We start from the raw sequence: 72,089 nt of genomic DNA on the forward strand, positions 1-72,089 counted from the left end.
GTGACTGGCACTGCGGAAATGGATCTACAGCACCACTTAAGAAATTTTAAAGAACTTCTAACAACTTATTTACAGCTTGAAATACGTGTATGACATTTATTACACACAGATTCAGTGAACCCAATCCAAAGAGGAAGTCTGGAAGTCCGCCATTTTGAATGTAAAATGACATTTTGGCACAGTTTTAGTGTTTTCCAGGCATCGCTGGTTTACACATTCGCCTGCAAAGTGAGAGGTCACTGGTTAAATTCCATTTGGTTACTTCAGGAACTTTTTGGGGTTACTTCAGAAAGGGACATCTTCGTCAAAGCCATGTTTGTGGTGGAATTTTGATCATTTATCACTGGACATAAGATTTTCATCTCTAAAAATGTATTTTGTCCAGTCTGTCCCAAACTTCACACTTTTGATGACAGTCTGGCGACGACTACATGCCAATATCTGGTCACACATGGTGCCACAGTTCTCATATAACATTTTAATCAAGACTACCCCACTGTGATTGAAGCATTTCTTGCAAAACAATCATAACCAAACAAAACCTTTCCTGTTCTGTAAATGAACAGTAGGACAAAATGATTACTAGTCATTGCGGAAAGCACAATTAATGTTTTTGTTTACATCGTTGGAACGAGGAAAAATTCCCCCACCACAAAAACAGAAATACTCATGAAAGCAACCTGTAGTGCAAACACGAGGGCTGAATTTATTACTTCCTGCACTAGAAACCTGCCGATGTTGCTGATATGGATAGATCACCAGTCTTCCTTGTCTTTATCTTATTATCTCCTGTTGAGATGTCGCAGCAGAAAATGCAGCCTGGCCTGTTGAAACATTGTTTTTTTTTAGTGTTTCAACTGAAAAAATAGAATGCCTTTGATCCAAATGGAATGCATCTTGTGAAAAAAGGTGACATCTTGTGACATCACAAGATGATGACATAGATCCTTTGTTATGTCATCATCTTGCTGAGAGAAAAAACCCTTAAGTAGGAGCTTTGCTCTGTTAAACTTTAATGCTCAACGGACCTTGACCTGACAGCAAGCAAACCCTTTTTGGAGAGTTTTGAGAGAATTTTACTTAGCAATTCACCGACCAAGCCGACACATTTCACCATGTCAGCTCACCCATCCTTCAGCTCAAATGAGCTTGGATTAGTTAAAGGGAGCATTTTGGGAAAGCACTACAAGGTAGAGGCTTTCCTTGGAGAAGGGGGCTTTGGTATTGTAGCCAAATGTCGTGATACCATGACTAACCGAGCTGTGGCTATTAAAGTGAACAAGAGCCGCCCTGATATTCTGCAACAGGCGAAATTGGAAATTTTCATCCTGGAGCAGCTGCGAAGGTTGGATTCAGATGCCGCCAACATTGTTCAATGGGACGGCTTTTTTCACGACGGAGAGCGGGTTTGCCTGAAATTTGAACTCCTTGATCAATGCCTGAGGGACTACATATGGGACCGGAAAAACCACTGTCTCCCCATAAGCGAAGTCAGGCCAATTTTAGGTCAACTGACAAATGCTCTGTCCCACCTGGGTTCTGTGGGAATGGTGCACGCTGACCTCAAACCTGGAAACATCATGGTTGTAAACCGCCATGAGTCTCCCATCAAAGTCAAACTTATAGACTTTGGCCTCGCATGTCCTGCGTCTGCAGTGATGCCTGGTGACCGTGTGGGGACGGTTGGTTATTGTGCACCTGAGGTTATGCTTGGCCTTCCTTACAATGAAGCAATTGACATGTGGTCTCTGGGGCTGGTAGCTGTGGAGCTTGCTACAGGGCTGCCACTCTACCCTGGAAATGAAGACTATGATGTTTTGAAATTCATCATAGAGACTCAGGGTCAGCCACCAGATCATGTTCTAGACTCTGGCGTCTACACTGAAGACTATTTCATTGAAGACAAAGACAAGCAACAGCGCTGGACATTTAAGACTGACCAACAATTTCAGTATGAGACAGGATATGAGTCCCTGGAGACAAGATGCATAAAACTGACGCGTCTGGATGACCTTGAACAAATAATAATGTTTAGACGAGGACCAGAAGCTGGCCAACGCTTATTTGTCAGCTTAATTAAACAGATGTTGGCCTTGGATGCACACCAGCGGATAACACCCTCTCAGGTTCTCCGGCATCCCTTTTTCAGCCCTAAGAGTTCCCTGTGCATTGACATGAGTGCTGAAATATCACAAAACCCTGTGGTCTTTCAGCACCCTTCAAACTTGGAAAGCAAGAGATCACAGAAAATCAACTGCAGTTTTCAAAACTCGGTTGAATTTTCTCAGCAAGTATTCGTCCACACATCAGCCAGTCCATCATTCAGCTCAGATGAGCTTGAATTAGTTAAAGGGAGCATTTTGGGAAAGCACTACAAGGTAGAGGCTTTCCTCGGAGAAGGGGGCTTTGGTATTGTAGCCAAATGTCGCGACACAACAACCAACCAAGCTGTTGCCATTAAAGTCAACAAGAGCGACCCTGATATTCTGCAACAGGCACATGTGGAAATTTTCATCTTGGAGCAGCTGCGAAGGTTGGATCCAGATGCCGCCAACATTGTTCAATGGAACGGCTTTTTCCACGACGGACAGCGGGTTTGCCTGAAATTTGAACTCCTTGATCAATGCCTGTGGGACTACATAGGGGACCGGAATAAACAGGGTCTCCCCATAAGCGAAGTCAGGCCAATTTTAGGTCAAATCACAAATGCTCTGTCCCACCTGAGTTCTGTGGGAATAGTGCACGCTGACCTCAAACCTGGAAACATCATGGTTGTAAACCGCCATGAGTCTCCCATCAAAGTCAAACTTATAGACTTTGGCCTCGCATGTCCTGCGTCTGCAGTGATACCTGGTGACTTTGTGGGGACGGTTGGTTACTGTGCACCTGAGGTTATGCTTGGCCTTCCTTACAATGAAGCAAGTGACATGTGGTCTCTGGGGCTGGTGGCTGTGGAGCTTGCTACAGGGCTGCCACTCTACCCTTCGGAGAATGACTATGATTATCTGAAATTCATCATAGAGACTCAGGGTCAGCCACCAGATCATGTGCTAGACTCTGGCGTGTACACTGAAAACTATTTCATTGGAGACAAATACAAGCAACAGCGCTGGACATTTAAGACGGAAGAACAATATAAAGGCTCTGTTCCAGGGACAGGACATGAATCCCTGGAGACAAGATACATAATACTTACACGTCTGGATGACCTTGAACAGCTAATGATGTTTAGACGAGGACCAGAAGCGGGCCAACGCTTATTTGTCAGCCTAATTAAACAGATGTTGGCCTTGGATGCACACCAGCGGATAACACCCTCTCAGGTTCTCCGGCATCCCTTTTTCAGCCCTGGCCTCTCTAAAAGGTTCCCATGTATCAACATTGAAAGACCATACTGAATCAGTCTCCAGCATGGCATCTTCCACCCTGGACAAAAGTGATAAAAATACAAACTGGGGTTGGAAAATGACATTAACAGCAAATTACAATGCAAAAATTAATTAAGCTGCTCCAAAAATGATCACTTCATGATCTTCAAAGCGCAGCAGTGGACACCTTACCATCACATCAGTCCTTCAATCAGACCTAAAACACCACCTTTACAGAAATAAATTCCATACAAATTGGAAATAAATTGCGTAATAATTGTTGTTTTTGATTGTTTATAAATATATAGAGCTACCCTTCAGCCTCCTAGTAGACATACCTGTGTTATGAATGTGAAACTCCTCTGATTTTCAGAAAAGTTGACCTCTGACCTTGAAGTCAAGGTCATTGAGATTTAAGCTTCACAGAGATTTTCAGTAGATGCAACCATGGTATTGACTTGAAAATTCTACACTATCAAAGACTTAGGTGCCCACAGCACCGCGCCATATACAAAAGATTTTTCTATTCATTTATGTATTATTAGTTTATTTATTTCTTCATCCCGCTCTCTCTCTTTTTTTTAATTCACCTTTCTGTTGCGATGCTCTGGACATTTCTAAACCCCACAAGTTCAGCCTCAATTTTCAACCCAATTTTCCTATACTTTCACTTGAACACGTCCAGCCTTCACCTCTCACCGGTCCTCGTCCCCTCTTCTCACAGCTTCCTGTGTGGCCTCCCAAATCAAACACAGGCCCAAATCAGCCGTTTCTTCTTCTCTGTTCATTCTCTCTTCATCTTTTCAGTCTTTTCTTGGCGGTTAACTCCCAGCATGGCAAATATGAACTCAGACAGTCCAATGCAGTGCTTTCACACAGTCATGTCACTGGTACTCTTTCCAGCTTGTAATTCAGAGCACATGTTCCATTAACATACATGCTGCTGGACCCTTCAGTGTTTTAGGTCAGTTGTACTGTCTTCTGCCTGCTGTTAATTCTTCAAATCTACGGTGTTGTTCTGTCTGTTTTCTGTCTTCATCAGGAGATTGACTGTCCTTTAAGCTTCTTCTCAGGATAAGGGCAGGATGAGAGGTGAAGCTGTAAAATTTCAGCCAAAGCCTGGCCTGTTTGTCGTTCCAATTATGTTAATCTATCATTTTGCCGCTGTACTCATCTGAGGTTGAGCCAAGTCCATGGGCACCTGTATTAACACACTAAGACATTTATTTAATATCATTTTCATTACTATTTCTTAGCACTTTCACTCTCTAATTCCTCTGTTTTCCTTTTGAAACGTCTCTCACAAGCTCACAAGCTATATTCAGACTTCCTGCTTCACTTCCTGCCAGACACACACACACACACACACACACACTCTTCACTTTACTGGATTTTCATCCGTTTCTACAGCCTAATCAAGCTCTTATTTTATGTTCACACTCTATATACCCTCTGTAACTCTACTAATTCTAATATAAAAAGAATGCACCCTCAGCACAGAAAAACAGAAAAGTCAGTGATGCACAAATGTAGCAAAAATAGGAAACATTAGAACTGTAAATGTTTTCTTCCTTGTCTGCAGATTAACAGTCCACAGGTTGGGTGCTTGCACTCTGTTTCGTTCCCTGGAGATGAAGGAGAGAGAGCTCAGAGGACAGCAAGATGGAGGAGTGAAGGAGAAGGTGGTGCAGCTCAGTGTCCAATCAGGAGTGAGCAGTTCTTTCACCACCTTCATTGCTGTCAACAAAGACAACAGAGAGGCGATCCAAGGACCTCTGCACCGCAGACATATTCTACCACCCTGTGAGGTTTGTTTAAAGCAAACAAAGCAATACCATGAAACTGTTAACAGCAGGATGTCAGAGTCAATAGAGAGGACTCAAAAGAGCAACTTCAAATCAAACTATTTATGTAGTAGGTGTTTCTTTGCCAATGTCTTTCCCCTGCATTAGAAAGTAATAAGCCAGATGGAAGTACAACACACATCTATGCATTTCTATAAAAACTGACCTGCCCTGAACTTATAATCTCTCTCTCTCTCTCTCTTTGTTTTTCCTTAAAGTGATGGCTGTCCATTCGTCCTGTAAAAGTTGTAAATATAAACCTGAATGAATGGGAGTAGAAACTGTGTGTGCGCATGAAGACATGCTTGTGTCGCTGAGATTGAACAGATTTATGTATGTTCACGTAGCCAAGTGATAATCATATATAATAATCACTGAATAGTAATAATGTTATTGAACAGGTTAAACATTTAGATATCACAAAAAGTTGCAAAAAAGCAAAAAAAAACCCCACACACAGCTGTGAAGTCAGCTGCACATGAATAACATTAGTACAATGACAACTTTAATCAGAGTGAGTTCAGAAGATCCAAAAGTGGGACACTAAAAACAAGCTAGTGAAAGCAAAAGGTGACTTTGAAAAATTTATTTCATAGAATTAAAGCACTGATAGGAAAAAAAACTAAACATGAGAAGAATGGCAATCCTGCAGCGACCAATCAAAGAAGACTGTAATGGCTGCATTGTAAAGAAGTGAGTGAAGAAAGCTGATTTTTTTTTAGTTTTTCTGAGATATGCAGAGTTTTAACGAACAATTTGAACACTATTATTCATTTACATTATTTGTTCTCAACAGAGATGGGCAGTAATGCGTTACAAGTAACGAGTTACTGTAATCCGATTACAGGCACTTGCCCTGGTGGCCATTCTTTCAGTGGGCATTTCTCAACAACAACTACAAACACTAGTGAAGTGAATGGGCATTTAATTAAATAATGAAACATTTAATTCAATAATTAATGGCATATTTAATTCATTCATTTTGTCACTCCTGGCCCTCCACACCTCACTGCCATGATTGTTTGTGTAGTTATTGGATTCTAAAACTACTAGAATAGAATAGAAAACACATAAGATGCAGTCTCTGTTTTTTCTTCACCTTATTAATTTGAACTGAACTGAAATAAATCCGTTCTTTTCTGTATGGTAATGACTAGGACCTGTCCCAGCTGTCTCTGGTGGATTCAGTATTGTCTCCAATGTTTCTGATAACTTCCAGTTTGGGAAGTTTCCCATGCAGGTGAGGAATGCAGTGACTGACAGACTACCCCTCCTTCATTTAGGACCCATGCCAAACACTGAGTAAAGACTTCCTTGCATTAAACCTGCATAGCTGTTTTCACATTTATAACAAATCACCTAAGTGACCGGCAGTGATCGTATAGTGCTCTGAGTTGTTGCCTAAACAAGCCCTCTTCAAATCGGAGTTACAGCAGAGAGAATATGGCACTGAAGCAATGATGACAGCTTTAATAACCTATTTTATCTTCAATTATTCTTGTATGAAATTCTCTTAAAGTAGCAACTGAATTTCAACCAACTCAGCTAGCTCTGCATATTTTATTTCCTCTGTTAAAATAAAATGTGGCGGAGCCCAGCTGTAATTGTACCTTGCATTAATATGGTGTATTATTGATGGTGACACAGCACTGCTTAGCATGTCGTCCTGAATCTCAGGTGTGCCAATGACCTGTGCAGTATATGAGGCACTAAAATCCTGGTGGATTTCTGGGATACGAACAGGACGGAGTCATGTGAGCTCTATCAATATTGCACCACTTACGTCTCAGACCTGTATTTATGTATTTATGTACTGAAATCGCGCTGTAATATCCAGTTAACTGTCCACATTTGTACTCTGTTTTTCCATTTATTATATTTTTTTTCATTAATTTGTCTGAAAAAAGATCCACGTAGTAACCAAAGAGAGACTAAATCAATGGTCTCTAATAGCAGCCAAATTATAAGAGCTTTCATTAGTGATGGTGAGATGAAGCCTTGTGATGAACTGAAGCTTTCCATCCAACTGGTCGACTCATGGTTCGAAGCATTGTGACGATTCATTGGCTCTACTGCGCCATCAAGTGGACGATTAAAGTCAGACAGGCTCAATGATTATAATGATGTGATGTGTAAACCTCTAAACTTACAGTTTTTTCTGAATGCTTAAACCCTAACTGTGATTCCTGTAGCACAATCTCTAAAACTATTCAGACTTATAGCAAAACCACTCACTGAGTTTGCAAAACTAAAAGCACATAAACTGCTTTGCACTCAGTTTGCAATTTTGTAACACACACTTTGCAAAACGGTAGGCACAATTCACTGCACAACATTCAATTACCAAATTTCCAACACACTCCTAGCAAAAGTATACACATGTATGGCTATCATTAACACTAATTTGCCAACTGTCTGGCACACTTTCACATGTGAAAACTTTTTTAGATAATTAGTTCACTTTGCAATCAGCCTAAGCACTATAATACAGGTAAGCTGTGTGTGCGGAGTACAATGGAGGGAGCAGAAAGAGTGAGAAGTAGAGGAGGCCGAGGAAGAGGACGTGGAGGTGAAGAAGTAGGATGAAGAGGACGACAAGGACAAGGAGGAGCAAGAGGAAGACGAGGAGGGGGGAGAGGAAGATGAGGAGGGGGGAGAGGAAGGGTAGGAAGAGTAAGAAATAGAATTGCTGATGACAATAGTGGACCATGTAATCAACCATGTAATCAACCGTGGAATGACCCTGAGGGTAGCTGGCCAACGGGTCCAGCCTAACTCGAGCCGCTACACTGTAGCAAGTACCATAAGGACATCTTGAAATGAGAATCGGTTAGTACAGTCACTTCGCACAAAGATTTGTAGCACTGCCATATGCCAATGAGAAACACACCAATACCATTGATGTAAAAATACTGAAATTGTTACTTTACAGAATTGCTAGATGACCAGATGCTGGGGGCAGAGGAAGCATGTTCACTGCAGACCAAGTAACCCATATAGTCATTATGGCGATTGCAAATAATCCTATACTTGGAAATGAACACTTGTGTTTGTTTTGATGTGTTTCAAGTACACCAGTACTTGAAGTTTGGATCCCTCTATGCTTATGGATCTATGACAGAAGTATGAGCTCAAACTGACATAGCCTACCTTGTGCACAGAGAAAGCAAAAGCCAGATGTGTTTTGTATTCATACCATCAGTGTGCAGTTGGCGCATTGTGTGCTTAGTAGATGATGGCTTGTGTGTACTGTTTGATACGGAAACACCATTTTTACGAAGGTGTGAAGAGTTAATCTAGCTGTGTTTGCTTTTGCAAGAGAACTACAATGTTTTGATTATTGGGTGACAGGTTTTCTTATTTGTGTGAAGAGTTTTGCAAAATTAGCCAATAGTTACAAAAAATGTGCTTAGGCATTCAGAAAAAACTGTAATAAACTAAAAGACAGAAATCAGATTATAAGATCTGTGGTGTTGTTGATTTATATTATGGTACTTATCATTTGTGATATTTATTACTGTGTGCATACTTTATTAGGAGAGATGAGATTAAATGTTGTCAGACAAATATTCTCTTCCTTGCTGGTTCCATCGAAGGAGAAATGTTCAAGTAAGTATGTAACTGGGACGTAATCCAATTCCACAACACAATGTGACGGGGAATCAGCTGTGTTTTGCTGCCCAATTTATTTAGAATCTGGTGCAAACCGGCGAGCCAGTTCCTGAATCAGTCACGTGGTACGGACTGCCCGCGAGGCCTCGAACATCACTGCATACGTAATCAAAGCAAGCCTCGATACGCGCTTTACAAAACTACCACGAGATTACCCAACACACGCTTCAAAGCTTCGACACACAGGAGACATCACTACTGCACACAGCCTTCACACGACAACAGGTGCACCACACTGCTAAGTGTGTTTTGTGTTTAGAGTTTTGCTAAATGGGAGACTGAGCTTTGAATAGTGTTTAAGATTTTGGCAACAGTGGGACTGATTTGATGAAAGAGTTTTCATAGTTGACAGTTTAGTTTTTACAATGGGGTTTAGTGTTTTAGCAATTCAGAAAAACTCTAATACACCTGTGCTTTTCCCAGCAACTGAGGCTTTTACCCTGCACAGTTTAAGGTATGATAAAGCACTGACCTTATAAATGGCACAAAATACACATTTTAGCTGGGAGCTGGTCATTCACAGGGGAAAGGCTCCATTGTACAACAACAACAACAGTAGTAATAGTAATAATAAATTATTATTAGTCAGGCAAGTATATCATATACCAAACATGCTTCCAAACTAATGACATTTTTTTGCATTCTTCACATCAGGTCAAAATGTACTTTTTTTTAAAAAGTGACTGGCACTGCGGAAATGGATCTACAGCACCACTTAAGAAATTTTAAAGAACTTCTAACAACTTATTTACAGCTTGAAATACGTGTATGACATTTATTACACACAGATTCAGTGAACCCAATCCAAAGAGGAAGTCTGGAAGTCCGCCATTTTGAATGTAAAATGACATTTTGGCACAGTTTTAGTGTTTTCCAGGCATCGCTGGTTTACACATTCGCCTGCAAAGTGAGAGGTCACTGGTTAAATTCCATTTGGTTACTTCAGGAACTTTTTGGGGTTACTTCAGAAAGGGACATCTTCGTCAAAGCCATGTTTGTGGTGGAATTTTGATCATTTATCACTGGACATAAGATTTTCATCTCTAAAAATGTATTTTGTCCAGTCTGTCCCAAACTTCACACTTTTGATGACAGTCTGGCGACGACTACATGCCAATATCTGGTCACACATGGTGCCACAGTTCTCATATAACATTTTAATCAAGACTACCCCACTGTGATTGAAGCATTTCTTGCAAAACAATCATAACCAAACAAAACCTTTCCTGTTCTGTAAATGAACAGTAGGACAAAATGATTACTAGTCATTGCGGAAAGCACAATTAATGTTTTTGTTTACATCGTTGGAACGAGGAAAAATTCCCCCACCACAAAAACAGAAATACTCATGAAAGCAACCTGTAGTGCAAACACGAGGGCTGAATTTATTACTTCCTGCACTAGAAACCTGCCGATGTTGCTGATATGGATAGATCACCAGTCTTCCTTGTCTTTATCTTATTATCTCCTGTTGAGATGTCGCAGCAGAAAATGCAGCCTGGCCTGTTGAAACATTGTTTTTTTTTAGTGTTTCAACTGAAAAAATAGAATGCCTTTGATCCAAATGGAATGCATCTTGTGAAAAAAGGTGACATCTTGTGACATCACAAGATGATGACATAGATCCTTTGTTATGTCATCATCTTGCTGAGAGAAAAAACCCTTAAGTAGGAGCTTTGCTCTGTTAAACTTTAATGCTCAACGGACCTTGACCTGACAGCAAGCAAACCCTTTTTGGAGAGTTTTGAGAGAATTTTACTTAGCAATTCACCGACCAAGCCGACACATTTCACCATGTCAGCTCACCCATCCTTCAGCTCAAATGAGCTTGGATTAGTTAAAGGGAGCATTTTGGGAAAGCACTACAAGGTAGAGGCTTTCCTCGGAGAAGGGGGCTTTGGTATTGTAGCCAAATGTCGTGATACCATGACTAACCGAGCTGTGGCTATTAAAGTGAACAAGAGCCGCCCTGATATTCTGCAACAGGCGAAATTGGAAATTTTCATCCTGGAGCAGCTGCGAAGGTTGGATTCAGATGCCGCCAACATTGTTCAATGGGACGGCTTTTTTCACGACGGAGAGCGGGTTTGCCTGAAATTTGAACTCCTTGATCAATGCCTGAGGGACTACATATGGGACCGGAAAAACCACTGTCTCCCCATAAGCGAAGTCAGGCCAATTTTAGGTCAAATCACAAATGCTCTGTCCCACCTGAGTTCTGTGGGAATGGTGCACGCTGACCTCAAACCTGGAAACATCATGGTTGTAAACCGCCATGAGTCTCCCATCAAAGTCAAACTTATAGACTTTGGCCTCGCATGTCCTGCGTCTGCAGTGATGCCTGGTGACCGTGTAGGGACGGTTGGTTATTGTGCACCTGAGGTTATGCTTGGCCTTCCTTACAATGAAGCAATTGACATGTGGTCTCTGGGGCTGGTAGCTGTGGAGCTTGCTACAGGGCTGCCACTCTACCCTGGAAATGAAGACTATGATGTTTTGAAATTCATCATAGAGACTCAGGGTCAGCCACCAGATCATGTTCTAGACTCTGGCGTCTACACTGAAGACTATTTCATTGAAGACAAAGACAAGCAACAGCGCTGGACATTTAAGACTGACCAACAATTTCAGTATGAGACAGGATATGAGTCCCTGGAGACAAGATGCATAAAACTGACGCGTCTGGATGACCTTGAACAAATAATAATGTTTAGACGAGGACCAGAAGCTGGCCAACGCTTATTTGTCGGCTTAATTAAACAGATGTTGGCCTTGGATGCACACCAGCGGATAACACCCTCGGAGGTTCTCCGGCATCCCTTTTTCAGCCCTAAGAGTTCCCTGTGCATTGACATGAGTGCTGAAATATCACAAAACCCTGTGGTCTTTCAGCACCCTTCAAACTTGGAAAGCAAGAGATCACAGAAAATCAACTGCAGTTTTCAAAACTCGGTTGAATTTTCTCAGCAAGTATTCGTCCACACATCAGCCAGTCCATCATTCAGCTCAGATGAGCTTGAATTAGTTAAAGGGAGCATTTTGGGAAAGCACTACAAGGTAGAGGCTTTCCTCGGAGAAGGGGGCTTTGGTATTGTAGCCAAATGTCGCGACACAACAACCAACCAAGCTGTTGCCATTAAAGTCAACAAGAGCGACCCTGATATTCTGCAACAGGCACATGTGGAAATTTTCATCTTGGAGCAGCTGCGAAGGTTGGATCCAGATGCCGCCAACATTGTTCAATGGAACGGCTTTTTCCACGACGGACAGCGGGTTTGCCTGAAATTTGAACTCCTTGATCAATGCCTGTGGGACTACATAGGGGACCGGAATAAACAGGGTCTCCCCATAAGCGAAGTCAGGCCAATTTTAGGTCAAATCACAAATGCTCTGTCCCACCTGAGTTCTGTGGGAATAGTGCACGCTGACCTCAAACCTGGAAACATCATGGTTGTAAACCGCCATGAGTCTCCCATCAAAGTCAAACTTATAGACTTTGGCCTCGCATGTCCTGCGTCTGCAGTGATACCTGGTGACTTTGTGGGGACGGTTGGTTACTGTGCACCTGAGGTTATGCTTGGCCTTCCTTACAATGAAGCAAGTGACATGTGGTCTCTGGGGCTGGTGGCTGTGGAGCTTGCTACAGGGGTGCCACTCTACCCTTCGGAGAATGACTATGATTATCTGAAATTCATCATAGAGACTCAGGGTCAGCCACCAGATCATGTGCTAGACTCTGGCGTGTACACTGAAAACTATTTCATTGGAGACAAATACAAGCAACAGCGCTGGACATTTAAGACGGAAGAACAATATAAAGACTCTGTTCCAGGGACAGGACATGAATCCCTGGAAACAAGATACATAATACTTACACGTCTGGATGACCTTGAACAGCTAATGATGTTTAGACGAGGACCAGAAGCTGGCCAACGCTTATTTGTCAGCCTAATTAAACAGATGTTGGCCTTGGATGCACACCAGCGGATAACACCCTCTCAGGTTCTCCGGCATCCCTTTTTCAGCCCTGGCCTCTCTAAAAGGTTCCCATGTATCAACATTGAAAGACCATACTGAATCAGTCTCCAGCATGGCATCTTCCACCCTGGACAAAAGTGATAAAAATACAAACTGGGGTTGGAAAATGACATTAACAGCAAATTACAATGCAAAAATTAATTAAGCTGCTCCAAAAATGATCACTTTGGCTTCTTTTTTTTAAATTTTCACTCCCCCCACCCCAACCAGTCGTGGCAGAGGGCTGTCCCTTCCTGAGCCTGGCTCTGTTGAAGGTTTCTTCCTTTTTAAAGGGAGTTTTTCCTTCCCACTGTCGCTAAATGCTTGCTCATAGGGAAATCTTCTGATTGTTGGAGTGGCCAAAACTCTAGGGGAAGTAGCAATTCTTGTGAAAATTTTAAAAAAAAAGCCTACCAATCTTCAAAGCGCAGCAGTGGACACCTTACCATCACATCAGTCCTTCAATCAGACCTAAAACACCACCTTTACAGAAATAAATTCCATACAAATTGGAAATAAATTGCGTAATAATTGTTGTTTTTGATTGTTTATAAATATATAGAGCTACCCTTCAGCCTCCTAGTAGACATACCTGTGTTATGAATGTGAAACTCCTCTGATTTTCAGAAAAGTTGACCTCTGACCTTGAAGTCAAGGTCATTGAGATTTAAGCTTCACAGAGATTTTCAGTAGATGCAACCATGGTATTGACTTGAAAATTCTACACTATCAAAGACTTAGGTGCCCACAGCACCGCGCCATATACAAAAGATTTTTCTATTCATTTATGTATTATTAGTTTATTTATTTCTTCATCCCGCTCTCTCTCTTTTTTTTAATTCACCTTTCTGTTGCGATGCTCTGGACATTTCTAAACCCCACAAGTTCAGCCTCAATTTTCAACCCAATTTTCCTATACTTTCACTTGAACACGTCCAGCCTTCACCTCTCACCGGTCCTCGTCCCCTCTTCTCACAGCTTCCTGTGTGGCCTCCCAAATCAAACACAGGCCCAAATCAGCCGTTTCTTCTTCTCTGTTCATTCTCTCTTCATCTTTTCAGTCTTTTCTTGGCGGTTAACTCCCAGCATGGCAAATATGAACTCAGACAGTCCAATGCAGTGCTTTCACACAGTCATGTCACTGGTACTCTTTCCAGCTTGTAATTCAGAGCACATGTTCCATTAACAAACATGCTGCTGGACCCTTCAGTGTTTTAGGTCAGTTGTACTGTCTTCTGCCTGCTGTTAATTCTTCAAATCTACGGTGTTGTTCTGTCTGTTTTCTGTCTTCATCAGGAGATTGACTGTCCTTTAAGCTTCTTCTCAGGATAAGGGCAGGATGAGAGGTGAAGCTGTAAAATTTCAGCCAAAGCCTGGCCTGTTTGTCGTTCCAATTATGTTAATCTATCATTTTGCTGCTGTACTCATCTGAGGTTGAGCCAAGTCCATGGGCACCTGTATTAACACACTAAGACATTTATTTAATATCATTTTCATTACTATTTCTTAGCACTTTCACTCTCTAATTCCTCTGTTTTCCTTTTGAAACGTCTCTCACAAGCTCACAAGCTATATTCAGACTTCCTGCTTCACTTCCTGCCAGACACACACACACACACACACACACACACTCTTCACTTTACTGGATTTTCATCCGTTTCTACAGCCTAATCAAGCTCTTATTTTATGTTCACACTCTATATACCCTCTGTAACTCTACTAATTCTAATATAAAAAGAATGCACCCTCAGCACAGAAAAACAGAAAAGTCAGTGATGTACTAATGTAGCAAAAATAGGAAACATTAGAACTGTAAATGTTTTCTTCCTTGTCTGCAGATTAACAGTCCACAGGTTGGGTGCTTGCACTCTGATTCGTTCCCTGGAGATGAAGGAGAGAGAGCTCAGAGGACAGCAAGATGGAGGAGTGAAGGAGAAGGTGGTGCAGCTCAGTGTCCAATCAGGAGTGAGCAGTTCTTTCACCACCTTCATTGCTGTCAACAAAGACAACAGAGAGGCGATCCAAGGACCTCTGCACCGCAGACATATTCTACCACCCTGTGAGGTTTGTTTAAAGCAAACAAAGCAATACCATGAAACTGTTAACAGCAGGATGTCAGAGTCAATAGAGAGGACTCAAAAGAGCAACTTCAAATCAAACTATTTATGTAGTAGGTGTTTCTTTGCCAATGTCTTTCCCCTGCATTAGAAAGTAATAAGCCAGATGGAAGTACAACACACATCTATGCATTTCTATAAAAACTGACCTGCCCTGAACTTATAATCTCTCTCTCTCTCTCTTTGTTTTTCCTTAAAGTGATGGCTGTCCATTCGTCCTGTAAAAGTTGTAAATATAAACCTGAATGAATGGGAGTAGAAACTGTGTGTGCGCATGAAGACATGCTTGTGTCGCTGAGATTGAACAGATTTATGTATGTTCACGTAGCCAAGTGATAATCATATATAATAATCACTGAATAGTAATAATGTTATTGAACAGGTTAAACATTTAGATATCACAAAAAGTTGCAAAAAAGCAAAAAAAAAACCCACACACAGCTGTGAAGTCAGCTGCACATGAATAACATTAGTACAATGACAACTTTAATCAGAGTGAGTTCAGAAGATCCAAAAGTGGGACACTAAAAACAAGCTAGTGAAAGCAAAAAGTGACTTTGAAAAATTTATTTCATAGAATTAAAGCACTGATAGGAAAAAAAACTAAACATGAGAAGAATGGCAATCCTGCAGCGACCAATCAAAGAAGACTGTAATGGCTGCATTGTAAAGAAGTGAGTGAAGAAAGCTGATTTTTTTTTTAGTTTTTCTGAGATATGCAGAGTTTTAACGAACAATTTGAACACTATTATTCATTTACATTATTTGTTCTCAACAGAGATGGGCAGTAATGCGTTACAAGTAACGTGTTACTGTAATCCGATTACAGGCACTTGCCCTGGTGGCCATTCTTTCAGTGGGCATTTCTCAACAACAACTACAAACACTAGTGAAGTGAATGGGCATTTAATTAAATAATGAAACATTTAATTCAATAATTAATGGCATATTTAATTCATTCATTTTGTCACTCCTGGCCCTCCACACCTCACTGCCATGATTGTTTGTGTAGTTATTGGATTCTAAAACTACTAGAATAGAATAGAAAACACATAAGATGCAGTCTCTGTTTTTTCTTCACCTTATTAATTTGAACTGAACTGAAATAAATCCGTTCTTTTCTGTATGGTAATGACTAGGATCTGTCCCAGCTGTCTCTGGTGGATTCAGTATTGTCTCCAATGTTTCTGATAACTTCCAGTTTGGGAAGTTTCCCATGCAGGTGAGGAATGCAGTGACTGACAGACTACCCCTCCTTCATTTAGGACCCATGCCAAACACTGAGTAAAGACTTCCTTGCATTAAACCTGCATAGCTGTTTTCACATTTATAACAAATCACCTAAGTGACCGGCAGTGATCGTATAGTGCTCTGAGTTGTTGCCTAAACAAGCCCTCTTCAAATCGGAGTTACAGCAGAGAGAATATGGCACTGAAGCAATGATGACAGCTTTAATAACCTATTTTATCTTCAATTATTCTTGTATGAAATTCTCTTAAAGTAGCAACTGAATTTCAACCAACTCAGCTAGCTCTGCATATTTTATTTCCTCTGTTAAAATAAAATGTGGCGGAGCCCAGCTGTAATTGTACCTTGCATTAATATGGTGTATTATTGATGGTGACACAGCACTGCTTAGCATGTCGTCCTGAATCTCAGGTGTGCCAATGACCTGTGCAGTATATGAGGCACTAAAATCCTGGTGGATTTCTGGGATACGAACAGGACGGAGTCATGTGAGCTCTATCAATATTGCACCACTTACGTCTCAGACCTGTATTTATGTATTTATGTACTGAAATCGCGCTGTAATATCCAGTTAACTGTCCACATTTGTACTCTGTTTTTCCATTTATTATATTTTTTTTCATTAATTTGTCTGAAAAAAGATCCACGTAGTAACCAAAGAGAGACTAAATCAATGGTCTCTAATAGCAGCCAAATTATAAGAGCTTTCATTAGTGATGGTGAGATGAAGCCTTGTGATGAACTGAAGCTTTCCATCCAACTGGTCGACTCATGGTTCGAAGCATTGTGACGATTCATTGGCTCTACTGCGCCATCAAGTGGACGATTAAAGTCAGACAGGCTCAATGATTATAATGATGTGATGTGTAAACCTCTAAACTTACAGTTTTTTCTGAATGCTTAAACCCTAACTGTGATTCCTGTAGCACAATCTCTAAAACTATTCAGACTTATAGCAAAACCACTCACTGAGTTTGCAAAACTAAAAGCACATAAACTGCTTTGCACTCAGTTTGCAATTTTGTAACACACACTTTGCAAAACGGTAGGCACAATTCACTGCACAACATTCAATTACCAAATTTCCAACACACTCCTAGCAAAAGTATACACATGTATGGCTATCATTAACACTAATTTGCCAACTGTCTGGCACACTTTCACATGTGAAAACTTTTTTAGATAATTAGTTCACTTTGCAATCAGCCTAAGCACTATAATACAGGTAAGCTGTGTGTGCGGAGTACAATGGAGGGAGCAGAAAGAGTGAGAAGTAGAGGAGGCCGAGGAAGAGGACGTGGAGGTGAAGAAGTAGGATGAAGAGGACGACAAGGACAAGGAGGAGCAAGAGGAAGACGAGGAGGGGGGAGAGGAAGATGAGGAGGGGGGAGAGGAAGGGTAGGAAGAGTAAGAAATAGAATTGCTGATGACAATAGTGGACCATGTAATCAACCATGTAATCAACCGTGGAATGACCCTGAGGGTAGCTGGCCAACGGGTCCAGCCTAACTCGAGCCGCTACACTGTAGCAAGTACCATAAGGACATCTTGAAATGAGAATCGGTTAGTACAGTCACTTCGCACAAAGATTTGTAGCACTGCCATATGCCAATGAGAAACACACCAATACCATTGATGTAAAAATACTGAAATTGTTACTTTACAGAATTGCTAGATGACCAGATGCTGGGGGCAGAGGAAGCATGTTCACTGCAGACCAAGTAACCCATATAGTCATTATGGCGATTGCAAATAATCCTATACTTGGAAATGAACACTTGTGTTTGTTTTGATGTGTTTCAAGTACACCAGTACTTGAAGTTTGGATCCCTCTATGCTTATGGATCTATGACAGAAGTATGAGCTCAAACTGACATAGCCTACCTTGTGCACAGAGAAAGCAAAAGCCAGATGTGTTTTGTATTCATACCATCAGTGTGCAGTTGGCGCATTGTGTGCTTAGTAGATGATGGCTTGTGTGTACTGTTTGATACGGAAACACCATTTTTACGAAGGTGTGAAGAGTTAATCTAGCTGTGTTTGCTTTTGCAAGAGAACTACAATGTTTTGATTATTGGGTGACAGGTTTTCTTATTTGTGTGAAGAGTTTTGCAAAATTAGCCAATAGTTACAAAAAATGTGCTTAGGCATTCAGAAAAAACTGTAATAGAATATAATTTTATATTTATATTTCAATATCACAGTAATCTTCCAATTTAGAACTACAAGTTAAAAAAGAACTAACATAAATAAAATACACTTCAGCTAATTACTTAAAAAAATAATTTATTTTCCCAAACCACGCAGAGCCGCACTAAAAGGACTAAAGAGCCGCAGGTTGCTGACCCCTGCACTAACCTATTCAGCTGCTTGTGAATGCAAATATCTAATCAGCCAATCACATGCCAGAAAAAAAAAAAGGGTGATTTAAGTGACTTTGAAGGCAGCATTGCTGTTGGTGACAGATGGGCTGTTTTACGTTTTTCAGACACTCCTGATCTTCTCAAATTTTCTCAGGAATTTACAGAGAACAGTCCAAACTGAAAAGCGAAATAAACATTTCCCTGGGTAAAAATGCCTTGTTGATTGCAGAAGTCAGAGGGGCGTGGCCATGCTGAAGGCAAGAGGAATTCTAAGCCAGTTTCTCAACCCAGCCCATCTGATATCAGTAACCACAACACATTCAAAGTCAATTAAAAGTCGCCTTTCTTGCCCGTTCCGATGCTCGCTTTCAACTTTGAAATGAGACCACTTGGACAACAGTAATGATAAATAATTGCAAATAGAGCACGTTTACAGAATTTAATGTCATTTTTATAGAGCACCTCTTATTTTAAGAAAAGATGGGCGAGACGATTTTTGAAACTAACTGCAAATTAAGCACACAATATTTAATATCTGTATTTTACCATTTTGATAAGACATATTTCAGTACTCCAAAACACTTTTATTAGACTGCCAACATGCTTACAAGTAGTAAATCCAGGTTAGTGGATCATAATTAAACATAACTCTGTGGCAAACGCAGAGTTCAGCAGGCCATCAAGGAAGAAGTGACGTGCATTTCTGCAGTGTAAAGATTCACAAATGATTTTCTCCTTAATCTACAGTCACACAAAGCGCCAGGAAAATCTTTGGTGATGTTCTCAGATGATTCTGACGCTTATCACCCAGTTCCTCGTGATGTCCTCCACACCATCAACCCTCTGTCCTCCTCCCAGTTTCTTCCTCAGCTTGCCTTTCTTATGGCCACCCCTTCCAAAACCTGACTTTTTAACTTTTAACTTTTTGTTCTTGGAGCGGAGCTTCCTCATCCCCCCGCCCTGCAGGAACTGGTGCTTCTGCTTTTTCTTGCGCTGCTTCATGATCTGATCCTTTGTTTTCAGCTCCGAGCGTGCTTTGTGGTCACCGGAGCTCTGTACGTTTGGACCTCGTCGGCCACGGCCACGACCTGGGAGAGGCACGACACAACAAAGAGGTTGGAGGTTATAGCTCGCAAGGCTGGAAGAGGGACTTGAAGTATTTACCTTTAGAGTTGAGTTAAAACATGGTGGCTGATGTTCTATATTTAACATGTTTGTGCTATTCATTTTGATGCCTTCCTACCTCTTGCTGGCTTTCTGCCTCCTCCGCCTGTTTCTCCATCTGATCCAGATCCTGTATCATCAATCTTGTATTTTTTCCTTCACTCCTCATAACTGACATGTGGACATGTTGTCAAGTGATACAACATCTTCACAGTACAGCTTAATATTGTCATAGGAGTAGAGAAGAGGGTCATTGAGAGCAGCACACAGAGAAGCTTTTTGTTGGAAGGATACAAGTTCTTCCTGTTCTTCTTGTTACTGATAACCTGACCGCTGTCTGTTTTGATCTTCTTCTTCTGGTCTTCTTTTCCCGTTTCTCTCACAAAACGCTTCCTCTTACGGTCCCTAAAAAAAGAAGGGGGAAAAAAGACTTTAAATTATAGTTTGAAATGACCATTTGGTGGATACTGAGTCAAACATAGGGAAATTTGTACCATTTCATCATTTTCTTCTGCTGGTTAAGGCGATCGCCTTCATCTCCCATGAGATCAAGGACAGCTGAAGAGGCCTGCTGTTCAAAAGCACTGCCCTCTCCACCGAGACTCAACCTGTCGACGCATAACACAGGACAAAACAGCATAAAACACAAAGCCATTCACATTTTTTAAAGAAACAGATGCAACAGTTTAATGCCTCACCCTCTCTCAGAGTCAAAGTCTTTAGGTCTGTAAGGGATATAATACTCTTCATCTTTGCCTGACTGCCTCTTTTTCTTGGTCTTTGGTCGCTCTTCGCCATCTTCCTGCTGACCTCTTCTTTTACCACCTACCACCTCTGAAAACACCCCCTGGTGGAAATAGAAAGAATTACATGGTACAAAGTGACAAAGCATGATACAGAGATCCTACTATCTTCCTCTTCTAGTTTGTATACAACATCATCTACATCAAAACTGCACTTTATTTTGCTTCTTCTTCATCAGACAGCACAAACAACTTTCTCATTTTGACTCAAATATTGGTTTTGAATGAAAATGATGAAACAATCCTGGATGTTTATTCAACTTGTGAGCAGGTTTTCTAATCCACCGTACTATTATTATTGACACTAGTACATGTTCGTGCTGCTGGCAAACTAATACACTCAAGAACATATAGCAAAGCAAAAAAGTGAAAAGTAGGTCTTGCCTACATAAATAAACATAAGACAGTTGTGAAACTTTGACATAGTAACATCTGCAGTAATATTTACACCTGTGATGACATCTCACCAGCATTAGCCTTATTTTGAAACCAAGATTGTTTACACAGAGTTTGTAATTGCAGAGAAATGCTCCATTTATTTTGGTCATTTCATTTTTGAGCAGGAAGCTCACCTTTCTTGTTATAGCCTTTAGACGAATAGAGAGTTTTCCAATTAAATACATATTCTTTAAATAATGTTCCCTCTTATAAAAAGTAGGATAATTTAAAAAAAAATTTAAAAAATGTATTATACCTCTATTACTTAGAAAAAAAACTGTTTTTTTTCTGTTGTCTGTTATATAACGTTAGTGATGCTCGTTTCAATTCATTTCTTAATCAGCTAAACAGGTCAGTTAAGAAACAGTCAAATATTAAGTTAAATTTGAAAACGGTTTAAAAAAAAATATCCCCATTCCAAAATGTCACATGACAATCTCATTGGCTCACGGAGTTATGATGTCACTACACGATCCTTTGAAGTTTTTCCTTAAACAGGGGTGACACACAGCAGTTTTTTAGTTCGTGTCTTCGCAGCATTTGTGTTTGCAGCCTTCACACGTTCACCACAGAAACTTTTGGAAACCTTTTCAGAGTTGTCGTGTACAACCTTCAACATGTATCCAACAAGACACCAACCAAGGCAAAAAGATTACGCCGCTTCTCCTTCCTGTCGTGGCCGGCCAATTTCCCCAAATGACCTCTTAGCCGTCCAAAGGGCATTACATGACAGTAAGAAGGAAAACTACCATCTCCAGAATAAAATTCAACAGATTGAAGAAGAGAAACTTCAACTGGAGGAGAAGTGTAGACAGATGGAAGCGCAAAATAAGAACCTGGAAGAAAGACAAAAACGCCAGCCCGACATAAATATTATTAATGAGGGTTGGGGAATCAAGTTTGGACAAGCCCGAGAGCAGGTTGTCTTCCTAATTAAGGAAAACAAGCAAAAGAGCGTGGAACTAAAGGAGATGTCCAACCAGCTTAAAGACAGCAAAGCTACTGTTGAGAAGACAGAATGGGATCTCCAATATATGGACCAAATGAATCGGCTGCTCCAAACAAACTTCGATGAAGCTGTGAAAAAAAATGAAGAAATCCTCCAACAGAAGGAAGAACAGGAGAAAAAGCAAAGAGACATGGAGCACAAACTCAAAGTCACGGAGGAAAAATACAGAATGCTGAAAGAGAAGGTGGATGATACTCTGCGCCAAAATAAAGACCTTCTTCACGAGAAAAAGCAACTAGAAGGGGAAAAAGAAAAACTGGACAAACAATGCTCGCACATGCAGAAAAGGATGGAGCAAATGGCGAGAAACAACTCCGAGCTCACTAAGGGGATATTGTTGGAATACAACAACTTGAAGCGCAAACACACTGAAATGCAGGCGCAAAAGCAAGAACAAGACAACATACATGACGACCTGCAGCGTACGCTCCAAGATATCCACAAAAGAAATGAGGAGCTACAAGACATGTACAAAGAAGTACAACAAAGAAACGCAGACATGCACAAGGACAAGATAATGCAGGAGGAAACATCCAAAGAGCTCAGGGAAAAGCTTGAAGAAAAACAAGCAACGTTGGAAGAGGTGGAGAAAACGTGCAAGAAGCTTGAGAAACAAAACAAAGAAACCATCGATGAGTTGAGAACCCTCATCCTGGAAAAAAAAGCTCTTGTAGAAAACTGCATGAAAAAGAAGAACAAACGCTTCCGCTGGCCCTGGAGGAGGAACTCTACTGCTTCCTCAGCAGGTGTAGCCTCGTCTTGCTCCACCTCTGTTCACCTCCCCAACCAGTCCCGGCAGTTGACTGTCCCCTCCTGAGCCTGGTTCTGCCGGAGGTTTCTGCCCGTTTAAAGGCAGTTTTTCCTCCCCACTGTCGCCTAGTGCGTGCTCAGAGGGGATTGTTGGGGTTTTCTCTCCTCTACCTTGTTTCATTATTTACTTAACGTTTTGTTCTTACTTCATTTTACCTTGTTTCATTATTTACTTAACTTTTTGTTCTTACTTCATTTTACCTTGTTTCATTATTTACTTGTTAACGTTTTGTTCTTACTTCATTTTACCTTGTTTCATTATTTACTTGTTAACGTTTTGTTCTTACTTCATTTTACCTTGTTTCATTATTTACTTGTTAACGTTTTGTTCTTACTTCATTTTACCTTGTTTCATTATTTACTTGTTAACGTTTTGTTCTTACTTCATTTTACCTTGTTTCATTATTTACTTGTTGACGTTTTGTTCTTACTTCATTTTACCTTGTTTCATTATTTACTTGTTTAACTTTTTCTTTTTCAACTTATTCATAAAAAAATAAACCAATTGAATTTATCCTTTGAGTATTTTTCATCTTTTCATCTATAACTTTTTCAAACATTCATATCTGTCGTTTATCTTCTTCTTGAAACCTCATAAATGCTGAAGGAAAAATCCTGGAACATGGTTTGAAACACTGAAATTGTTTCAGCTGAAACCGGCAAAGTCATACGTGTGTGTGTGTGTGTGTGTGTGTGTGTGTGTGTGTGTGTGTGTGTGTGTGTGTTACTCTGTACATGAAACAACTTTGTAGAAAACCATTTTCCTGTCGAAACATTAGCAAACACAAACAAAGTGTTATTAACAAACGAATTACTAATATCCCTCTCTATGATAGTGATTTATTTTTTTACGGGATTAAAACTGTAAATTTTACCAAACTAAAGAAAGTAATACAAAGTAATAAAACTTTTTATCATTTAGTTAAGATCCAACATCCATTCTTTTCATAGTTGGTTGCTACCACCAGAGGGCGACATGGAGTACTTTTACCCATGTAGAGAAACATAAACGCTCATATATTACACACGCACCAACATTTTACTGTCTATTACTACATCAGTCTGTTTACATTAAACTGATATTGATAAATAAACTCACAAATATAGCTTCATGAATTTGGTAACGTCCTGTAAGTCATATCGTCAAATGCTTTTGTTCCAAAATAAAAAGGCTGTTGAAATAATGATTGGTGTGGTTTTTACAGGTGAATGAGCAGCAGAATAACTACAGAGAATCTGTGAATACATGAATGACCTTTTGTAATATGCCTTTAGCCTATTAGTGCCCTGAAAGAGTGGAGATTTTACCTATTTTAGCAAAATGATCTACAAACTGTATGGGTGAATATAGGAGCTTGTTAACAGGTTAGCATGTCCAACTAACAGACAGGAAAATGAGCTATGTATTTTTTAGATATCATGTTATCAGCTGACCACTGAAAGCTCTTTCTGCATATATCTTCTACACGTTCTGTCTCTTGTCACGTGTGTGTTTATATTTAAATCATGTATGTTGATTATTTAAATATGCTTTTTCATTCATTTTTAAAAAATGTCAACAGCTGTCGTTTACAGATTCATTGTTTACTATATGCTATATATATATATATATATATGAACATGAACAAAACTGAAAACACTGGGTCACCGACCCAGGAACCCTGACAATATGTATTTTACCTGGTTAATGTGTGTGGCGGGGCGTGGTCTGCAGCGCCGCTGCAGGGGAGGCGGACGCACCTGAGCGGCACCCGCGATCACGCCTCGGCGCCTTAACGTCTGTGCTCTCTATGCTGTTGTGTTGGTATGTGTCGGGCTGTGAGCTTTAACACCGGCTGTATGCATACAGCAACCGTGTGTGAAAAGTGGTCAATAAAGAGAAGCTGTAAAGCGTGTTCATGGAAACATCGTTGGGTCTGCCGTGATATGTTTACAATGGGACTTCTGCTCCTGAATCTCTGCGCACAGCGTCTGCAAATCGGAGCTGTATGAAGTCACTTTCATCTTTATGCAGGACTGTAAGCTGTCATCTGTGAGGCGTGAGCGGTGTTTGTTTTTAACATAGTTCACGGTGGAGCTGCTGACATAATGTGGATCCGAAGATTGATAATTAGCCTACCTGGGGTTGAAAGTCTCGATAAATGCACGGCGTTTCGGCGGGTATATCGGCTTCCGCAAGTGTGACGCTTATTTTGAGCGTTCAAAAACTAATAGAATATAATTTTATATTTATATTTCATTTCAATATCACAGTAATCTTCCAATTTAGAACTACAAGTTAAAAAAGAACTAACATAAATAAAATACACTTCAGCTAATTACTTAAAAAAATAATTTATTTTCCCAAACCACGCAGAGCCGCACTAAAAGGACTAAAGAGCCGCAGGTTGCTGACCCCTGCACTAACCTATTCAGCTGCTTGTGAATGCAAATATCTAATCAGCCAATCACATGCCAGAAAAAAAAGGGTGATTTAAGTGACTTTGAAGGCAGCATTGCTGTTGGTGACAGATGGGCTGTTTTACGTTTTTCAGACACTCCTGATCTTCTCAAATTTTCTCAGGAATTTACAGAGAACAGTCCAAACTGAAAAGCGAAATAAACATTTCCCTGGGTAAAAATGCCTTGTTGATTGCAGAAGTCAGAGGGGCGTGGCCATGCTGAAGGCAAGAGGAATTCTAAGCCAGTTTCTCAACCCAGCCCATCTGATATCAGTAACCACAACACATTCAAAGTCAATTAAAAGTCGCCTTTCTTGCCCGTTCCGATGCTCGCTTTCAACTTTGAAATGAGACCACTTGGACAACAGTAATGATAAATAATTGCAAATAGAGCACGTTTACAGAATTTAATGTCATTTTTATAGAGCACCTCTTATTTTAAGAAAAGATGGGCGAGACGATTTTTGAAACTAACTGCAAATTAAGCACACAATATTTAATATCTGTATTTTACCATTTTGATAAGACATATTTCAGTACTCCAAAACACTTTTATTAGACTGCCAACATGCTTACAAGTAGTAAATCCAGGTTAGTGGATCATAATTAAACATAACTCTGTGGCAAACGCAGAGTTCAGCAGGCCATCAAGGAAGAAGTGACGTGCATTTCTGCAGTGTAAAGATTCACAAATGATTTTCTCCTTAATCTACAGTCACACAAAGCGCCAGGAAAATCTTTGGTGATGTTCTCAGATGATTCTGACGCTTATCACCCAGTTCCTCCTGATGTCCTCCACACCATCAACCCTCTGTCCTCCTCCCAGTTTCTTCCTCAGCTTGCCTTTCTTATGGCCACCCCTTCCAAAACCTGACTTTTTAACTTCTCCGAGCCACTTTTTGTTCTTGGAGCGGAGCTTCCTCATCCCCCCGCCCTGCAGGAACTGGTGCTTCTGCTTTTTCTTGCGCTGCTTCATGATCTGATCCTTTGTTTTCAGCTCCGAGCGTGCTTTGTGGTCACCGGAGCTCTGTACGTTTGGACCTCGTCGGCCACGGCCACGACCTGGGAGAGGCACGACACAACAAAGAGGTTGGAGGTTATAGCTCGCAAGGCTGGAAGAGGGACTTGAAGTATTTACCTTTAGAGTTGAGTTAAAACATGGTGGCTGATGTTCTATATTTAACATGTTTGTGCTATTCATTTTGATGCCTTCCTACCTCTTGCTGGCTTCCTGCCTCCTCCGCCTGTTTCTCCATCTGATCCAGATCCTGTATCATCAATCTTGTATTTTTTCCTTCACTCCTCATAACTGACATGTTGTCAAGTGATACAACATCTTCACAGTACAGCTTAATATTGTCATAGGAGTAGAGAAGAGGGTCATTGAGAGCAGCACACAGAGAAGCTTTTTGTTGGAAGGATACAAGTTCTTCCTGTTCTTCTTGTTACTGATAACCTGACCGCTGTCTGTTTTGATCTTCTTCTTCTGGTCTTCTTTTCCCGTTTCTCTCACAAAACGCTTCCTCTTACGGTCCCTAAAAAAAGAAGGGGGAAAAAAGACTTTAAATTATAGTTTGAAATGACCATTTGGTGGATACTGAGTCAAACATAGGGAAATTTGTACCATTTCATCATTTTCTTCTGCTGGTTAAGGCGATCGCCTTCATCTCCCATGAGATCAAGGACAGCTGAAGAGGCCTGCTGTTCAAAAGCACTGCCCTCTCCACCGAGACTCAACCTGTCGACGCATAACACAGGACAAAACAGCATAAAACACAAAGCCATTCACATTTTTTAAAGAAACAGATGCAACAGTTTAATGCCTCACCCTCTCTCAGAGTCAAAGTCTTTAGGTCTGTAAGGGATATAATACTCTTCATCTTTCCCTGACTGCCTCTTTTTCTTGGTCTTTGGTCACTCTTCGCCATCTTCCTGCTGACCTCTTCTTTTACCACCTACCACCTCTGAAAACACCCCCTGGTGGAAATAGAAAGAATTACATGGTACAAAGTGACAAAGCATGATACAGAGATCCTACTATCTTCCTCTTCTAGTTTGTATACAACATCATCTACATCAAAACTGCACTTTATTTTGCTTCTTCTTCATCAGACAGCACAAACAACTTTCTCATTTTGACTCAAATATTGGTTTTGAATGAAAATGATGAAACAATCCTGGGTGTTTATTCAACTTGTGAGCAGGTTTTCTAATCCACCGTACTATTATTATTGACACTAGTACATGTTCGTGCTGCTGGCAAACTAATACACTCAAGAACATATAGCAAAGCAAAAAAGTGAAAAGTAGGTCTTGCCTACATAAATAAACATAAGACAGTTGTGGAACTTTGACATAGTAACATCTGCAGTAATATTTACACCTGTGATGACATCTCACCAGCATTAGCCTTATTTTGAAACCAAGATTGTTTACACAGAGTTTGTAATTGCAGAGAAATGCTCCATTTATTTTGGTCATTTCATTTTTGAGCAGGAAGCTCACCTTTCTTGTTATAGCCTTTAGACGAATAGAGAGTTTTCCAATTAAATACATATTCTTTAAATAATGTTCCCTCTTATAAAAAGTAGGATAATTTAAAAAAAAATTTAAAAAATGTATTATACCTCTATTACTTAGAAAAAAAACTGTTTTTTTTCTGTTGTCTGTTATATAACGTTAGTGATGCTCGTTTCAATTCATTTCTTAATCAGCTAAACAGGTCAGTTAAGAAACAGTCAAATATTAAGTTAAATTTGAAAACGGTTTAAAAAAAAATATCCCCATTCCAAAATGTCACATGACAATCTCATTGGCTCACGGAGTTATGATGTCACTACACGATCCTTTGAAGTTTTTCCTTAAACAGGGGTGACACACAGCAGTTTTTTAGTTCGTGTCTTCGCAGCATTTGTGTTTGCAGCCTTCACACGTTCACCACAGAAACTTTTGGAAACCTTTTCAGAGTTGTCGTGTACAACCTTCAACATGTATCCAACAAGACACCAACCAAGGCAAAAAGATTACGCCGCTTCTCCTTCCTGTCGTGGCCGGCCAATTTCCCCAAATGACCTCTTAGCCGTCCAAAGGGCATTACATGACAGTAAGAAGGAAAACTACCATCTCCAGAATAAAATTCAACAGATTGAAGAAGAGAAACTTCAACTGGAGGAGAAGTGTAGACAGATGGAAGCGCAAAATAAGAACCTGGAAGAAAGACAAAAACGCCAGCCCGACATAAATATTATTAATGAGGGTTGGGGAATCAAGTTTGGACAAGCCCGAGAGCAGATTGTCTTCCTAATTAAGGAAAACAAGCAAAAGAGCGTGGAACTAAAGGAGATGTCCAACCAGCTTAAAGACAGCAAAGCTACTGTTGAGAAGACAGAATGGGATCTCCAATATATGGACCAAATGAATCGGCTGCTCCAAACAAACTTCGATGAAGCTGTGAAAAAAAATGAAGAAATCCTCCAACAGAAGGAAGAACAGGAGAAAAAGCAAAGAGACATGGAGCACAAACTCAAAGTCACGGAGGAAAAATACAGAATGCTGAAAGAGAAGGTGGATGATACTCTGCGCCAAAATAAAGACCTTCTTCACGAGAAAAAGCAACTAGAAGGGGAAAAAGAAAAACTGGACAAACAATGCTCGCACATGCAGAAAAGGATGGAGCAAATGGCGAGAAACAACTCCGAGCTCACTAAGGGGATATTGTTGGAATACAACAACTTGAAGCGCAAACACACTGAAATGCAGGCGCAAAAGCAAGAACAAGACAACATACATGACGACCTGCAGCGTACGCTCCAAGATATCCACAAAAGAAATGAGGAGCTACAAGACATGTACAAAGAAGTACAACAAAGAAACGCAGACATGCACAAGGACAAGATAATGCAGGAGGAAACATCCAAAGAGCTCAGGGAAAAGCTTGAAGAAAAACAAGCAACGTTGGAAGAGGTGGAGAAAACGTGCAAGAAGCTTGAGAAACAAAACAAAGAAACCATCGATGAGTTGAGAACCCTCATCCTGGAAAAAAAAGCTCTTGTAGAAAACTGCATGAAAAAGAAGAACAAACGCTTCCGCTGGCCCTGGAGGAGGAACTCTACTGCTTCCTCAGCAGGTGTAGCCTCGTCTTGCTCCACCTCTGTTCACCTCCCCAACCAGTCCCGGCAGTTGACTGTCCCCTCCTGAGCCTGGTTCTGCCGGAGGTTTCTGCCCGTTTAAAGGCAGTTTTTCCTCCCCACTGTCGCCTAGTGCGTGCTCAGAGGGGATTGTTGGGGTTTTCTCTCCTCTACCTTGTTTCATTATTTACTTAACGTTTTGTTCTTACTTCATTTTACCTTGTTTCATTATTTACTTGTTAACGTTTTGTTCTTACTTCATTTTACCTTGTTTCATTATTTACTTGTTGACGTTTTGTTCTTACTTCATTTTACCTTGTTTCATTATTTACTTGTTGACGTTTTGTTCTTACTTCATTTTACCTTGTTTCATTATTTACTTGTTTAACTTTTTCTTTTTCAACTTATTCATAAAACAATAAACCAATTGAATTTATCCTTTGAGTATTTTTCATCTTTTCATCTATAACTTTTTCAAACATTCATATCTGTCATTTATCTTCTTCTTGAAACCTCATAAATGGTGAAGGAAAAATCCTGGAACATGGTTTGAAACACTGAAATTGTTTCAGCTGAAACCGGCAAAGTCATACGTGTGTGTGTGTGTGTGTGTGTGTGTGTGTGTGTGTGTGTGTGTGTGTGTGTGTGTGTGTGTGTGTGTTACTCTGTACATGAAACAACTTTGTAGAAAACCATTTTCCTGTCGAAACATTAGCAAACACAAACAAAGTGTTATTAACAAACGAATTACTAATATCCCTCTCTATGATAGTGATTTATTTTCTTACGGGATTAAAACTGTAAATTTTACCAAACTAAAGAAAGTAATACAAAGTAATAAAACTTTTTATCATTTAGTTAAGATCCAACATCCATTCTTTTCATAGTTGGTTGCTACCACCAGAGGGCGACATGGAGTACTTTTACCCATGTAGAGAAACATAAACGCTCATATATTACACACGCACCAACATTTTACTGTCTATTACTACATCAGTCTGTTTACATTAAACTGATATTGATAAATAAACTCACAAATATAGCTTCATGAATTTGGTAACGTCCTGTAAGTCATATCGTCAAATGCTTTTGTTCCAAAATAAAAAGGCTGTTGAAATAATGATTGGTGTGGTTTTTACAGGTGAATGAGCAGCAGAATAACTACAGAGAATCTGTGAATACATGAATGACCTTTTGTAATATGCCTTTAGCCTATTAGTGCCCTGAAAGAGTGGAGATTTTACCTATTTTAGCAAAATGATCTACAAACTGTATGGGTGAATATAGGAGCTTGTTAACAGGTTAGCATGTCCAACTAACAGACAGGAAAATGAGCTATGTATTTTTTAGATATCATGTTATCAGCTGACCACTGAAAGCTCTTTCTGCATATATCTTCTACACGTTCTGTCTCTTGTCACGTGTGTGTTTATATTTAAATCATGTATGTTGATTATTTAAATATGCTTTTTCATTCATTTTTAAAAAATGTCAACAGCTGTCGTTTACAGATTCATTGTTTACTATATGCTATATATATATATATGAACATGAACAAAACTGAAAACACTGGGTCACCGACCCAGGAACCCTGACAATATGTATTTTACCTGGTTAATGTGTGTGGCGGGGCGTGGTCTGCAGCGCCGCTGCAGGGGAGGCGGACGCACCTGAGCGGCACCCGCGATCACGCCTCGGCGCCTTAACGTCTGTGCTCTCTATGCTGTTGTGTTGGTATGTGTCGGGCTGTGAGCTTTAACACCGGCTGTATGCATACAGCAACCGTGTGTGAAAAGTGGTCAATAAAGAGAAGCTGTAAAGCGTGTTCATGGAAACATCGTTGGGTCTGCCGTGATATGTTTACAATGGGACTTCTGCTCCTGAATCTCTGCGCACAGCGTCTGCAAATCGGAGCTGTATGAAGTCACTTTCATCTTTACGCAGGACTGTAAGCTGTCATCTGTGAGGCGTGAGCGGTGTTTGTTTTTAACATAGTTCACGATGGAGCTGCTGACATAATGTGGATCCGAAGATTGATAATTAGCCTACCTGGGGTTGAAAGTCTCGATAAATGCACGGCGTTTCGGCGGGTATATCGGCTTCCGCAAGTGTGACGCTTATTTTGAGCGTTCAAAAACTACAGTTTTTTCTGAATGCTTAAACCCTAACTGTGATTCCTGTAGCACAATCTCTAAAACTATTCAGACTTATAGCAAAACCACTCACTGAGTTTGCAAAACTAAAAGCACATAAACTGCTTTGCAGTTTGCAATTTTGTAACACACACTTTGCAAAACGGTAGGCACAATTCACTGCACAACACTCAATTACCAAATTTCCAACACACTCCTAGCAAAAGTATACACATGTATGGCTATCATTAACACTAATTTGCCAACTGTCTGGCACACTTTCACATGTGAAAACTTTTTTAGATAATTAGTTCACTTTGCAATCAGCCTAAGCACTATAATACAGGTAAGCTGTGTGTGCGGAGTACAATGGAGGGAGCAGAAAGAGTGAGAAGTAGAGGAGGCCGAGGAAGAGGACGTGGAGGTGAAGAAGTAGGATGAAGAGGACGACAAGGACAAGGAGGAGCAAGAGGAAGACGAGGAGGGGGGAGAGGAAGATGAGGAGGGGGGAGAGGAAGGGTAGGAAGAGTAAGAAATAGAATTGCTGATGACAATAGTGGACCATGTAATCAACCATGTAATCAACCGTGGAATGACCCTGAGGGTAGCTGGCCAACGGGTCCAGCCTAACTCGAGCCGCTACACTGTAGCAAGTACCATAAGGACATCTTGAAATGAGAATCGGTTAGTACAGTCACTTCGCACAAAGATTTGTAGCACTGCCATATGCCAATGAGAAACACACCAATACCATTGATGTAAAAATACTGAAATTGTTACTTTACAGAATTGCTAGATGACCAGATGCTGGGGGCAGAGGAAGCATGTTCACTGCAGACCAAGTAACCCATATAGTCATTATGGCGATTGCAAATAATCCTATACTTGGAAATGAACACTTGTGTTTGTTTTGATGTGTTTCAAGTACACCAGTACTTGAAGTTTGGATCCCTCTATGCTTATGGATCTATGACAGAAGTATGAGCTCAAACTGACATAGCCTACCTTGTGCACAGAGAAAGCAAAAGCCAGATGTGTTTTGTATTCATACCATCAGTGTGCAGTTGGCGCATTGTGTGCTTAGTAGATGATGGCTTGTGTGTACTGTTTGATACGGAAACACCATTTTTACGAAGGTGTGAAGAGTTAATCTAGCTGTGTTTGCTTTTGCAAGAGAACTACAATGTTTTGATTATTGGGTGACAGGTTTTCTTATTTGTGTGAAGAGTTTTGCAAAATTAGCCAATAGTTACAAAAAATGTGCTTAGGCATTCAGAAAAAACTGTAATAAACTAAAAGACAGAAATCAGATTATAAGATCTGTGGTGTTGTTGATTTATATTATGGTACTTATCATTTGTGATATTTATTACTGTGTGCATACTTTATTAGGAGAGATGAGATTAAATGTTGTCAGACAAATATTCTCTTCCTTGCTGGTTCCATCGAAGGAGAAATGTTCAAGTAAGTATGTAACTGGGACGTAATCCAATTCCACAACACAATGTGACGGGGAATCAGCTGTGTTTTGCTGCCCAATTTATTTAGAATCTGGTGCAAACCGGCGAGCCAGTTCCTGAATCAGTCACGTGGTACGGACTGCCCGCGAGGCCTCGAACATCACTGCATACGTAATCAAAGCAAGCCTCGATACGCGCTTTACAAAACTACCACGAGATTACCCGACACACGCTTCAAAGCTTCGACACACAGGAGACATCACTACTGCACACAGCCTTCACACGACAACAGGTGCACCACACTGCTAAGTGTGTTTTGTGTTTAGAGTTTTGCTAAATGGGAGACTGAGCTTTGAATAGTGTTTAAGATTTTGGCAACAGTGGGACTGATTTGATGAAAGAGTTTTCATAGTTGACAGTTTAGTTTTTACAATGGGGTTTAGTGTTTTAGCAATTCAGAAAAACTCTAATACACCTGTGCTTTTCCCAGCAACTGAGGCTTTTACCCTGCACAGTTTAAGGTATGATAAAGCACTGACCTTATAAATGGCACAAAATACACATTTTAGCTGGGAGCTGGTCATTCACAGGGGAAAGGCTCCATTGTACAACAACAACAACAGTAGTAATAGTAATAATAAATTATTATTAGTCAGGCAAGTATATCATATACCAAACATGCTTCCAAACTAATGACATTTTTTGCATTCTTCACATCAGGTCAAAATGTACTTTTTTAAAAAAGTGACTGGCACTGCGGAAATGGATCTACAGCACCACTTAAGAAATTTTAAAGAACTTCTAACAACTTATTTACAGCTTGAAATACGTGTATGACATTTATTACACACAGATTCAGTGAACCCAATCCAAAGAGGAAGTCTGGAAGTCCGCCATTTTGAATGTAAAATGACATTTTGGCACAGTTTTAGTGTTTTCCAGGCATCGCTGGTTTACACATTCGCCTGCAAAGTGAGAGGTCACTGGTTAAATTCCATTTGGTTACTTCAGGAACTTTTTGGGGTTACTTCAGAAAGGGACATCTTCGTCAAAGCCATGTTTGTGGTGGAATTTTGATCATTTATCACTGGACATAAGATTTTCATCTCTAAAAATGTATTTTGTCCAGTCTGTCCCAAACTTCACACTTTTGATGACAGTCTGGCGACGACTACATGCCAATATCTGGTCACACATGGTGCCACAGTTCTCATATAACATTTTAATCAAGACTACCCCACTGTGATTGAAGCATTTCTTGCAAAACAATCATAACCAAACAAAACCTTTCCTGTTCTGTAAATGAACAGTAGGACAAAATGATTACTAGTCATTGCGGAAAGCACAATTAATGTTTTTGTTTACATCGTTGGAACGAGGAAAAATTCCCCCACCACAAAAACAGAAATACTCATGAAAGCAACCTGTAGTGCAAACACGAGGGCTGAATTTATTACTTCCTGCACTAGAAACCTGCCGATGTTGCTGATATGGATAGATCACCAGTCTTCCTTGTCTTTATCTTATTATCTCCTGTTGAGATGTCGCAGCAGAAAATGCAGCCTGGCCTGTTGAAACATTGTTTTTTTTTAGTGTTTCAACTGAAAAAATAGAATGCCTTTGATCCAAATGGAATGCATCTTGTGAAAAAAGGTGACATCTTGTGACATCACAAGATGATGACATAGATCCTTTGTTATGTCATCATCTTGCTGAGAGAAAAAACCCTTAAGTAGGAGCTTTGCTCTGTTAAACTTTAATGCTCAACGGACCTTGACCTGACAGCAAGCAAACCCTTTTTGGAGAGTTTTGAGAGAATTTTACTTAGCAATTCACCGACCAAGCCGACACATTTCACCATGTCAGCTCACCCATCCTTCAGCTCAAATGAGCTTGGATTAGTTAAAGGGAGCATTTTGGGAAAGCACTACAAGGTAGAGGCTTTCCTTGGAGAAGGGGGCTTTGGTATTGTAGCCAAATGTCGTGATACCATGACTAACCGAGCTGTGGCTATTAAAGTGAACAAGAGCCGCCCTGATATTCTGCAACAGGCGAAATTGGAAATTTTCATCCTGGAGCAGCTGCGAAGGTTGGATTCAGATGCCGCCAACATTGTTCAATGGAACGGCTTTTTTCACGACGGAGAGCGGGTTTGCCTGAAATTTGAACTCCTTGATCAATGCCTGAGGGACTACATATGGGACCGGAAAAACCACTGTCTCCCCATAAGCGAAGTCAGGCCAATTTTAGGTCAACTGACAAATGCTCTGTCCCACCTGGGTTCTGTGGGAATGGTGCACGCTGACCTCAAACCTGGAAACATCATGGTTGTAAACCGCCATGAGTCTCCCATCAAAGTCAAACTTATAGACTTTGGCCTCGCATGTCCTGCGTCTGCAGTGATGCCTGGTGACCGTGTGGGGACGGTTGGTTATTGTGCACCTGAGGTTATGCTTGGCCTTCCTTACAATGAAGCAATTGACATGTGGTCTCTGGGGCTGGTAGCTGTGGAGCTTGCTACAGGACTGCCACTCTACCCTGGAAATGAAGACTATGATGTTTTGAAATTCATCATAGAGACTCAGGGTCAGCCACCAGATCATGTTCTAGACTCTGGCGTCTACACTGAAGACTATTTCATTGAAGACAAAGACAAGCAACAGCGCTGGACATTTAAGACTGACCTACAATTTCAGTATGAGACAGGATATGAGTCCCTGGAGACAAGATGCATAAAACTGACGCGTCTGGATGACCTTGAACAAATAATAATGTTTAGACGAGGACCAGAAGCTGGCCAACGCTTATTTGTCAGCTTAATTAAACAGATGTTGGCCTTGGATGCACACCAGCGGATAACACCCTCGGAGGTTCTCCGGCATCCCTTTTTCAGCCCTAAGAGTTCCCTGTGCATTGACATGAGTGCTGAAATATCACAAAACCCTGTGGTCTTTCAGCACCCTTCAAACTTGGAAAGCAAGAGATCACAGAAAATCAACTGCAGTTTTCAAAACTCGGTTGAATTTTCTCAGCAAGTATTCGTCCACACATCAGCCAGTCCATCATTCAGCTCAGATGAGCTTGAATTAGTTAAAGGGAGCATTTTGGGAAAGCACTACAAGGTAGAGGCTTTCCTCGGAGAAGGGGGCTTTGGTATTGTAGCCAAATGTCGCGACACAACAACCAACCAAGCTGTTGCCATTAAAGTCAACAAGAGCGACCCTGATATTCTGCAACAGGCACATGTGGAAATTTTCATCTTGGAGCAGCTGCGAAGGTTGGATCCAGATGCCGCCAACATTGTTCAATGGAACGGCTTTTTCCACGACGGACAGCGGGTTTGCCTGAAATTTGAACTCCTTGATCAATGCCTGTGGGACTACATAGGGGACCGGAATAAACAGGGTCTCCCCATAAGCGAAGTCAGGCCAATTTTAGGTCAAATCACAAATGCTCTGTCCCACCTGAGTTCTGTGGGAATAGTGCACGCTGACCTCAAACCTGGAAACATCATGGTTGTAAACCGCCATGAGTCTCCTATCAAAGTCAAACTTATAGACTTTGGCCTCGCATGTCCTGCGTCTGCAGTGATACCTGGTGACTTTGTGGGGACAGTTGGTTACTGTGCACCTGAGGTTATGCTTGGCCTTCCTTACAATGAAGCAAGTGACATGTGGTCTCTGGGGCTGGTGGCTGTGGAGCTTGCTACAGGGGTGCCACTCTACCCTTCGGAGAATGACTATGATTATCTGAAATTCATCATAGAGACTCAGGGTCAGCCACCAGATCATGTGCTAGACTCTGGCGTGTACACTGAAAACTATTTCATTGGAGACAAATACAAGCAACAGCGCTGGACATTTAAGACGGAAGAACAATATAAAGACTCTGTTCCAGGGACAGGACATGAATCCCTGGAAACAAGATACATAATACTTACACGTCTGGATGACCTTGAACAGCTAATGATGTTTAGACGAGGACCAGAAGCTGGCCAACGCTTATTTGTCAGCCTAATTAAACAGATGTTGGCCTTGGATGCACACCAGCGGATAACACCCTCTCAGGTTCTCCGGCATCCCTTTTTCAGCCCTGGCCTCTCTAAAAGGTTCCCATGTATCAACATTGAAAGACCATACTGAATCAGTCTCCAGCATGGCATCTTCCACCCTGGACAAAAGTGATAAAAATACAAACTGGGGTTGGAAAATGACATTAACAGCAAATTACAATGCAAAAATTAATTAAGCTGCTCCAAAAATGATCACTTTGGCTTCTTTTTTTTAAATTTTCACTCCCCCCACCCCAACCAGTCGTGGCAGAGGGCTGTCCCTTCCTGAGCCTGGCTCTGTTGAAGGTTTCTTCCTTTTTAAAGGGAGTTTTTCCTTCCCACTGTCGCTAAATGCTTGCTCATAGGGAAATCTTCTGATTGTTGGAGTGGCCAAAACTCTAGGGGAAGTAGCAATTCTTGTGAAAATTTTAAAAAAAAAGCCTACCAATCTTCAAAGCGCAGCAGTGGACACCTTACCATCACATCAGTCCTTCAATCAGACCTAAAACACCACCTTTACAGAAATAAATTCCATACAAATTGGAAATAAATTGCGTAATAATTGTTGTTTTTGATTGTTTATAAATATATAGAGCTACCCTTCAGCCTCCTAGTAGACATACCTGTGTTATGAATGTGAAACTCCTCTGATTTTCAGAAAAGTTGACCTCTGACCTTGAAGTCAAGGTCATTGAGATTTAAGCTTCACAGAGATTTTCAGTAGATGCAACCATGGTATTGACTTGAAAATTCTACACTATCAAAGACTTAGGTGCCCACAGCACCGCGCCATATACAAAAGATTTTTCTATTCATTTATGTATTATTAGTTTATTTATTTCTTCATCCCGCTCTCTCTCTTTTTTTAAATTCACCTTTCTGTTGCGATGCTCTGGACATTTCTAAACCCCACAAGTTCAGCCTCAATTTTCAACCCAATTTTCCTATACTTTCACTTGAACACGTCCAGCCTTCACCTCTCACCGGTCCTCGTCCCCTCTTCTCACAGCTTCCTGTGTGGCCTCCCAAATCAAACACAGGCCCAAATCAGCCGTTTCTTCTTCTCTGTTCATTCTCTCTTCATCTTTTCAGTCTTTTCTTGGCGGTTAACTCCCAGCATGGCAAATATGAACTCAGACAGTCCAATGCAGTGCTTTCACACAGTCATGTCACTGGTACTCTTTCCAGCTTGTAATTCAGAGCACATGTTCCATTAACATACATGCTGCTGGACCCTTCAGTGTTTTAGGTCAGTTGTACTGTCTTCTGCCTGCTGTTAATTCTTCAAATCTACGGTGTTGTTCTGTCTGTTTTCTGTCTTCATCAGGAGATTGACTGTCCTTTAAGCTTCTTCTCAGGATAAGGGCAGGATGAGAGGTGAAGCTGTAAAATTTCAGCCAAAGCCTGGCCTGTTTGTCGTTCCAATTATGTTAATCTATCATTTTGCCGCTGTACTCATCTGAGGTTGAGCCAAGTCCATGGGCACCTGTATTAACACACTAAGACATTTATTTAATATCATTTTCATTACTATTTCTTAGCACTTTCACTCTCTAATTCCTCTGTTTTCCTTTTGAAACGTCTCTCACAAGCTCACAAGCTATATTCAGACTTCCTGCTTCACTTCCTGCCAGACACACACACACACACACACACTCTTCACTTTACTGGATTTTCATCCGTTTCTACAGCCTAATCAAGCTCTTATTTTATGTTCACACTCTATATACCCTCTGTAACTCTACTAATTCTAATATAAAAAGAATGCACCCTCAGCACAGAAAAACAGAAAAGTCAGTGATGTACTAATGTAGCAAAAATAGGAAACATTAGAACTGTAAATGTTTTCTTCCTTGTCTGCAGATTAACAGTCCACAGGTTGGGTGCTTGCACTCTGATTCGTTCCCTGGAGATGAAGGAGAGAGAGCTCAGAGGACAGCAAGATGGAGGAGTGAAGGAGAAGGTGGTGCAGCTCAGTGTCCAATCAGGAGTGAGCAGTTCTTTCACCACCTTCATTGCTGTCAACAAAGACAACAGAGAGGCGATCCAAGGACCTCTGCACCGCAGACATATTCTACCACCCTGTGAGGTTTGTTTAAAGCAAACAAAGCAATACCATGAAACTGTTAACAGCAGGATGTCAGAGTCAATAGAGAGGACTCAAAAGAGCAACTTCAAATCAAACTATTTATGTAGTAGGTGTTTCTTTGCCAATGTCTTTCCCCTGCATTAGAAAGTAATAAGCCAGATGGAAGTACAACACACATCTATGCATTTCTATAAAAACTGACCTGCCCTGAACTTATAATCTCTCTCTCTCTCTCTTTGTTTTTCCTTAAAGTGATGGCTGTCCATTCGTCCTGTAAAAGTTGTAAATATAAACCTGAATGAATGGGAGTAGAAACTGTGTGTGCGCATGAAGACATGCTTGTGTCGCTGAGATTGAACAGATTTATGTATGTTCACGTAGCCAAGTGATAATCATATATAATAATCACTGAATAGTAATAATGTTATTGAACAGGTTAAACATTTAGATATCACAAAAAGTTGCAAAAAAGCAAAAAAAAAACCCACACACAGCTGTGAAGTCAGCTGCACATGAATAACATTAGTACAATGACAACTTTAATCAGAGTGAGTTCAGAAGATCCAAAAGTGGGACACTAAAAACAAGCTAGTGAAAGCAAAAAGTGACTTTGAAAAATTTATTTCATAGAATTAAAGCACTGATAGGAAAAAAAACTAAACATGAGAAGAATGGCAATCCTGCAGCGACCAATCAAAGAAGACTGTAATGGCTGCATTGTAAAGAAGTGAGTGAAGAAAGCTGATTTTTTTTTAGTTTTTCTGAGATATGCAGAGTTTTAACGAACAATTTGAACACTATTATTCATTTACATTATTTGTTCTCAACAGAGATGGGCAGTAATGCGTTACAAGTAACGAGTTACTGTAATCCGATTACAGGCACTTGCCCTGGTGGCCATTCTTTCAGTGGGCATTTCTCAACAACAACTACAAACACTAGTGAAGTGAATGGGCATTTAATTAAATAATGAAACATTTAATTCAATAATTAATGGCATATTTAATTCATTCATTTTGTCACTCCTGGCCCTCCACACCTCACTGCCATGATTGTTTGTGTAGTTATTGGATTCTAAAACTACTAGAATAGAATAGAAAACACATAAGATGCAGTCTCTGTTTTTTCTTCACCTTATTAATTTGAACTGAACTGAAATAAATCCGTTCTTTTCTGTATGGTAATGACTAGGACCTGTCCCAGCTGTCTCTGGTGGATTCAGTATTGTCTCCAATGTTTCTGATAACTTCCAGTTTGGGAAGTTTCCCATGCAGGTGAGGAATGCAGTGACTGACAGACTACCCCTCCTTCATTTAGGACCCATGCCAAACACTGAGTAAAGACTTCCTTGCATTAAACCTGCATAGCTGTTTTCACATTTATAACAAATCACCTAAGTGACCGGCAGTGATCGTATAGTGCTCTGAGTTGTTGCCTAAACAAGCCCTCTTCAAATCGGAGTTACAGCAGAGAGAATATGGCACTGAAGCAATGATGACAGCTTTAATAACCTATTTTATCTTCAATTATTCTTGTATGAAATTCTCTTAAAGTAGCAACTGAATTTCAACCAACTCAGCTAGCTCTGCATATTTTATTTCCTCTGTTAAAATAAAATGTGGCGGAGCCCAGCTGTAATTGTACCTTGCATTAATATGGTGTATTATTGATGGTGACACAGCACTGCTTAGCATGTCGTCCTGAATCTCAGGTGTGCCAATGACCTGTGCAGTATATGAGGCACTAAAATCCTGGTGGATTTCTGGGATACGAACAGGACGGAGTCATGTGAGCTCTATCAATATTGCACCACTTATGTCTCAGACCTGTATTTATGTATTTATGCACTGAAATCGCGCTGTAATATCCAGTTAACTGTCCACATTTGTACTCTGTTTTTCCATTTATTATATTTTTTTCATTAATTTGTCTGAAAAAAGATCCACGTAGTAACCAAAGAGAGACTAAATCAATGGTCTCTAATAGCAGCCAAATTATAAGAGCTTTCATTAGTGATGGTGAGATGAAGCCTTGTGATGAACTGAAGCTTTCCATCCAACTGGTCGACTCATGGTTCGAAGCATTGTGACGATTCATTGGCTCTACTGCGCCATCAAGTGGACGATTAAAGTCAGACAGGCTCAATGATTATAATGATGTGATGTGTAAACCTCTAAACTTACAGTTTTTTCTGAATGCTTAAACCCTAACTGTGATTCCTGTAGCACAATCTCTAAAACTATTCAGACTTATAGCAAAACCACTCACTGAGTTTGCAAAACTAAAAGCACATAAACTGCTTTGCACTCAGTTTGCAATTTTGTAACACACACTTTGCAAAACGGTAGGCACAATTCACTGCACAACACTCAATTACCAAATTTCCAACACACTCCTAGCAAAAGTATACACATGTATGGCTATCATTAACACTAATTTGCCAACTGTCTGGCACACTTTCACATGTGAAAACTTTTTTAGATAATTAGTTCACTTTGCAATCAGCCTAAGCACTATAATACAGGTAAGCTGTGTGTGGGGAGTACAATGGAGGGAGCAGAAAGAGTGAGAAGTAGAGGAGGCCGAGGAAGAGGACGTGGAGGTGAAGAAGTAGGATGAAGAGGACGACAAGGACAAGGAGGAGCAAGAGGAAGACGAGGAGGGGGGAGAGGAAGATGAGGAGGGGGTAGAGGAAGGGTAGGAAGAGTAAGAAATAGAATTGCTGATGACAATAGTGGACCATGTAATCAACCATGTAATCAACCGTGGAATGACCCTGAGGGTAGCTGGCCAACGGGTCCAGCCTAACTCGAGCCGCTACACTGTAGCAAGTACCATAAGGACATCTTGAAATGAGAATCGGTTAGTACAGTCACTTCGCACAAAGATTTGTAGCACTGCCATATGCCAATGAGAAACACACCAATACCATTGATGTAAAAATACTGAAATTGTTACTTTACAGAATTGCTAGATGACCAGATGCTGGGGGCAGAGGAAGCATGTTCACTGCAGACCAAGTAACCCATATAGTCATTATGGCGATTGCAAATAATCCTATACTTGGAAATGAACACTTGTGTTTGTTTTGATGTGTTTCAAGTACACCAGTACTTGAAGTTTGGATCCCTCTATGCTTATGGATCTATGACAGAAGTATGAGCTCAAACTGACATAGCCTACCTTGTGCACAGAGAAAGCAAAAGCCAGATGTGTTTTGTATTCATACCATCAGTGTGCAGTTGGCGCATTGTGTGCTTAGTAGATGATGGCTTGTGTGTACTGTTTGATACGGAAACACCATTTTTACGAAGGTGTGAAGAGTTAATCTAGCTGTGTTTGCTTTTGCAAGAGAACTACAATGTTTTGATTATTGGGTGACAGGTTTTCTTATTTGTGTGAAGAGTTTTGCAAAATTAGCCAATAGTTACAAAAAATGTGCTTAGGCATTCAGAAAAAACTGTAATAAACTAAAAGACAGAAATCAGATTATAAGATCTGTGGTGTTGTTGATTTATATTATGGTACTTATCATTTGTGATATTTATTACTGTGTGCATACTTTATTAGGAGAGATGAGATTAAATGTTGTCAGACAAATATTCTCTTCCTTGCTGGTTCCATCGAAGGAGAAATGTTCAAGTAAGTATGTAACTGGGACGTAATCCAATTCCACAACACAATGTGACGGGGAATCAGCTGTGTTTTGCTGCCCAATTTATTTAGAATCTGGTGCAAACCGGCGAGCCAGTTCCTGAATCAGTCACGTGGTACGGACTGCCCGCGAGGCCTCGAACATCACTGCATACGTAATCAAAGCAAGCCTCGATACGCGCTTTACAAAACTACCACGAGATTACCCGACACACGCTTCAAAGCTTCGACACACAGGAGACATCACTACTGCACACAGCCTTCACACGACAACAGGTGCACCACACTGCTAAGTGTGTTTTGTGTTTAGAGTTTTGCTAAATGGGAGACTGAGCTTTGAATAGTGTTTAAGATTTTGGCAACAGTGGGACTGATTTGATGAAAGAGTTTTCATAGTTGACAGTTTAGTTTTTACAATGGGGTTTAGTGTTTTAGCAATTCAGAAAAACTCTAATACACCTGTGCTTTTCCCAGCAACTGAGGCTTTTACCCTGCACAGTTTAAGGTATGATAAAGCACTGACCTTATAAATGGCACAAAATACACATTTTAGCTGGGAGCTGGTCATTCACAGGGGAAAGGCTCCATTGTACAACAACAACAACAGTAGTAATAGTAATAATAAATTATTATTAGTCAGGCAAGTATATCATATACCAAACATGCTTCCAAACTAATGACATTTTTTGCATTCTTCACATCAGGTCAAAATGTACTTTTTTAAAAAAGTGACTGGCACTGCGGAAATGGATCTACAGCACCACTTAAGAAATTTTAAAGAACTTCTAACAACTTATTTACAGCTTGAAATACGTGTATGACATTTATTACACACAGATTCAGTGAACCCAATCCAAAGAGGAAGTCTGGAAGTCCGCCATTTTGAATGTAAAATGACATTTTGGCACAGTTTTAGTGTTTTCCAGGCATCGCTGGTTTACACATTCGCCTGCAAAGTGAGAGGTCACTGGTTAAATTCCATTTGGTTACTTCAGGAACTTTTTGGGGTTACTTCAGAAAGGGACATCTTCGTCAAAGCCATGTTTGTGGTGGAATTTTGATCATTTATCACTGGACATAAGATTTTCATCTCTAAAAATGTATTTTGTCCAGTCTGTCCCAAACTTCACACTTTTGATGACAGTCTGGCGACGACTACATGCCAATATCTGGTCACACATGGTGCCACAGTTCTCATATAACATTTTAATCAAGACTACCCCACTGTGATTGAAGCATTTCTTGCAAAACAATCATAACCAAACAAAACCTTTCCTGTTCTGTAAATGAACAGTAGGACAAAATGATTACTAGTCATTGCGGAAAGCACAATTAATGTTTTTGTTTACATCGTTGGAACGAGGAAAAATTCCCCCACCACAAAAACAGAAATACTCATGAAAGCAACCTGTAGTGCAAACACGAGGGCTGAATTTATTACTTCCTGCACTAGAAACCTGCCGATGTTGCTGATATGGATAGATCACCAGTCTTCCTTGTCTTTATCTTATTATCTCCTGTTGAGATGTCGCAGCAGAAAATGCAGCCTGGCCTGTTGAAACATTGTTTTTTTTTAGTGTTTCAACTGAAAAAATAGAATGCCTTTGATCCAAATGGAATGCATCTTGTGAAAAAAGGTGACATCTTGTGACATCACAAGATGATGACATAGATCCTTTGTTATGTCATCATCTTGCTGAGAGAAAAAACCCTTAAGTAGGAGCTTTGCTCTGTTAAACTTTAATGCTCAACGGACCTTGACCTGACAGCAAGCAAACCCTTTTTGGAGAGTTTTGAGAGAATTTTACTTAGCAATTCACCGACCAAGCCGACACATTTCACCATGTCAGCTCACCCATCCTTCAGCTCAAATGAGCTTGGATTAGTTAAAGGGAGCATTTTGGGAAAGCACTACAAGGTAGAGGCTTTCCTTGGAGAAGGGGGCTTTGGTATTGTAGCCAAATGTCGTGATACCATGACTAACCGAGCTGTGGCTATTAAAGTGAACAAGAGCCGCCCTGATATTCTGCAACAGGCGAAATTGGAAATTTTCATCCTGGAGCAGCTGCGAAGGTTGGATTCAGATGCCGCCAACATTGTTCAATGGGACGGCTTTTTTCACGACGGAGAGCGGGTTTGCCTGAAATTTGAACTCCTTGATCAATGCCTGAGGGACTACATATGGGACCGGAAAAACCACTGTCTCCCCATAAGCGAAGTCAGGCCAATTTTAGGTCAACTGACAAATGCTCTGTCCCACCTGGGTTCTGTGGGAATGGTGCACGCTGACCTCAAACCTGGAAACATCATGGTTGTAAACCGCCATGAGTCTCCCATCAAAGTCAAACTTATAGACTTTGGCCTCGCATGTCCTGCGTCTGCAGTGATGCCTGGTGACCGTGTGGGGACGGTTGGTTATTGTGCACCTGAGGTTATGCTTGGCCTTCCTTACAATGAAGCAATTGACATGTGGTCTCTGGGGCTGGTAGCTGTGGAGCTTGCTACAGGGCTGCCACTCTACCCTGGAAATGAAGACTATGATGTTTTGAAATTCATCATAGAGACTCAGGGTCAGCCACCAGATCATGTTCTAGACTCTGGCGTCTACACTGAAGACTATTTCATTGAAGACAAAGACAAGCAACAGCGCTGGACATTTAAGACTGACCAACAATTTCAGTATGAGACAGGATATGAGTCCCTGGAGACAAGATGCATAAAACTGACGCGTCTGGATGACCTTGAACAAATAATAATGTTTAGACGAGGACCAGAAGCTGGCCAACGCTTATTTGTCAGCTTAATTAAACAGATGTTGGCCTTGGATGCACACCAGCGGATAACACCCTCTCAGGTTCTCCGGCATCCCTTTTTCAGCCCTAAGAGTTCCCTGTGCATTGACATGAGTGCTGAAATATCACAAAACCCTGTGGTCTTTCAGCACCCTTCAAACTTGGAAAGCAAGAGATCACAGAAAATCAACTGCAGTTTTCAAAACTCGGTTGAATTTTCTCAGCAAGTATTCGTCCACACATCAGCCAGTCCATCATTCAGCTCAGATGAGCTTGAATTAGTTAAAGGGAGCATTTTGGGAAAGCACTACAAGGTAGAGGCTTTCCTCGGAGAAGGGGGCTTTGGTATTGTAGCCAAATGTCGCGACACAACAACCAACCAAGCTGTTGCCATTAAAGTCAACAAGAGCGACCCTGATATTCTGCAACAGGCACATGTGGAAATTTTCATCTTGGAGCAGCTGCGAAGGTTGGATCCAGATGCCGCCAACATTGTTCAATGGAACGGCTTTTTCCACGACGGACAGCGGGTTTGCCTGAAATTTGAACTCCTTGATCAATGCCTGTGGGACTACATAGGGGACCGGAATAAACAGGGTCTCCCCATAAGCGAAGTCAGGCCAATTTTAGGTCAAATCACAAATGCTCTGTCCCACCTGAGTTCTGTGGGAATAGTGCACGCTGACCTCAAACCTGGAAACATCATGGTTGTAAACCGCCATGAGTCTCCCATCAAAGTCAAACTTATAGACTTTGGCCTCGCATGTCCTGCGTCTGCAGTGATACCTGGTGACTTTGTGGGGACGGTTGGTTACTGTGCACCTGAGGTTATGCTTGGCCTTCCTTACAATGAAGCAAGTGACATGTGGTCTCTGGGGCTGGTGGCTGTGGAGCTTGCTACAGGGCTGCCACTCTACCCTTCGGAGAATGACTATGATTATCTGAAATTCATCATAGAGACTCAGGGTCAGCCACCAGATCATGTGCTAGACTCTGGCGTGTACACTGAAAACTATTTCATTGGAGACAAATACAAGCAACAGCGCTGGACATTTAAGACGGAAGAACAATATAAAGGCTCTGTTCCAGGGACAGGACATGAATCCCTGGAGACAAGATACATAATACTTACACGTCTGGATGACCTTGAACAGCTAATGATGTTTAGACGAGGACCAGAAGCGGGCCAACGCTTATTTGTCAGCCTAATTAAACAGATGTTGGCCTTGGATGCACACCAGCGGATAACACCCTCTCAGGTTCTCCGGCATCCCTTTTTCAGCCCTGGCCTCTCTAAAAGGTTCCCATGTATCAACATTGAAAGACCATACTGAATCAGTCTCCAGCATGGCATCTTCCACCCTGGACAAAAGTGATAAAAATACAAACTGGGGTTGGAAAATGACATTAACAGCAAATTACAATGCAAAAATTAATTAAGCTGCTCCAAAAATGATCACTTCATGATCTTCAAAGCGCAGCAGTGGACACCTTACCATCACATCAGTCCTTCAATCAGACCTAAAACACCACCTTTACAGAAATAAATTCCATACAAATTGGAAATAAATTGCGTAATAATTGTTGTTTTTGATTGTTTATAAATATATAGAGCTACCCTTCAGCCTCCTAGTAGACATACCTGTGTTATGAATGTGAAACTCCTCTGATTTTCAGAAAAGTTGACCTCTGACCTTGAAGTCAAGGTCATTGAGATTTAAGCTTCACAGAGATTTTCAGTAGATGCAACCATGGTATTGACTTGAAAATTCTACACTATCAAAGACTTAGGTGCCCACAGCACCGCGCCATATACAAAAGATTTTTCTATTCATTTATGTATTATTAGTTTATTTATTTCTTCATCCCGCTCTCTCTCTTTTTTTTAATTCACCTTTCTGTTGCGATGCTCTGGACATTTCTAAACCCCACAAGTTCAGCCTCAATTTTCAACCCAATTTTCCTATACTTTCACTTGAACACGTCCAGCCTTCACCTCTCACCGGTCCTCGTCCCCTCTTCTCACAGCTTCCTGTGTGGCCTCCCAAATCAAACACAGGCCCAAATCAGCCGTTTCTTCTTCTCTGTTCATTCTCTCTTCATCTTTTCAGTCTTTTCTTGGCGGTTAACTCCCAGCATGGCAAATATGAACTCAGACAGTCCAATGCAGTGCTTTCACACAGTCATGTCACTGGTACTCTTTCCAGCTTGTAATTCAGAGCACATGTTCCATTAACATACATGCTGCTGGACCCTTCAGTGTTTTAGGTCAGTTGTACTGTCTTCTGCCTGCTGTTAATTCTTCAAATCTACGGTGTTGTTCTGTCTGTTTTCTGTCTTCATCAGGAGATTGACTGTCCTTTAAGCTTCTTCTCAGGATAAGGGCAGGATGAGAGGTGAAGCTGTAAAATTTCAGCCAAAGCCTGGCCTGTTTGTCGTTCCAATTATGTTAATCTATCATTTTGCCGCTGTACTCATCTGAGGTTGAGCCAAGTCCATGGGCACCTGTATTAACACACTAAGACATTTATTTAATATCATTTTCATTACTATTTCTTAGCACTTTCACTCTCTAATTCCTCTGTTTTCCTTTTGAAACGTCTCTCACAAGCTCACAAGCTATATTCAGACTTCCTGCTTCACTTCCTGCCAGACACACACACACACACACACACACACTCTTCACTTTACTGGATTTTCATCCGTTTCTACAGCCTAATCAAGCTCTTATTTTATGTTCACACTCTATATACCCTCTGTAACTCTACTAATTCTAATATAAAAAGAATGCACCCTCAGCACAGAAAAACAGAAAAGTCAGTGATGCACAAATGTAGCAAAAATAGGAAACATTAGAACTGTAAATGTTTTCTTCCTTGTCTGCAGATTAACAGTCCACAGGTTGGGTGCTTGCACTCTGTTTCGTTCCCTGGAGATGAAGGAGAGAGAGCTCAGAGGACAGCAAGATGGAGGAGTGAAGGAGAAGGTGGTGCAGCTCAGTGTCCAATCAGGAGTGAGCAGTTCTTTCACCACCTTCATTGCTGTCAACAAAGACAACAGAGAGGCGATCCAAGGACCTCTGCACCGCAGACATATTCTACCACCCTGTGAGGTTTGTTTAAAGCAAACAAAGCAATACCATGAAACTGTTAACAGCAGGATGTCAGAGTCAATAGAGAGGACTCAAAAGAGCAACTTCAAATCAAACTATTTATGTAGTAGGTGTTTCTTTGCCAATGTCTTTCCCCTGCATTAGAAAGTAATAAGCCAGATGGAAGTACAACACACATCTATGCATTTCTATAAAAACTGACCTGCCCTGAACTTATAATCTCTCTCTCTCTCTCTCTTTGTTTTTCCTTAAAGTGATGGCTGTCCATTCGTCCTGTAAAAGTTGTAAATATAAACCTGAATGAATGGGAGTAGAAACTGTGTGTGCGCATGAAGACATGCTTGTGTCGCTGAGATTGAACAGATTTATGTATGTTCACGTAGCCAAGTGATAATCATATATAATAATCACTGAATAGTAATAATGTTATTGAACAGGTTAAACATTTAGATATCACAAAAAGTTGCAAAAAAGCAAAAAAAAACCCCACACACAGCTGTGAAGTCAGCTGCACATGAATAACATTAGTACAATGACAACTTTAATCAGAGTGAGTTCAGAAGATCCAAAAGTGGGACACTAAAAACAAGCTAGTGAAAGCAAAAAGTGACTTTGAAAAATTTATTTCATAGAATTAAAGCACTGATAGGAAAAAAAACTAAACATGAGAAGAATGGCAATCCTGCAGCGACCAATCAAAGAAGACTGTAATGGCTGCATTGTAAAGAAGTGAGTGAAGAAAGCTGATTTTTTTTTAGTTTTTCTGAGATATGCAGAGTTTTAACGAACAATTTGAACACTATTATTCATTTACATTATTTGTTCTCAACAGAGATGGGCAGTAATGCGTTACAAGTAACGAGTTACTGTAATCCGATTACAGGCACTTGCCCTGGTGGCCATTCTTTCAGTGGGCATTTCTCAACAACAACTACAAACACTAGTGAAGTGAATGGGCATTTAATTAAATAATGAAACATTTAATTCAATAATTAATGGCATATTTAATTCATTCATTTTGTCACTCCTGGCCCTCCACACCTCACTGCCATGATTGTTTGTGTAGTTATTGGATTCTAAAACTACTAGAATAGAATAGAAAACACATAAGATGCAGTCTCTGTTTTTTCTTCACCTTATTAATTTGAACTGAACTGAAATAAATCCGTTCTTTTCTGTATGGTAATGACTAGGACCTGTCCCAGCTGTCTCTGGTGGATTCAGTATTGTCTCCAATGTTTCTGATAACTTCCAGTTTGGGAAGTTTCCCATGCAGGTGAGGAATGCAGTGACTGACAGACTACCCCTCCTTCATTTAGGACCCATGCCAAACACTGAGTAAAGACTTCCTTGCATTAAACCTGCATAGCTGTTTTCACATTTATAACAAATCACCTAAGTGACCGGCAGTGATCGTATAGTGCTCTGAGTTGTTGCCTAAACAAGCCCTCTTCAAATCGGAGTTACAGCAGAGAGAATATGGCACTGAAGCAATGATGACAGCTTTAATAACCTATTTTATCTTCAATTATTCTTGTATGAAATTCTCTTAAAGTAGCAACTGAATTTCAACCAACTCAGCTAGCTCTGCATATTTTATTTCCTCTGTTAAAATAAAATGTGGCGGAGCCCAGCTGTAATTGTACCTTGCATTAATATGGTGTATTATTGATGGTGACACAGCACTGCTTAGCATGTCGTCCTGAATCTCAGGTGTGCCAATGACCTGTGCAGTATATGAGGCACTAAAATCCTGGTGGATTTCTGGGATACGAACAGGACGGAGTCATGTGAGCTCTATCAATATTGCACCACTTACGTCTCAGACCTGTATTTATGTATTTATGCACTGAAATCGCGCTGTAATATCCAGTTAACTGTCCACATTTGTACTCTGTTTTTCCATTTATTATATTTTTTTTCATTAATTTGTCTGAAAAAAGATCCACGTAGTAACCAAAGAGAGACTAAATCAATGGTCTCTAATAGCAGCCAAATTATAAGAGCTTTCATTAGTGATGGTGAGATGAAGCCTTGTGATGAACTGAAGCTTTCCATCCAACTGGTCGACTCATGGTTCGAAGCATTGTGACGATTCATTGGCTCTACTGCGCCATCAAGTGGACGATTAAAGTCAGACAGGCTCAATGATTATAATGATGTGATGTGTAATAAACTTACAGTTTTTTCTGAATGCTTAAACCCTAACTGTGATTCCTGTTGCACAATCTCTAAAACTATTCAGACTTATAGCAAAACCACTCACTGAGTTTGCAAAACTAAAAGCACATAAACTGCTTTGCACTCAGTTTGCAATTTTGTAACACACACTTTGCAAAACGGTAGGCACAATTCACTGCACAACACTCAATTACCAAATTTCCAACACACTCCTAGCAAAAGTATACACATGTATGGCTATCATTAACACTAATTTGCCAACTGTCTGGCACACTTTCACATGTGAAAACTTTTTTAGATAATTAGTTCACTTTGCAATCAGCCTAAGCACTATAATACAGGTAAGCTGTGTGTGCGGAGTACAATGGAGGGAGCAGAAAGAGTGAGAAGTAGAGGAGGCCGAGGAAGAGGACGTGGAGGTGAAGAAGTAGGATGAAGAGGATGACAAGGACAAGGAGGAGCAAGAGGAAGACGAGGAGGGGGGAGAGGAAGATGAGGAGGGGGGAGAGGAAGGGTAGGAAGAGTAAGAAATAGAATTGCTGATGACAATAGTGGACCATGTAATCAACCATGTAATCAACCGTGGAATGACCCTGAGGGTAGCTGGCCAACGGGTCCAGCCTAACTCGAGCCGCTACACTGTAGCAAGTACCATAAGGACATCTTGAAATGAGAATCGGTTAGTACAGTCACTTCGCACAAAGATTTGTAGCACTGCCATATGCCAATGAGAAACACACCAATACCATTGATGTAAAAATACTGAAATTGTTACTTTACAGAATTGCTAGATGACCAGATGCTGGGGGCAGAGGAAGCATGTTCACTGCAGACCAAGTAACCCATATAGTCATTATGGCGATTGCAAATAATCCTATACTTGGAAATGAACACTTGTGTTTGTTTTGATGTGTTTCAAGTACACCAGTACTTGAAGTTTGGATCCCTCTATGCTTATGGATCTATGACAGAAGTATGAGCTCAAACTGACATAGCCTACCTTGTGCACAGAGAAAGCAAAAGCCAGATGTGTTTTGTATTCATACCATCAGTGTGCAGTTGGCGCATTGTGTGCTTAGTAGATGATGGCTTGTGTGTACTGTTTGATACGGAAACACCATTTTTACGAAGGTGTGAAGAGTTAATCTAGCTGTGTTTGCTTTTGCAAGAGAACTACAATGTTTTGATTATTGGGTGACAGGTTTTCTTATTTGTGTGAAGAGTTTTGCAAAATTAGCCAATAGTTACAAAAAATGTGCTTAGGCATTCAGAAAAAACTGTAATAAACTAAAAGACAGAAATCAGATTATAAGATCTGTGGTGTTGTTGATTTATATTATGGTACTTATCATTTGTGATATTTATTACTGTGTGCATACTTTATTAGGAGAGATGAGATTAAATGTTGTCAGACAAATATTCTCTTCCTTGCTGGTTCCATCGAAGGAGAAATGTTCAAGTAAGTATGTAACTGGGACGTAATCCAATTCCACAACACAATGTGACGGGGAATCAGCTGTGTTTTGCTGCCCAATTTATTTAGAATCTGGTGCAAACCGGCGAGCCAGTTCCTGAATCAGTCACGTGGTACGGACTGCCCGCGAGGCCTCGAACATCACTGCATACGTAATCAAAGCAAGCCTCGATACGCGCTTTACAAAACTACCACGAGATTACCCAACACACGCTTCAAAGCTTCGACACACAGGAGACATCACTACTGCACACAGCCTTCACACGACAACAGGTGCACCACACTGCTAAGTGTGTTTTGTGTTTAGAGTTTTGCTAAATGGGAGACTGAGCTTTGAATAGTGTTTAAGATTTTGGCAACAGTGGGACTGATTTGATGAAAGAGTTTTCATAGTTGACAGTTTAGTTTTTACAATGGGGTTTAGTGTTTTAGCAATTCAGAAAAACTCTAATACACCTGTGCTTTTCCCAGCAACTGAGGCTTTTACCCTGCACAGTTTAAGGTATGATAAAGCACTGACCTTATAAATGGCACAAAATACACATTTTAGCTGGGAGCTGGTCATTCACAGGGGAAAGGCTCCATTGTACAACAACAACAACAGTAGTAATAGTAATAATAAATTATTATTAGTCAGGCAAGTATATCATATACCAAACATGCTTCCAAACTAATGACATTTTTTTGCATTCTTCACATCAGGTCAAAATGTACTTTTTTTTAAAAAGTGACTGGCACTGCGGAAATGGATCTACAGCACCACTTAAGAAATTTTAAAGAACTTCTAACAACTTATTTACAGCTTGAAATACGTGTATGACATTTATTACACACAGATTCAGTGAACCCAATCCAAAGAGGAAGTCTGGAAGTCCGCCATTTTGAATGTAAAATGACATTTTGGCACAGTTTTAGTGTTTTCCAGGCATCGCTGGTTTACACATTCGCCTGCAAAGTGAGAGGTCACTGGTTAAATTCCATTTGGTTACTTCAGGAACTTTTTGGGGTTACTTCAGAAAGGGACATCTTCGTCAAAGCCATGTTTGTGGTGGAATTTTGATCATTTATCACTGGACATAAGATTTTCATCTCTAAAAATGTATTTTGTCCAGTCTGTCCCAAACTTCACACTTTTGATGACAGTCTGGCGACGACTACATGCCAATATCTGGTCACACATGGTGCCACAGTTCTCATATAACATTTTAATCAAGACTACCCCACTGTGATTGAAGCATTTCTTGCAAAACAATCATAACCAAACAAAACCTTTCCTGTTCTGTAAATGAACAGTAGGACAAAATGATTACTAGTCATTGCGGAAAGCACAATTAATGTTTTTGTTTACATCGTTGGAACGAGGAAAAATTCCCCCACCACAAAAACAGAAATACTCATGAAAGCAACCTGTAGTGCAAACACGAGGGCTGAATTTATTACTTCCTGCACTAGAAACCTGCCGATGTTGCTGATATGGATAGATCACCAGTCTTCCTTGTCTTTATCTTATTATCTCCTGTTGAGATGTCGCAGCAGAAAATGCAGCCTGGCCTGTTGAAACATTGTTTTTTTTTAGTGTTTCAACTGAAAAAATAGAATGCCTTTGATCCAAATGGAATGCATCTTGTGAAAAAAGGTGACATCTTGTGACATCACAAGATGATGACATAGATCCTTTGTTATGTCATCATCTTGCTGAGAGAAAAAACCCTTAAGTAGGAGCTTTGCTCTGTTAAACTTTAATGCTCAACGGACCTTGACCTGACAGCAAGCAAACCCTTTTTGGAGAGTTTTGAGAGAATTTTACTTAGCAATTCACCGACCAAGCCGACACATTTCACCATGTCAGCTCACCCATCCTTCAGCTCAAATGAGCTTGGATTAGTTAAAGGGAGCATTTTGGGAAAGCACTACAAGGTAGAGGCTTTCCTCGGAGAAGGGGGCTTTGGTATTGTAGCCAAATGTCGTGATACCATGACTAACCGAGCTGTGGCTATTAAAGTGAACAAGAGCCGCCCTGATATTCTGCAACAGGCGAAATTGGAAATTTTCATCCTGGAGCAGCTGCGAAGGTTGGATTCAGATGCCGCCAACATTGTTCAATGGGACGGCTTTTTTCACGACGGAGAGCGGGTTTGCCTGAAATTTGAACTCCTTGATCAATGCCTGAGGGACTACATATGGGACCGGAAAAACCACTGTCTCCCCATAAGCGAAGTCAGGCCAATTTTAGGTCAAATCACAAATGCTCTGTCCCACCTGAGTTCTGTGGGAATGGTGCACGCTGACCTCAAACCTGGAAACATCATGGTTGTAAACCGCCATGAGTCTCCCATCAAAGTCAAACTTATAGACTTTGGCCTCGCATGTCCTGCGTCTGCAGTGATGCCTGGTGACCGTGTAGGGACGGTTGGTTATTGTGCACCTGAGGTTATGCTTGGCCTTCCTTACAATGAAGCAATTGACATGTGGTCTCTGGGGCTGGTAGCTGTGGAGCTTGCTACAGGGCTGCCACTCTACCCTGGAAATGAAGACTATGATGTTTTGAAATTCATCATAGAGACTCAGGGTCAGCCACCAGATCATGTTCTAGACTCTGGCGTCTACACTGAAGACTATTTCATTGAAGACAAAGACAAGCAACAGCGCTGGACATTTAAGACTGACCAACAATTTCAGTATGAGACAGGATATGAGTCCCTGGAGACAAGATGCATAAAACTGACGCGTCTGGATGACCTTGAACAAATAATAATGTTTAGACGAGGACCAGAAGCTGGCCAACGCTTATTTGTCGGCTTAATTAAACAGATGTTGGCCTTGGATGCACACCAGCGGATAACACCCTCGGAGGTTCTCCGGCATCCCTTTTTCAGCCCTAAGAGTTCCCTGTGCATTGACATGAGTGCTGAAATATCACAAAACCCTGTGGTCTTTCAGCACCCTTCAAACTTGGAAAGCAAGAGATCACAGAAAATCAACTGCAGTTTTCAAAACTCGGTTGAATTTTCTCAGCAAGTATTCGTCCACACATCAGCCAGTCCATCATTCAGCTCAGATGAGCTTGAATTAGTTAAAGGGAGCATTTTGGGAAAGCACTACAAGGTAGAGGCTTTCCTCGGAGAAGGGGGCTTTGGTATTGTAGCCAAATGTCGCGACACAACAACCAACCAAGCTGTTGCCATTAAAGTCAACAAGAGCGACCCTGATATTCTGCAACAGGCACATGTGGAAATTTTCATCTTGGAGCAGCTGCGAAGGTTGGATCCAGATGCCGCCAACATTGTTCAATGGAACGGCTTTTTCCACGACGGACAGCGGGTTTGCCTGAAATTTGAACTCCTTGATCAATGCCTGTGGGACTACATAGGGGACCGGAATAAACAGGGTCTCCCCATAAGCGAAGTCAGGCCAATTTTAGGTCAAATCACAAATGCTCTGTCCCACCTGAGTTCTGTGGGAATAGTGCACGCTGACCTCAAACCTGGAAACATCATGGTTGTAAACCGCCATGAGTCTCCCATCAAAGTCAAACTTATAGACTTTGGCCTCGCATGTCCTGCGTCTGCAGTGATACCTGGTGACTTTGTGGGGACGGTTGGTTACTGTGCACCTGAGGTTATGCTTGGCCTTCCTTACAATGAAGCAAGTGACATGTGGTCTCTGGGGCTGGTGGCTGTGGAGCTTGCTACAGGGGTGCCACTCTACCCTTCGGAGAATGACTATGATTATCTGAAATTCATCATAGAGACTCAGGGTCAGCCACCAGATCATGTGCTAGACTCTGGCGTGTACACTGAAAACTATTTCATTGGAGACAAATACAAGCAACAGCGCTGGACATTTAAGACGGAAGAACAATATAAAGACTCTGTTCCAGGGACAGGACATGAATCCCTGGAAACAAGATACATAATACTTACACGTCTGGATGACCTTGAACAGCTAATGATGTTTAGACGAGGACCAGAAGCTGGCCAACGCTTATTTGTCAGCCTAATTAAACAGATGTTGGCCTTGGATGCACACCAGCGGATAACACCCTCTCAGGTTCTCCGGCATCCCTTTTTCAGCCCTGGCCTCTCTAAAAGGTTCCCATGTATCAACATTGAAAGACCATACTGAATCAGTCTCCAGCATGGCATCTTCCACCCTGGACAAAAGTGATAAAAATACAAACTGGGGTTGGAAAATGACATTAACAGCAAATTACAATGCAAAAATTAATTAAGCTGCTCCAAAAATGATCACTTTGGCTTCTTTTTTTTAAATTTTCACTCCCCCCACCCCAACCAGTCGTGGCAGAGGGCTGTCCCTTCCTGAGCCTGGCTCTGTTGAAGGTTTCTTCCTTTTTAAAGGGAGTTTTTCCTTCCCACTGTCGCTAAATGCTTGCTCATAGGGAAATCTTCTGATTGTTGGAGTGGCCAAAACTCTAGGGGAAGTAGCAATTCTTGTGAAAATTTTAAAAAAAAAGCCTACCAATCTTCAAAGCGCAGCAGTGGACACCTTACCATCACATCAGTCCTTCAATCAGACCTAAAACACCACCTTTACAGAAATAAATTCCATACAAATTGGAAATAAATTGCGTAATAATTGTTGTTTTTGATTGTTTATAAATATATAGAGCTACCCTTCAGCCTCCTAGTAGACATACCTGTGTTATGAATGTGAAACTCCTCTGATTTTCAGAAAAGTTGACCTCTGACCTTGAAGTCAAGGTCATTGAGATTTAAGCTTCACAGAGATTTTCAGTAGATGCAACCATGGTATTGACTTGAAAATTCTACACTATCAAAGACTTAGGTGCCCACAGCACCGCGCCATATACAAAAGATTTTTCTATTCATTTATGTATTATTAGTTTATTTATTTCTTCATCCCGCTCTCTCTCTTTTTTTTAATTCACCTTTCTGTTGCGATGCTCTGGACATTTCTAAACCCCACAAGTTCAGCCTCAATTTTCAACCCAATTTTCCTATACTTTCACTTGAACACGTCCAGCCTTCACCTCTCACCGGTCCTCGTCCCCTCTTCTCACAGCTTCCTGTGTGGCCTCCCAAATCAAACACAGGCCCAAATCAGCCGTTTCTTCTTCTCTGTTCATTCTCTCTTCATCTTTTCAGTCTTTTCTTGGCGGTTAACTCCCAGCATGGCAAATATGAACTCAGACAGTCCAATGCAGTGCTTTCACACAGTCATGTCACTGGTACTCTTTCCAGCTTGTAATTCAGAGCACATGTTCCATTAACAAACATGCTGCTGGACCCTTCAGTGTTTTAGGTCAGTTGTACTGTCTTCTGCCTGCTGTTAATTCTTCAAATCTACGGTGTTGTTCTGTCTGTTTTCTGTCTTCATCAGGAGATTGACTGTCCTTTAAGCTTCTTCTCAGGATAAGGGCAGGATGAGAGGTGAAGCTGTAAAATTTCAGCCAAAGCCTGGCCTGTTTGTCGTTCCAATTATGTTAATCTATCATTTTGCTGCTGTACTCATCTGAGGTTGAGCCAAGTCCATGGGCACCTGTATTAACACACTAAGACATTTATTTAATATCATTTTCATTACTATTTCTTAGCACTTTCACTCTCTAATTCCTCTGTTTTCCTTTTGAAACGTCTCTCACAAGCTCACAAGCTATATTCAGACTTCCTGCTTCACTTCCTGCCAGACACACACACACACACACACACACACACTCTTCACTTTACTGGATTTTCATCCGTTTCTACAGCCTAATCAAGCTCTTATTTTATGTTCACACTCTATATACCCTCTGTAACTCTACTAATTCTAATATAAAAAGAATGCACCCTCAGCACAGAAAAACAGAAAAGTCAGTGATGTACTAATGTAGCAAAAATAGGAAACATTAGAACTGTAAATGTTTTCTTCCTTGTCTGCAGATTAACAGTCCACAGGTTGGGTGCTTGCACTCTGATTCGTTCCCTGGAGATGAAGGAGAGAGAGCTCAGAGGACAGCAAGATGGAGGAGTGAAGGAGAAGGTGGTGCAGCTCAGTGTCCAATCAGGAGTGAGCAGTTCTTTCACCACCTTCATTGCTGTCAACAAAGACAACAGAGAGGCGATCCAAGGACCTCTGCACCGCAGACATATTCTACCACCCTGTGAGGTTTGTTTAAAGCAAACAAAGCAATACCATGAAACTGTTAACAGCAGGATGTCAGAGTCAATAGAGAGGACTCAAAAGAGCAACTTCAAATCAAACTATTTATGTAGTAGGTGTTTCTTTGCCAATGTCTTTCCCCTGCATTAGAAAGTAATAAGCCAGATGGAAGTACAACACACATCTATGCATTTCTATAAAAACTGACCTGCCCTGAACTTATAATCTCTCTCTCTCTCTCTTTGTTTTTCCTTAAAGTGATGGCTGTCCATTCGTCCTGTAAAAGTTGTAAATATAAACCTGAATGAATGGAAGTAGAAACTGTGTGTGCGCATGAAGACATGCTTGTGTCGCTGAGATTGAACAGATTTATGTATGTTCACGTAGCCAAGTGATAATCATATATAATAATCACTGAATAGTAATAATGTTATTGAACAGGTTAAACATTTAGATATCACAAAAAGTTGCAAAAAAGCAAAAAAAAAACCCACACACAGCTGTGAAGTCAGCTGCACATGAATAACATTAGTACAATGACAACTTTAATCAGAGTGAGTTCAGAAGATCCAAAAGTGGGACACTAAAAACAAGCTAGTGAAAGCAAAAAGTGACTTTGAAAAATTTATTTCATAGAATTAAAGCACTGATAGGAAAAAAAACTAAACATGAGAAGAATGGCAATCCTGCAGCGACCAATCAAAGAAGACTGTAATGGCTGCATTGTAAAGAAGTGAGTGAAGAAAGCTGATTTTTTTTTTTAGTTTTTCTGAGATATGCAGAGTTTTAACGAACAATTTGAACACTATTATTCATTTACATTATTTGTTCTCAACAGAGATGGGCAGTAATGCGTTACAAGTAACGTGTTACTGTAATCCGATTACAGGCACTTGCCCTGGTGGCCATTCTTTCAGTGGGCATTTCTCAACAACAACTACAAACACTAGTGAAGTGAATGGGCATTTAATTAAATAATGAAACATTTAATTCAATAATTAATGGCATATTTAATTCATTCATTTTGTCACTCCTGGCCCTCCACACCTCACTGCCATGATTGTTTGTGTAGTTATTGGATTCTAAAACTACTAGAATAGAATAGAAAACACATAAGATGCAGTCTCTGTTTTTTCTTCACCTTATTAATTTGAACTGAACTGAAATAAATCCGTTCTTTTCTGTATGGTAATGACTAGGATCTGTCCCAGCTGTCTCTGGTGGATTCAGTATTGTCTCCAATGTTTCTGATAACTTCCAGTTTGGGAAGTTTCCCATGCAGGTGAGGAATGCAGTGACTGACAGACTACCCCTCCTTCATTTAGGACCCATGCCAAACACTGAGTAAAGACTTCCTTGCATTAAACCTGCATAGCTGTTTTCACATTTATAACAAATCACCTAAGTGACCGGCAGTGATCGTATAGTGCTCTGAGTTGTTGCCTAAACAAGCCCTCTTCAAATCGGAGTTACAGCAGAGAGAATATGGCACTGAAGCAATGATGACAGCTTTAATAACCTATTTTATCTTCAATTATTCTTGTATGAAATTCTCTTAAAGTAGCAACTGAATTTCAACCAACTCAGCTAGCTCTGCATATTTTATTTCCTCTGTTAAAATAAAATGTGGCGGAGCCCAGCTGTAATTGTACCTTGCATTAATATGGTGTATTATTGATGGTGACACAGCACTGCTTAGCATGTCGTCCTGAATCTCAGGTGTGCCAATGACCTGTGCAGTATATGAGGCACTAAAATCCTGGTGGATTTCTGGGATACGAACAGGACGGAGTCATGTGAGCTCTATCAATATTGCACCACTTACGTCTCAGACCTGTATTTATGTATTTATGTACTGAAATCGCGCTGTAATATCCAGTTAACTGTCCACATTTGTACTCTGTTTTTCCATTTATTATATTTTTTTTCATTAATTTGTCTGAAAAAAGATCCACGTAGTAACCAAAGAGAGACTAAATCAATGGTCTCTAATAGCAGCCAAATTATAAGAGCTTTCATTAGTGATGGTGAGATGAAGCCTTGTGATGAACTGAAGCTTTCCATCCAACTGGTCGACTCATGGTTCGAAGCATTGTGACGATTCATTGGCTCTACTGCGCCATCAAGTGGACGATTAAAGTCAGACAGGCTCAATGATTATAATGATGTGATGTGTAAACCTCTAAACTTACAGTTTTTTCTGAATGCTTAAACCCTAACTGTGATTCCTGTAGCACAATCTCTAAAACTATTCAGACTTATAGCAAAACCACTCACTGAGTTTGCAAAACTAAAAGCACATAAACTGCTTTGCACTCAGTTTGCAATTTTGTAACACACACTTTGCAAAACGGTAGGCACAATTCACTGCACAACATTCAATTACCAAATTTCCAACACACTCCTAGCAAAAGTATACACATGTATGGCTATCATTAACACTAATTTGCCAACTGTCTGGCACACTTTCACATGTGAAAACTTTTTTAGATAATTAGTTCACTTTGCAATCAGCCTAAGCACTATAATACAGGTAAGCTGTGTGTGCGGAGTACAATGGAGGGAGCAGAAAGAGTGAGAAGTAGAGGAGGCCGAGGAAGAGGACGTGGAGGTGAAGAAGTAGGATGAAGAGGACGACAAGGACAAGGAGGAGCAAGAGGAAGACGAGGAGGGGGGAGAGGAAGATGAGGAGGGGGGAGAGGAAGGGTAGGAAGAGTAAGAAATAGAATTGCTGATGACAATAGTGGACCATGTAATCAACCATGTAATCAACCGTGGAATGACCCTGAGGGTAGCTGGCCAACGGGTCCAGCCTAACTCGAGCCGCTACACTGTAGCAAGTACCATAAGGACATCTTGAAATGAGAATCGGTTAGTACAGTCACTTCGCACAAAGATTTGTAGCACTGCCATATGCCAATGAGAAACACACCAATACCATTGATGTAAAAATACTGAAATTGTTACTTTACAGAATTGCTAGATGACCAGATGCTGGGGGCAGAGGAAGCATGTTCACTGCAGACCAAGTAACCCATATAGTCATTATGGCGATTGCAAATAATCCTATACTTGGAAATGAACACTTGTGTTTGTTTTGATGTGTTTCAAGTACACCAGTACTTGAAGTTTGGATCCCTCTATGCTTATGGATCTATGACAGAAGTATGAGCTCAAACTGACATAGCCTACCTTGTGCACAGAGAAAGCAAAAGCCAGATGTGTTTTGTATTCATACCATCAGTGTGCAGTTGGCGCATTGTGTGCTTAGTAGATGATGGCTTGTGTGTACTGTTTGATACGGAAACACCATTTTTACGAAGGTGTGAAGAGTTAATCTAGCTGTGTTTGCTTTTGCAAGAGAACTACAATGTTTTGATTATTGGGTGACAGGTTTTCTTATTTGTGTGAAGAGTTTTGCAAAATTAGCCAATAGTTACAAAAAATGTGCTTAGGCATTCAGAAAAAACTGTAATAGAATATAATTTTATATTTATATTTCAATATCACAGTAATCTTCCAATTTAGAACTACAAGTTAAAAAAGAACTAACATAAATAAAATACACTTCAGCTAATTACTTAAAAAAATAATTTATTTTCCCAAACCACGCAGAGCCGCACTAAAAGGACTAAAGAGCCGCAGGTTGCTGACCCCTGCACTAACCTATTCAGCTGCTTGTGAATGCAAATATCTAATCAGCCAATCACATGCCAGAAAAAAAAAAAGGGTGATTTAAGTGACTTTGAAGGCAGCATTGCTGTTGGTGACAGATGGGCTGTTTTACGTTTTTCAGACACTCCTGATCTTCTCAAATTTTCTCAGGAATTTACAGAGAACAGTCCAAACTGAAAAGCGAAATAAACATTTCCCTGGGTAAAAATGCCTTGTTGATTGCAGAAGTCAGAGGGGCGTGGCCATGCTGAAGGCAAGAGGAATTCTAAGCCAGTTTCTCAACCCAGCCCATCTGATATCAGTAACCACAACACATTCAAAGTCAATTAAAAGTCGCCTTTCTTGCCCGTTCCGATGCTCGCTTTCAACTTTGAAATGAGACCACTTGGACAACAGTAATGATAAATAATTGCAAATAGAGCACGTTTACAGAATTTAATGTCATTTTTATAGAGCACCTCTTATTTTAAGAAAAGATGGGCGAGACGATTTTTGAAACTAACTGCAAATTAAGCACACAATATTTAATATCTGTATTTTACCATTTTGATAAGACATATTTCAGTACTCCAAAACACTTTTATTAGACTGCCAACATGCTTACAAGTAGTAAATCCAGGTTAGTGGATCATAATTAAACATAACTCTGTGGCAAACGCAGAGTTCAGCAGGCCATCAAGGAAGAAGTGACGTGCATTTCTGCAGTGTAAAGATTCACAAATGATTTTCTCCTTAATCTACAGTCACACAAAGCGCCAGGAAAATCTTTGGTGATGTTCTCAGATGATTCTGACGCTTATCACCCAGTTCCTCGTGATGTCCTCCACACCATCAACCCTCTGTCCTCCTCCCAGTTTCTTCCTCAGCTTGCCTTTCTTATGGCCACCCCTTCCAAAACCTGACTTTTTAACTTCTCCGAGCCACTTTTTGTTCTTGGAGCGGAGCTTCCTCATCCCCCCGCCCTGCAGGAACTGGTGCTTCTGCTTTTTCTTGCGCTGCTTCATGATCTGATCCTTTGTTTTCAGCTCCGAGCGTGCTTTGTGGTCACCGGAGCTCTGTACGTTTGGACCTCGTCGGCCACGGCCACGACCTGGGAGAGGCACGACACAACAAAGAGGTTGGAGGTTATAGCTCGCAAGGCTGGAAGAGGGACTTGAAGTATTTACCTTTAGAGTTGAGTTAAAACATGGTGGCTGATGTTCTATATTTAACATGTTTGTGCTATTCATTTTGATGCCTTCCTACCTCTTGCTGGCTTTCTGCCTCCTCCGCCTGTTTCTCCATCTGATCCAGATCCTGTATCATCAATCTTGTATTTTTTCCTTCACTCCTCATAACTGACATGTGGACATGTTGTCAAGTGATACAACATCTTCACAGTACAGCTTAATATTGTCATAGGAGTAGAGAAGAGGGTCATTGAGAGCAGCACACAGAGAAGCTTTTTGTTGGAAGGATACAAGTTCTTCCTGTTCTTCTTGTTACTGATAACCTGACCGCTGTCTGTTTTGATCTTCTTCTTCTGGTCTTCTTTTCCCGTTTCTCTCACAAAACGCTTCCTCTTACGGTCCCTAAAAAAAGAAGGGGGAAAAAAGACTTTAAATTATAGTTTGAAATGACCATTTGGTGGATACTGAGTCAAACATAGGGAAATTTGTACCATTTCATCATTTTCTTCTGCTGGTTAAGGCGATCGCCTTCATCTCCCATGAGATCAAGGACAGCTGAAGAGGCCTGCTGTTCAAAAGCACTGCCCTCTCCACCGAGACTCAACCTGTCGACGCATAACACAGGACAAAACAGCATAAAACACAAAGCCATTCACATTTTTTAAAGAAACAGATGCAACAGTTTAATGCCTCACCCTCTCTCAGAGTCAAAGTCTTTAGGTCTGTAAGGGATATAATACTCTTCATCTTTGCCTGACTGCCTCTTTTTCTTGGTCTTTGGTCGCTCTTCGCCATCTTCCTGCTGACCTCTTCTTTTACCACCTACCACCTCTGAAAACACCCCCTGGTGGAAATAGAAAGAATTACATGGTACAAAGTGACAAAGCATGATACAGAGATCCTACTATCTTCCTCTTCTAGTTTGTATACAACATCATCTACATCAAAACTGCACTTTATTTTGCTTCTTCTTCATCAGACAGCACAAACAACTTTCTCATTTTGACTCAAATATTGGTTTTGAATGAAAATGATGAAACAATCCTGGATGTTTATTCAACTTGTGAGCAGGTTTTCTAATCCACCGTACTATTATTATTGACACTAGTACATGTTCGTGCTGCTGGCAAACTAATACACTCAAGAACATATAGCAAAGCAAAAAAGTGAAAAGTAGGTCTTGCCTACATAAATAAACATAAGACAGTTGTGAAACTTTGACATAGTAACATCTGCAGTAATATTTACACCTGTGATGACATCTCACCAGCATTAGCCTTATTTTGAAACCAAGATTGTTTACACAGAGTTTGTAATTGCAGAGAAATGCTCCATTTATTTTGGTCATTTCATTTTTGAGCAGGAAGCTCACCTTTCTTGTTATAGCCTTTAGACGAATAGAGAGTTTTCCAATTAAATACATATTCTTTAAATAATGTTCCCTCTTATAAAAAGTAGGATAATTTAAAAAAAAATTTAAAAAATGTATTATACCTCTATTACTTAGAAAAAAAACTGTTTTTTTTCTGTTGTCTGTTATATAACGTTAGTGATGCTCGTTTCAATTCATTTCTTAATCAGCTAAACAGGTCAGTTAAGAAACAGTCAAATATTAAGTTAAATTTGAAAACGGTTTAAAAAAAAATATCCCCATTCCAAAATGTCACATGACAATCTCATTGGCTCACGGAGTTATGATGTCACTACACGATCCTTTGAAGTTTTTCCTTAAACAGGGGTGACACACAGCAGTTTTTTAGTTCGTGTCTTCGCAGCATTTGTGTTTGCAGCCTTCACACGTTCACCACAGAAACTTTTGGAAACCTTTTCAGAGTTGTCGTGTACAACCTTCAACATGTATCCAACAAGACACCAACCAAGGCAAAAAGATTACGCCGCTTCTCCTTCCTGTCGTGGCCGGCCAATTTCCCCAAATGACCTCTTAGCCGTCCAAAGGGCATTACATGACAGTAAGAAGGAAAACTACCATCTCCAGAATAAAATTCAACAGATTGAAGAAGAGAAACTTCAACTGGAGGAGAAGTGTAGACAGATGGAAGCGCAAAATAAGAACCTGGAAGAAAGACAAAAACGCCAGCCCGACATAAATATTATTAATGAGGGTTGGGGAATCAAGTTTGGACAAGCCCGAGAGCAGGTTGTCTTCCTAATTAAGGAAAACAAGCAAAAGAGCGTGGAACTAAAGGAGATGTCCAACCAGCTTAAAGACAGCAAAGCTACTGTTGAGAAGACAGAATGGGATCTCCAATATATGGACCAAATGAATCGGCTGCTCCAAACAAACTTCGATGAAGCTGTGAAAAAAAATGAAGAAATCCTCCAACAGAAGGAAGAACAGGAGAAAAAGCAAAGAGACATGGAGCACAAACTCAAAGTCACGGAGGAAAAATACAGAATGCTGAAAGAGAAGGTGGATGATACTCTGCGCCAAAATAAAGACCTTCTTCACGAGAAAAAGCAACTAGAAGGGGAAAAAGAAAAACTGGACAAACAATGCTCGCACATGCAGAAAAGGATGGAGCAAATGGCGAGAAACAACTCCGAGCTCACTAAGGGGATATTGTTGGAATACAACAACTTGAAGCGCAAACACACTGAAATGCAGGCGCAAAAGCAAGAACAAGACAACATACATGACGACCTGCAGCGTACGCTCCAAGATATCCACAAAAGAAATGAGGAGCTACAAGACATGTACAAAGAAGTACAACAAAGAAACGCAGACATGCACAAGGACAAGATAATGCAGGAGGAAACATCCAAAGAGCTCAGGGAAAAGCTTGAAGAAAAACAAGCAACGTTGGAAGAGGTGGAGAAAACGTGCAAGAAGCTTGAGAAACAAAACAAAGAAACCATCGATGAGTTGAGAACCCTCATCCTGGAAAAAAAAGCTCTTGTAGAAAACTGCATGAAAAAGAAGAACAAACGCTTCCGCTGGCCCTGGAGGAGGAACTCTACTGCTTCCTCAGCAGGTGTAGCCTCGTCTTGCTCCACCTCTGTTCACCTCCCCAACCAGTCCCGGCAGTTGACTGTCCCCTCCTGAGCCTGGTTCTGCCGGAGGTTTCTGCCCGTTTAAAGGCAGTTTTTCCTCCCCACTGTCGCCTAGTGCGTGCTCAGAGGGGATTGTTGGGGTTTTCTCTCCTCTACCTTGTTTCATTATTTACTTAACGTTTTGTTCTTACTTCATTTTACCTTGTTTCATTATTTACTTAACTTTTTGTTCTTACTTCATTTTACCTTGTTTCATTATTTACTTGTTAACGTTTTGTTCTTACTTCATTTTACCTTGTTTCATTATTTACTTGTTAACGTTTTGTTCTTACTTCATTTTACCTTGTTTCATTATTTACTTGTTAACGTTTTGTTCTTACTTCATTTTACCTTGTTTCATTATTTACTTGTTGACGTTTTGTTCTTACTTCATTTTACCTTGTTTCATTATTTACTTGTTTAACTTTTTCTTTTTCAACTTATTCATAAAAAAATAAACCAATTGAATTTATCCTTTGAGTATTTTTCATCTTTTCATCTATAACTTTTTCAAACATTCATATCTGTCGTTTATCTTCTTCTTGAAACCTCATAAATGCTGAAGGAAAAATCCTGGAACATGGTTTGAAACACTGAAATTGTTTCAGCTGAAACCGGCAAAGTCATACGTGTGTGTGTGTGTGTGTGTGTGTGTGTGTGTGTGTGTGTGTGTGTGTGTGTGTGTGTGTTACTCTGTACATGAAACAACTTTGTAGAAAACCATTTTCCTGTCGAAACATTAGCAAACACAAACAAAGTGTTATTAACAAACGAATTACTAATATCCCTCTCTATGATAGTGATTTATTTTTTTACGGGATTAAAACTGTAAATTTTACCAAACTAAAGAAAGTAATACAAAGTAATAAAACTTTTTATCATTTAGTTAAGATCCAACATCCATTCTTTTCATAGTTGGTTGCTACCACCAGAGGGCGACATGGAGTACTTTTACCCATGTAGAGAAACATAAACGCTCATATATTACACACGCACCAACATTTTACTGTCTATTACTACATCAGTCTGTTTACATTAAACTGATATTGATAAATAAACTCACAAATATAGCTTCATGAATTTGGTAACGTCCTGTAAGTCATATCGTCAAATGCTTTTGTTCCAAAATAAAAAGGCTGTTGAAATAATGATTGGTGTGGTTTTTACAGGTGAATGAGCAGCAGAATAACTACAGAGAATCTGTGAATACATGAATGACCTTTTGTAATATGCCTTTAGCCTATTAGTGCCCTGAAAGAGTGGAGATTTTACCTATTTTAGCAAAATGATCTACAAACTGTATGGGTGAATATAGGAGCTTGTTAACAGGTTAGCATGTCCAACTAACAGACAGGAAAATGAGCTATGTATTTTTTAGATATCATGTTATCAGCTGACCACTGAAAGCTCTTTCTGCATATATCTTCTACACGTTCTGTCTCTTGTCACGTGTGTGTTTATATTTAAATCATGTATGTTGATTATTTAAATATGCTTTTTCATTCATTTTTAAAAAATGTCAACAGCTGTCGTTTACAGATTCATTGTTTACTATATGCTATATATATATATATATATATGAACATGAACAAAACTGAAAACACTGGGTCACCGACCCAGGAACCCTGACAATATGTATTTTACCTGGTTAATGTGTGTGGCGGGGCGTGGTCTGCAGCGCCGCTGCAGGGGAGGCGGACGCACCTGAGCGGCACCCGCGATCACGCCTCGGCGCCTTAACGTCTGTGCTCTCTATGCTGTTGTGTTGGTATGTGTCGGGCTGTGAGCTTTAACACCGGCTGTATGCATACAGCAACCGTGTGTGAAAAGTGGTCAATAAAGAGAAGCTGTAAAGCGTGTTCATGGAAACATCGTTGGGTCTGCCGTGATATGTTTACAATGGGACTTCTGCTCCTGAATCTCTGCGCACAGCGTCTGCAAATCGGAGCTGTATGAAGTCACTTTCATCTTTATGCAGGACTGTAAGCTGTCATCTGTGAGGCGTGAGCGGTGTTTGTTTTTAACATAGTTCACGGTGGAGCTGCTGACATAATGTGGATCCGAAGATTGATAATTAGCCTACCTGGGGTTGAAAGTCTCGATAAATGCACGGCGTTTCGGCGGGTATATCGGCTTCCGCAAGTGTGACGCTTATTTTGAGCGTTCAAAAACTAATAGAATATAATTTTATATTTATATTTCATTTCAATATCACAGTAATCTTCCAATTTAGAACTACAAGTTAAAAAAGAACTAACATAAATAAAATACACTTCAGCTAATTACTTAAAAAAATAATTTATTTTCCCAAACCACGCAGAGCCGCACTAAAAGGACTAAAGAGCCGCAGGTTGCTGACCCCTGCACTAACCTATTCAGCTGCTTGTGAATGCAAATATCTAATCAGCCAATCACATGCCAGAAAAAAAAGGGTGATTTAAGTGACTTTGAAGGCAGCATTGCTGTTGGTGACAGATGGGCTGTTTTACGTTTTTCAGACACTCCTGATCTTCTCAAATTTTTTCAGGAATTTACAGAGAACAGTCCAAACTGAAAAGCGAAATAAACATTTCCCTGGGTAAAAATGCCTTGTTGATTGCAGAAGTCAGAGGGGCGTGGCCATGCTGAAGGCAAGAGGAATTCTAAGCCAGTTTCTCAACCCAGCCCATCTGATATCAGTAACCACAACACATTCAAAGTCAATTAAAAGTCGCCTTTCTTGCCCGTTCCGATGCTCGCTTTCAACTTTGAAATGAGACCACTTGGACAACAGTAATGATAAATAATTGCAAATAGAGCACGTTTACAGAATTTAATGTCATTTTTATAGAGCACCTCTTATTTTAAGAAAAGATGGGCGAGACGATTTTTGAAACTAACTGCAAATTAAGCACACAATATTTAATATCTGTATTTTACCATTTTGATAAGACATATTTCAGTACTCCAAAACACTTTTATTAGACTGCCAACATGCTTACAAGTAGTAAATCCAGGTTAGTGGATCATAATTAAACATAACTCTGTGGCAAACGCAGAGTTCAGCAGGCCATCAAGGAAGAAGTGACGTGCATTTCTGCAGTGTAAAGATTCACAAATGATTTTCTCCTTAATCTACAGTCACACAAAGCGCCAGGAAAATCTTTGGTGATGTTCTCAGATGATTCTGACGCTTATCACCCAGTTCCTCCTGATGTCCTCCACACCATCAACCCTCTGTCCTCCTCCCAGTTTCTTCCTCAGCTTGCCTTTCTTATGGCCACCCCTTCCAAAACCTGACTTTTTAACTTCTCCGAGCCACTTTTTGTTCTTGGAGCGGAGCTTCCTCATCCCCCCGCCCTGCAGGAACTGGTGCTTCTGCTTTTTCTTGCGCTGCTTCATGATCTGATCCTTTGTTTTCAGCTCCGAGCGTGCTTTGTGGTCACCGGAGCTCTGTACGTTTGGACCTCGTCGGCCACGGCCACGACCTGGGAGAGGCACGACACAACAAAGAGGTTGGAGGTTATAGCTCGCAAGGCTGGAAGAGGGACTTGAAGTATTTACCTTTAGAGTTGAGTTAAAACATGGTGGCTGATGTTCTATATTTAACATGTTTGTGCTATTCATTTTGATGCCTTCCTACCTCTTGCTGGCTTCCTGCCTCCTCCGCCTGTTTCTCCATCTGATCCAGATCCTGTATCATCAATCTTGTATTTTTTCCTTCACTCCTCATAACTGACATGTTGTCAAGTGATACAACATCTTCACAGTACAGCTTAATATTGTCATAGGAGTAGAGAAGAGGGTCATTGAGAGCAGCACACAGAGAAGCTTTTTGTTGGAAGGATACAAGTTCTTCCTGTTCTTCTTGTTACTGATAACCTGACCGCTGTCTGTTTTGATCTTCTTCTTCTGGTCTTCTTTTCCCGTTTCTCTCACAAAACGCTTCCTCTTACGGTCCCTAAAAAAAGAAGGGGGAAAAAAGACTTTAAATTATAGTTTGAAATGACCATTTGGTGGATACTGAGTCAAACATAGGGAAATTTGTACCATTTCATCATTTTCTTCTGCTGGTTAAGGCGATCGCCTTCATCTCCCATGAGATCAAGGACAGCTGAAGAGGCCTGCTGTTCAAAAGCACTGCCCTCTCCACCGAGACTCAACCTGTCGACGCATAACACAGGACAAAACAGCATAAAACACAAAGCCATTCACATTTTTTAAAGAAACAGATGCAACAGTTTAATGCCTCACCCTCTCTCAGAGTCAAAGTCTTTAGGTCTGTAAGGGATATAATACTCTTCATCTTTCCCTGACTGCCTCTTTTTCTTGGTCTTTGGTCACTCTTCGCCATCTTCCTGCTGACCTCTTCTTTTACCACCTACCACCTCTGAAAACACCCCCTGGTGGAAATAGAAAGAATTACATGGTACAAAGTGACAAAGCATGATACAGAGATCCTACTATCTTCCTCTTCTAGTTTGTATACAACATCATCTACATCAAAACTGCACTTTATTTTGCTTCTTCTTCATCAGACAGCACAAACAACTTTCTCATTTTGACTCAAATATTGGTTTTGAATGAAAATGATGAAACAATCCTGGGTGTTTATTCAACTTGTGAGCAGGTTTTCTAATCCACCGTACTATTATTATTGACACTAGTACATGTTCGTGCTGCTGGCAAACTAATACACTCAAGAACATATAGCAAAGCAAAAAAGTGAAAAGTAGGTCTTGCCTACATAAATAAACATAAGACAGTTGTGAAACTTTGACATAGTAACATCTGCAGTAATATTTACACCTGTGATGACATCTCACCAGCATTAGCCTTATTTTGAAACCAAGATTGTTTACACAGAGTTTGTAATTGCAGAGAAATGCTCCATTTATTTTGGTCATTTCATTTTTGAGCAGGAAGCTCACCTTTCTTGTTATAGCCTTTAGACGAATAGAGAGTTTTCCAATTAAATACATATTCTTTAAATAATGTTCCCTCTTATAAAAAGTAGGATAATTTAAAAAAAAATTTAAAAAATGTATTATACCTCTATTACTTAGAAAAAAAACTGTTTTTTTTCTGTTGTCTGTTATATAACGTTAGTGATGCTCGTTTCAATTCATTTCTTAATCAGCTAAACAGGTCAGTTAAGAAACAGTCAAATATTAAGTTAAATTTGAAAACGGTTTAAAAAAAAATATCCCCATTCCAAAATGTCACATGACAATCTCATTGGCTCACGGAGTTATGATGTCACTACACGATCCTTTGAAGTTTTTCCTTAAACAGGGGTGACACACAGCAGTTTTTTAGTTCGTGTCTTCGCAGCATTTGTGTTTGCAGCCTTCACACGTTCACCACAGAAACTTTTGGAAACCTTTTCAGAGTTGTCGTGTACAACCTTCAACATGTATCCAACAAGACACCAACCAAGGCAAAAAGATTACGCCGCTTCTCCTTCCTGTCGTGGCCGGCCAATTTCCCCAAATGACCTCTTAGCCGTCCAAAGGGCATTACATGACAGTAAGAAGGAAAACTACCATCTCCAGAATAAAATTCAACAGATTGAAGAAGAGAAACTTCAACTGGAGGAGAAGTGTAGACAGATGGAAGCGCAAAATAAGAACCTGGAAGAAAGACAAAAACGCCAGCCCGACATAAATATTATTAATGAGGGTTGGGGAATCAAGTTTGGACAAGCCCGAGAGCAGATTGTCTTC

At 40.5% G+C, this 72,089-nt stretch overlaps 2 protein-coding genes and 1 long non-coding RNA gene across 3 annotated transcripts; all 3 read right to left on the reverse strand.

Moving 5' to 3' along the window:
• Positions 1 to 19,054: 19,054 nt before the first annotated feature.
• On the reverse strand, positions 19,055 to 21,373 carry LOC112433478 (ATP-dependent RNA helicase DDX54-like). The gene is made up of 6 exons (XM_076890646.1): positions 21,169 to 21,373; positions 20,492 to 20,640; positions 20,288 to 20,401; positions 20,088 to 20,198; positions 19,873 to 19,964; positions 19,055 to 19,717 (listed from the first exon to the last, which is right to left on the reverse strand). The coding sequence occupies exons 1-5, from the start codon at positions 21,217 to 21,219 to the stop codon at positions 19,952 to 19,954; spliced, it is 438 nt and encodes a 145-aa protein (XP_076746761.1). The 5' UTR covers positions 21,220 to 21,373; the 3' UTR covers positions 19,055 to 19,717; positions 19,873 to 19,951.
• A 4,314-nt stretch (positions 21,374 to 25,687) lies between these two features.
• Positions 25,688 to 27,515, reverse strand: LOC112433476 (uncharacterized). Its single transcript, XR_003023530.2, has 5 exons — positions 27,123 to 27,515; positions 26,919 to 27,032; positions 26,719 to 26,829; positions 26,512 to 26,603; positions 25,688 to 26,356 (listed from the first exon to the last, which is right to left on the reverse strand). It is a non-coding gene; the product is annotated as an uncharacterized LOC112433476 (long non-coding RNA).
• A 35,070-nt stretch (positions 27,516 to 62,585) lies between these two features.
• Positions 62,586 to 64,910, reverse strand: LOC112434157 (ATP-dependent RNA helicase DDX54-like). Its single transcript, XM_076890647.1, has 6 exons — positions 64,706 to 64,910; positions 64,029 to 64,177; positions 63,825 to 63,938; positions 63,625 to 63,735; positions 63,410 to 63,501; positions 62,586 to 63,254 (listed from the first exon to the last, which is right to left on the reverse strand). Exons 1-5 carry the CDS (start codon positions 64,754 to 64,756, stop codon positions 63,489 to 63,491), a joined length of 438 nt encoding a protein of 145 aa, XP_076746762.1. The 5' UTR covers positions 64,757 to 64,910; the 3' UTR covers positions 62,586 to 63,254; positions 63,410 to 63,488.
• Positions 64,911 to 72,089: the final 7,179 nt, after the last annotated feature.

This window comes from Maylandia zebra, linkage group LG12 (genome assembly GCF_041146795.1).
Source record: "Maylandia zebra isolate NMK-2024a linkage group LG12, Mzebra_GT3a, whole genome shotgun sequence".
Taxonomy (NCBI): Eukaryota; Metazoa; Chordata; class Actinopteri; order Cichliformes; family Cichlidae; genus Maylandia; species Maylandia zebra.

Bases quoted from the DNA above. Each gene is read 5' to 3' on its own strand.
- LOC112433478 (XM_076890646.1), bottom strand. From the start codon at position 21,219: ATGTATTTAATTGGAAAACTCTCTATTCGTCTAAAGGCTATAACAAGA. The intron at 20,641-21,168 runs GTGAGCTTCCTG...TATTTCCACCAG, and splicing joins TAAAGGCTATAACAAGAAAG to GGGGTGTTTTCAGAGGTGGT. The intron at 20,199-20,287 runs GTACAAATTTCC...TTCTTTTTTTAG, and splicing joins CAGAAGAAAATGATGAAATG to GGACCGTAAGAGGAAGCGTT.
- LOC112434157 (XM_076890647.1), bottom strand. From the start codon at position 64,756: ATGTATTTAATTGGAAAACTCTCTATTCGTCTAAAGGCTATAACAAGA. The intron at 64,178-64,705 runs GTGAGCTTCCTG...TATTTCCACCAG, and splicing joins TAAAGGCTATAACAAGAAAG to GGGGTGTTTTCAGAGGTGGT. The intron at 63,736-63,824 runs GTACAAATTTCC...TTCTTTTTTTAG, and splicing joins CAGAAGAAAATGATGAAATG to GGACCGTAAGAGGAAGCGTT.